The 70,673-nt window shown below is 49.0% G+C and overlaps 1 protein-coding gene across 1 annotated transcript; it reads left to right on the forward strand.

Annotated features, from left to right (window-relative positions):
* The first annotated feature begins 779 nt into the window (after positions 1-779).
* Positions 780-58,731, forward strand: CDCP1 (CUB domain containing protein 1). The gene is made up of 9 exons (XM_039228368.1): positions 780-977; positions 30,799-31,008; positions 36,194-36,556; positions 37,654-38,022; positions 47,149-47,370; positions 48,152-48,532; positions 50,554-50,919; positions 53,081-53,168; positions 55,689-58,731. Exons 1-9 carry the CDS (start codon positions 902-904, stop codon positions 56,104-56,106), a joined length of 2,493 nt encoding a protein of 830 aa, XP_039084299.1. The 5' UTR covers positions 780-901; the 3' UTR covers positions 56,107-58,731.
* Positions 58,732-70,673: the final 11,942 nt, after the last annotated feature.

A 70,673-nucleotide genomic window follows, 5' to 3' on the forward strand; every position in this document is an offset into this window, starting at 1 on the left:
AGCACACAGGCAGCTGGGAGGAGGCAAAGAGCCCAGTACCATCGACTTTTACAGCCCAACGACCGGTGTGAATGCCTCATGCCCAGACCACACACTTGCTGCTCCACACACAAGTCCTTGCGGACACGTTCAGATGTCTTCTCTTGGCCCTTTCCCGCCTCATGCATTCGGCCACCCCTTGACGCATTCTTCAAAGCAACTCTGTTTGTCGAAAACCCTTCCTGGGCTGTCAAGTCCTGCCTCTGGGGATGATGACTAACTGGCCTTGGGCAGGTAGCAGAACTCAGCAGTGCGCCTCATGTGTAACGCGGCCGGGGCGCTGGGAGCCTTAGACCCTGTGCAGGTGAAGAGCCTGGCGCCGCAGATTCGCAATTCTGTCAAGAGGCGCGGTGGCCCGGCTTTAAAGTCTTGTGAGCCAAACCAGGTAGCAGAGGCGCGAGCTCCGGAGAAACCAGGGCTTGGGTGACGCACACATGGGATTCCCGTGCAAAACAGGGCTCACGAGGGCCTCCTTGTCGCCTGCACAGCGAGGGAAAGAGGATCGGCTTCTCCCAAGGCGACCTTTGCGCATGTAGACAAGACCTGATCACTCCCGGCCTTGAGAGGAAGGACTAGCCCGGGAAAGTGGCAACAAGTCCCGGCACCCCGGGGCACCCCGGGAGGGAGAGGCGGGCGCTGCGACAGGAAGGGGAGGAGGAGACAGCGGATGGGACAGGCCGGCCCAGCTCCAGCTCCCCCGCGCAGGGCGGGGTCCGGGCGGGCCCGCCAGCCCGCAGGTGAGCTAGCCGGGGAGGGGCGGAGCGCGCAGCGCAGCCGGTGCCAGGCTCGGGCGCCCGCGGCCACCGCTCCGAGCCACCGGCCGCAGCCGCTCTCCCCACCGAGGCCGAGGCGCCCCGGAGCCATGGCCGGCCAGAACTGCGGGGCCACAATCGCACTGCTGGGGGTCCTGCTGCTCGGCGCCGCGCATCCGGGAGCCGGTGAGTGCCGTGCGGCTGTAGCGAGTGGCGCGGGTGGTGGAGGTGGCCGGCGAACGGGCGCCGGGCGGAGCGCGCGGGGAGATGCTGAGTCGGGGTGGGGGCGACGCAGTCGCGATGCACCGACGGCGCGGGGTCCCCGGAACCGCCCGGCGCCGGGGCGCGCGGCGTCGGGCGAAGTGGCCGTGCCCTCCTGGGTTCCGAGCGACCTCGCCCTGGGCGCAGGCCGGGCACATGGGAGTGTCCCCGAGCGGGGAGCCGGGCGGCCGGGGGTGATGAGCCCGGCGCCAACGGCTCAAGAAGAGAGAAGTGCGCGCCCCAGCCGAGTCCCGGGGACCTGCGGTGCACTGGGGGCTTTACCTGAGTGCTTTGGGGGCGCCGGGGCTGGCTGTGGGGAGGGGGCCTTCCTCTCTTGGCCCACCCTCTACCTCCTCACCTGGGGCTGGAAGAAGAGGCCAGAAAACAGTGGGTTGGCTCCGGTAGCGCGCGGGATCACCCTTTTCCCGGTCCGCACGCCCCATTCTAGCTCTCCCGAAGTTCGGGAACGTTAATTTGAAAATGAAAGCGCCAAGCTGGAGAAGGCTCCGGGCGTCGGTGCCAGGGGCGCCCTGCGCTCCAGCCCCCGGCGCCTCCAGGTAGTGTTTGTACTTTGACCCCGCGAGGGGGTGGGCGAGGGGGCGTTCCGGAGACGTGTGTGAATTTCCAGTTGATCCGGTTGTGCACCGGGACCGTAGTCTCCCGGCTGCGGGTGCTTGCCCTGTGCCTGGGATGGGGGTGGCGAGTGGGGGTGCCCTGCGGGCTCTGGAAGTATATCAAAACGTAGAAATAAACCGGGGTTCTGCGTGTTAAGAACTTAATTTGAAGTCTTTCCTGAGGCTAGCACACGTTTTGTGATTTTTAAAGTTATCCAGGAAGTGAGTGGGGTCTTGGATTATTCTTTGCTTACCCCTAAGAGGGCCTTTGTGTTTGACGCGTAGGCAGATTAAGGTAAATTAAATGAAGGAATAAAACTAAGCGGGTGTGGTGAACTTTGGTGTTCTGGCAACTGCGGTCGTTACAAACCCACAGGAAAGCTTCCTGGTTCTTTTCTCCAAGAGCATGGTGACATATTACTGCAATTCCCCTATATCATTTTAAGACCTCATTTAAAACCTTGTGCCCGTGTGCAAATCTACCGTAATACAAATTTACTGTAAGACTGAATTTGCAAGATGTCCTTTGAAGAAAAAAAATCCATTTAAGAATAGAGAGTGATTTCGCAGGTGAAAATGCGTGTAAATGTGAGAGAAAAACAGGTGTCCATCACACTTGGGAGCTGTATTGAAACTCAGAATCCTTTGAGATGTTTCCGGTTGTCTTTGATAGTCAGAAGTCTCCCAGCAAGAGCACGGTGTAAATCAAGGGATTACTAATGACAAGGATGAAGGCCGGCCTGAACAAGCCTCTGTTCACAGGTCTGATTTCTCCCTGTGGCCCTGAGAGCTGCCATTTTGGTCTCCAGCACAGTCCCTTCCTTCTAGGAAGTTCTCGACTGTCGGAGCCATGCCTCATGGTTCAGGTATAGATTCGGGGAAAAGCCTAGGAACTTCCCAGCCTTCCTGTGGTCTCCGGGACTGGCTGTGTGTGGCCACCTCACTGGCCAGAACTGGGGGCTGAGTCGTTTGGAGGTTGGAGCTATTTCAGAGGACAGCTGCTTTGCCGGACAATTTGGGGTTGGTCTGACAGGTGAGGGGTCTTGGAGAAGTTCCTGGAGTCTGTCCAGAAAGATGGGAAAAGCCGGAGAGGCCGACACAGTGGATTTGTTTTTTAAACCCCTGAACTCTCTTAACAAAGACAGCCTAGTGAACGTGAAGCTGGTGTCCCTGCAGAACTGACCTGCAAGGGAGAGTTTGCGTCTTGATGCGGGCGTGTTAGCGTGAGTTTGGTGTAGCTGCGCGCTCTCCCACTTCCAAGAGCGAAGGACTGGTTAAGTTGGAATCATAACCGTGTTAAAACCTCAGCGTAGTGGCTTTTTAAGAATTGCTGAGTGGGACTCCTGGGTGGCTCAGTTGGTTGAGCATCCGGCTTAAGCTCGGGTCATGATCTCGCGGTTCACGAGTTCAAGCCTCCACATCAGGCTCTGTACTGACAGCTCGGATTCTGTGTCTCCCTCTCTCTCTGTCCCTCCCCTGATGCACTCTCTCTCTCTCTCTCTCTCTCAAAAATAAATATACATTAAAAATTAAAAAAAAAAAAGAATTGCTGAGATACCAGAGTCTGGGTTCAGTGACCCCATTCTTGCCTCCATTGTGTTTCACCAGAAATGTGAGCAAACATCAAATGATGTGTTCACTGGCCCTGGATGCGTCTCCGTCTTCGTCATTCTTTGGATTCAAATGAGGAGCTGGTGGCTGTTGTCTGGAATGAGTAACCGGTAGGGCTGATGAGTCTCCCTCACCCCCACAGATTTTCATGATTTAGAGTCAGAGAGGGCTGCTGTGCTGACCCTAAGGATGTGCTCTGGGGCTGGCCCAGCAGCCTCAGGGCTCACCTCAGATGCTGCCATTTTGTGTGTGAAGACTGTACCCTACCCCACCATGCTCTTCTGGGGGGTTCTCCCAGGCTATCAATGTAGGGGAAGGAAGTTGAAAACTACTATTAAAATGTTTCATGTAATATATAGTTATTGTAGAAAAGTTGATAATAAATATAACCGAAATGAAAAAAAATAATCTGTGAGCAAAGCACTTTGGTGCAGTCTAATCTTGTGTGTGTGTGTGTGTGTGTGTGTGTATGCACAAAACCAAAACTGTGACCATCTGTTGTATGGCTTTAACCAGCCCCCACAGGTGGGCAGTTAGGCTGTTTTCCACTTTTCCTGCTAAAAAAACAGAACGTGTCCGACAATAGGGGACTGCCTATATCAGTTTTGATAGGTCTGTTCAGCGAAAAGCCATTGAAAATGATGTGGCGTGGATTCTATAATGACATGAAATGATGTCGTCTCTGTGTGGCTGAGGTTATAAAACAGTAGACGCTGGATTATCCCATTCTGCGATCTCTGAGCCGGGTTCTTGTTGCCCAAATCACTCTGCCCTTTCTTGACGATTCTGTCCAACTAAAATTCTGGAAATAGAATTGCCGGCATGGAGTGTAGAGAAAACGCTCAGACTCTGGAGACTTCCTCCCTTGTGGCCTCTGGAGAGCTCGCCCTGTGGTCCTGGTGTACATTGTGGCTGGCGTGTGCCAGTGCCTGGTCCCCTCACTCGCAGGCTGTCCTCACTCATGTCAATGACATCTATGGAAGAAGAAGCCTTTTCCTCCCTCTGGTTCAGCAAACAGGGTCTGAACAGTGTTGGTGGATATTCAAGAATCTTAGGAGCACCCCAGCTAAGTGATTATTTTGCTAAAACACATACAGCTGCGCACGCGCGCGCGCACACACACACACACACACACACACACACACACACACCCAGAACTGAGTCCCTTGACTTACAACTCAAGCCTCACCTGTGGGTTTGTCAAGCAGGGCTGACTCGGGTTTGGATGGGGGAGGGGGTGGAGTTTGCTGGTCAGGATTCATGATTGTGGTCAAGGTGGGTGGGGCCGCGGGTGGAGGTCAGGACCCCGGCGAGGGAAGACCCATGGCTAAGGCTGTCCACCTGAGTGATTAACAACAGTTTATACCCTCTAATTATCATTCTAAATGATAAAAACTATCCCACAAATTATTCCAAACCACTTCCTACAGCCTTGTAATTAGCCATCACCTTCTCCCAGGCAGCTGGCAATGATCTAACAACCAGCCAGGAGAGCCAAGTTTCCTGCCTCACCTCCTTGGAGCCTTGAGTTTGTCTTTCAGGACATCATTTTTAAAACTCACTAACTACTGCTTGTAATAGCTAACATGTCCTGAGCTCCGCGCCAGCCGCCTTCTGAGTGTTTTATGTGTGACCATCTCCCGTTAACCATCGGGGATTCATTCTGTAAAATCACGCGTGCTGCACGAACCCACTAACCGATGCCCTTTGTCTCACGATTTCATACGGGAAACATTATAACAACCCCAACCCCCAACCATTTCCAAAAATAGACAAGGGCACCTGGCTGGCTGCATCAGCGAAGTGTCTGACTTATGCTCGGGTCATGATCTCGAGGTTCATGAGTTTGAGCCCCGCGTTGGGGACCCTCCCCTACTCACGCTCTGTCTCTCTCTCTCTTTCTCTCAAAAAATAAATATTAAAAAAATTTTTAATGTTTAAAACAAAACACTGAGTGCTGTGTTCATATTTGTTCTGGGGATGTGTATGTGCTTTTAATATTCAAGCAGTTTGAAGACTGTGCTTCAAAACATCTCTACATGGTAACAAAAACTCAAATGGCACAAAAGGATCCGTGGGAAGAAGTATGTCCCCTTCCACCTCGGACCCCCAGGCTTTCTCCTAGAGAAAGCCTTGTTTCTTGTGCGTTGTTCCTGAGCAAGCCTATATATGCACAAGTTTATAAATGTTTGTACATCCCTTCTTTACACAGCAGTAGCATAACCATGGTATATAGTAAGAGATGGCCTCTTGATTTTGTTCGCTTAGCAATCCATCACGTGCTCACTCCATATCAGAACATATGGGGGCTGCCATTCTTTTTGACGGCCACATAATGTTCCCAGTCGTGGGCACACCGTGTCATGTCAACAGCCTCTTACTGCTGGGTCGTCTCCAGTCCTTTCTGTGGCCATATTTGTGGGTTGTCTTTTTTTAGGCACATAGACAATTGTTTCTGTGGGTGCACTTCCCGGAGGAGGGAATTACTGGGTCAAGGAGTTTGAACAGAAAGCGTCAGAGAACAAATGGAGGAAAGTGAGTAACAGAAGTGAGACAACTTGCCCAGGGTCACAGCTAATAAGCAGGAGTGCCCTCTGTGAATCTGGGCAGACACGTTTCGGAGTCCAGGCTCTATAGCTCCCCGCGCTGCTGTTTTCTCCTTCCTTCATTTTTTTCCGGTTGAAAGTAACCGTAAGTTTTAGTCAGAGAAACATTTTGAGTTTCCTTTTAAATATTGACTTTGAATGAAATGCCCAAGAAGACTGAAGACAGATATGGGCTCTGGGAGCTCCTTGGGGGTTTACATTGAGTTACATCGGGTTACATTCGTTCTTACTGACTTTGACATTGGTGAGTCTAGTGGCGTGAGGTGTAGGAGTCCTCCTGTGCAAAGAACAGTTCGTTAGTAGCAGTAATGATCGTGACAAGGACTTTGTGTTATCCCCATGTTCTCCCCATTTGACCCACGTCGCCCCACAGTATCCTAACCGGGTTGGTTTGGTTTGGTCTTCTCTACATAGTGATGCTGAATTTGTGAGAGAAGACAATAGAATATCAGAATTTGCCTTCACTTCACAAACTTGTAGGAAATGAGAAGTACTTTCTCTTTCTTCGGGTACTGGATTTAAAAAATAGGGGCGCCTGGGTGGCTCAGTCGGTTAAGCAGCCCACTTCGGCTCGGGTCATGATCTCATGGATCATGAGTTCAAGCCCCACATCAGGCTCCGTGCTAACAGTTCAGAGCCTGGAGCCTGTTTCAGATTCTGTGTCTCCCTCTCTCTCTGTCCCTCCCCTGCTCATGCTCTGGCTCTCAAAAATAAATAAACATTAAGAAAAATAATAATATGCACTTCTCAATTCTCTCCCGAGAGAGCCCAAGACAAGAGCACCCTGGGAACCTCACTGGTGTGACTGCCGGGGAGGGGCTGCCCTCTTAGACCAGCTGTCTATCCTGCCAGATGGACACACAACTCAGTTGTACGACTCTGAGGCCATTAAACACTTCGCTTCAGCATGTGAACATGTTTCAGTAATAAATTTGGAAATACCTTAAAAGAATAAATTAAATACCTTGTTCCATATGCACAAATAATGTAGCTTTTTGTTTGTTTGCTTGCTTTTTTAATGTTTATTTTTGAGAGAGACAGAGTATGAGCAGGCAGATGGGCAGAGAGAGAGGGAGACAGGCAGAGAAAGAGGGAGACACAGAATCCGAAGCAGGCTCCAGGCTCAGCACAGAGCCCAGAGCCCAGCATGGGACTCAAACTCACGAACCGCGAGATCGTGACCTGAGCCAAAGTCAGACGCTCAACGAACTGAGCCACCCAGGCACCCCAATGTAGCTTTCGTTAAGTTTTAAGTGAAGTGTAGATACTTCTGACCCTCAATGACAGAAGATCAGAGACTTCAGGGTGAAAGGTGCCATTTCTACAAAAACAGACGAGGTACCCGTCTGCTGCCTCTGTCTAGGATGATAAAAGACGATCTCCAGATGAGTTTCATCAAATTTTATGCGGTCCCAAATTACATGGAGTTTAAACTAAGCTGCCGTTTGAGGTTTGGGGTCGGCCACTGGCCATGTGCGATGTCACAGAATGCTTGGAGCCGTGAGGACCCTTCTGCAGCTCTTGACGGCGTGCGGTTCATCTGGGAGCAGGGCTCAGATGGTGTCTGTCCAGGCACCTGCCGGTCCATCCCAACAGATGCCTTATCTTGCACGACCGATCCCGTGGCCAGAACATCAGGCTCTTTCAAACAAAGATGTGCAGCCAAAGCAACGTTGAACCCGAGAACAACTTGGAACTTTTTGGAAGCCATCCATTCAGACAGGCGCTGGGATAGCACAAAGCTTGCTTCAAATCCTGACTCCACCACCTCTTAGCTAGACAACTTGGGCTGGTCACTTAGCCTCCCTGGGACTGTGGCTTCGGTTCCAAACAAGGACACACACCGCAGCACCTCATGGGTGGCTGGAGGTCCGAATGAAATAACGGCTGTAAGTCACTCAGCACGACGCTCTGGCCTAAAACACATTCCTTGGTGAGTGAGAATTGCCATTTTGTTTGATAATTGGAGCTGAGTCCGAGAAGAACTTGGAGATTTGCGGCAGCAGCAGCCAGTCTGGACCGAGCTGCCAGGCCCGCGTCTGCATCACCTGGTCGCTTGTAGGAGGCATTGACGTTGTTCTCAGGCTGCTGCTACCACGCTGTTTTGGTTACTCTCCCAGCGCAGTTGCCTTTGGGCACGTGTGAGGGCATCTTGGGGGAAGTTCCTAGAAGAGAAGCTGCTGGATTAAAAACTCAAAGAAGTTGGGGGACGGAGGTGGTTTAGTCGCTTACGTACCCAACTCCAGATTTTGGCTCAGGTCACAACTTCCGGTGGTGAGACTGAGCCCGACGTTGAGCACGGAGCCTGCTTGGGATTCTCTCTCTCCCTCTTTCTCTCTCTGCCCCTCCCCCACTCATTCTCCCGTGTCTCTCTCTGCCCCTCTCCCACTCAGTCTCTCCTCTCTCTCCTCTCTCCCTCTGTCTCTCAAAATAAATAAACACTTTCTTTTTAAACTGCAAGAAGTTGTCTTCAATGACACTAGCACAAGTTTTTAAAAACTGTTTGCAAGCGAGCATAGACACACACACACACACTTCCTGTTAACCAAGGAACCGACCAGACAGGTTTTCTGGAACTTAAATGCCGTGCCCAATTACTCTGAGACATGAATGGGAACACCCCAGTAGGCTTCTGAGGATTGTGAGCAGGTGTCCTACGCCGAGACCGGGTGGGGGGTGCCAAGCCGTGAAAGCCAAGCTGCACCGCTGCCTTTCATCCCCTCCGAGAGATGGAGGATTGCTCAACAGGCCCAGAAGCTGCTGACAGTCTTATCAGGCACTTCAGCCTTGGGCTAAACCTGTCAAGAGCAAGTTCTCAACTTGTCCGAACACAGAAGACGGCTTTCAAATTGTAAACGGTGCCTGGGCCATCTCGCAGAAGCCCGGCCCAACCCAGTGGGGCTGAAGCGCTTGCATTAACATCTTGCAGCTTCCCTGGTCTCTCCCTGTGCGGGGAGTACAATCCACGGTGTCACCAGGAACCTGGGCCCCAGGGAAGGTGTACCCCGCCGGCACCTTGAAATTCTAGGTAAGCATCTTCTGCTCCTTGTCTGGTTGTTGGAGACTGGAAAGAACCCAAATATGCATGGTTAGAAGCCTGGTTAAATAAATTATGACACATCCCAACAGTGGATGCTACACAGCCATATGATGGAATTGGGTAGCTCTCGTGCACTGATGTGGAATGACCCCCAAGATACATGACGGAGAGGAAAACATAAGGTTCAGAACAGTGAGTAAAGCATGTTGCCTTTTGGCCAAAGGAAATGAAATAAAACAAAATAGGGGTGGCCTACAGGTATATACTTGCATACTCATAGATGTCCTGTACAAGGACACACACAGACTGGTATGGGAGTTGCCCCTGGCAACAACACCAGTCGAGAAGATGAGAGTGAGACTTTTACTGGTCAAACCTCATTTTTGGGTTTTTTTTTTTTGCTTTTTTACTTTGTGTTTCATGTACTATTTATCTAAATGCAAAACATATTTTTTTCACTTTTATTAAGATATACAGAGACACCTGAGTGGCTCAGTCAGTTAAGTGTCTGACCTTTTGTTGAGGCTCAGGTGGTGATCTCACGGTCCGGGAATTCGAGCCCCGTGTCAGGCTCCGCGCTGACAGTGCAGAGCCTGCTTGGGATTCTTTCTCCCTCTCTCTCTGCCCCTCCCCTGCTCATGCTCTCTCCCTCTGTCTCTCAAAATAAATAAACTTAACAAAAAAGGTATACATAACACAAGATTCAGCAATCTCAATGGCCTTATTCAGTGAATCGTGTCAGATGCATGACTCAACATTCCTGCTACCCTGCAAAATTCCTCCAGACCCCTTTGTCGTCAGTCTTTGGGCAACCTCTGATTTGCCTTTTGCCTTCTATCACCAAAGTTTTGCCTTAAAAATAGTTTTAAATTTGGGGCACCTACGTGGCTCAGTCGGTTGAGTGTCTGACTTTAGCTCAGGTCATGATCTCACTGTTCATGGGTTTGAGCCCCGTGTTGGGCTCTGTGCTGACAGCCCAGAGCCTGGAACCGGCTTCTAATTCTGTGTCTCCTTCTCTCTGCTCCCCCACCCCCACCCCTACTCATGCTCTGCCTTTCTCTGTCTCTCAAAAAAAAAAAAATAAACATTAAACTAGTTAAAGTTAAAAAATATCTTAAAAAATTAAAAGGCAGGTATGAGTATAGCAATCAACAATTCTGCTTAATAAAAACACAGATATCATGAATGCAGATACTGTCTTCAAAAAGTCTACAGTTGCTCCCTGCAGGAATTTGGTTGTGTGGAAGGAACAGGATAGAAGTATTAAGTTACTAGGAATTGGGGAACTAATGACCAACGCTGCCTTCTCCACTTGGAGCAACTTTTCTAGAAGAGCAAATTGCTGTGCTTCCTTCCTGTCCACTCAGAACGTAGCATGAGCAGGCCTAGAGAATTTGGTTTCTGCCTGGAAAATCTTTGAAAGATCTAGTCTAGTCTTAGGCCAGTTGGTAATAAACCCCACCCATTCCACAGATGATGGAGGCCCCGTATGCTAGACGGTGGACATGCAGAGGTAGGAAATGCCAGTGCCTTCAAACATGTGAACTGGGGGCCACAAATGGGTGGCTTAGAGTGCTTGGCTCAGTTCTGTTGGATTTGATTTGAAAAAAATCTGACTTCCAAAGTGTTCAGTAAATCAGGTACTGTCTGAATTAGCAAAGAAACTGTGTTGGCTTTTCTTGTTTCCATTGCTTGCCTGGGCCCCCGAAAGCATGAGTTTGAGACACTGTCCAAGGTAATAAGTACTCTTCAAAGATATATATGTATAAAAACTGCCATAAAGGTTGGGGATGGAGAATAGCTTTCATAGACAGGAAGAGAGAAGGCAGAGGACACCGTGTTTTCCTGATGTCTGAGGTCTGTGGGACCTCACAGTAACCATGAAGCTGGCCTGGGAGTGGAAGTGAGCCTCCGTCATTCATCATCAATAATCCTACTGTGTTGTTCTGATATCACAAGAACATTCTCCCACCATCTCTGAAAAAGACAACTTGCTAAGTGATCCACTCTCTGGAAAACATGTAATTATGGGTGATCCTTCAACATCCAGATGGCCAACAGACACTCGAAAAGATGCTCTACATCGCTCATTATCAGGGAAATGCAAGTCAAAACCACAATGAGATACCACCTCACACCTGACAGATTGGCTGAAATCAACAACACAGGAAACAACAGGTGTTGATGAGGATGCGGAGAAAGGGGAGCCCTTGTGTGCGTGGTGCAGCCGCTCTGGAAGACAGTGTGGGGGTTCCCCAGAAAGTTAAAAATAGAACTGCCCTATGATGAAACAATCACACCACTAGGTATTTACCCCAGGAATACGCAAATACTAATTCAAAGGGATACAAGCACCCTGAAGTTTATAGTGACATTATCTACAATAGCTGAAATATGGAAACAGCCCAGGTGTCCATCGATTGACAAATGAATAAAGAAGATGCGGTGTAGATATACAGTGGAATATTACTCAGTATACTATGACTGAAGTCATAAATATATGACTTCATAAAATGAAATGAATAAATTTGAATGAAGATTTAAAAATGAATGAAGTCTTGACATTAGCAATGACATGAATGGAGCTAGAGAGTATTATGCTAAATGAAATAGGTTAGTCTGAGAAAGACAAATACCATATGGTCTCACTCTTATGTGGAATTTGAGAAACAAAACAAATGAGCAAAGGGAGAAAAAGAGAGGCAAATCAAGAAACAGACTCCTAACTATAGAGAACACACTAATGGTGAGCGAAGGAGAGGTGGGTGGGGGTGGGTGAAACGAGTGATGGAGATTAAGGAGGGCCCTTGCTGGGATGCGCGCCGGGTGGTGTATAGAATTGTTGAATCACTATATTGTACACCTGAAACTAATATTACACTGTATGTTAACTAACTGGAACTTATTTATTTTTTTAAGTTTATTTATTTATTTGGGGGGGGTTGGGAGGGGCAGAGAGAGGTGAGGAGAGAGAGAATCCCAAGCAGGCTCCGTTCTGTCAGTGCAGAGTCAGCCGACATGGGGCTTGACCTCATGACTGTGAGATCATGACCTGAGCTGAAATCAAGAGTCAGACGCTTAAGCAACTGAGCCACCCAGGCACCCCTGATAATGTTTATTTATTTTTGAGAGAGAGTGCACATGCAAGCTGGGGAAGGGCAGAGAGAGAGAGAGAGAGAGGGAGAGACAGACAGTCCAACGTGGGGCTCAAACTCATGAACCTGTGAGATCATGACCTGAGCCCAAGTCAGATGCTTAACCGACTGAGCCACCCAGGCACCTCTGTTAACTGACTGGAATTTAAATAAAAACTTTAAAAAGAGTGATTCTTCAATGTATAATTTATAACTGGAGACCAGCTATGGGAGCAAAACAGAATGCAGTTGAATGAGGATTAAATGCTTCATTGCTCTGGGATTTTACCTGGATTTGTTCCCATCCTCCCTTCCTTCCTTGGAAATATCACTTAGCAATAGGACCAACTCCAGATGTAAGGAATATGGCTCATGAAAAGGAAAGTGCTCTGAACCACAGTCTCCCTCTCCCTTTCAGTGCGAACCATCTGCTTCTTTCTTCCACCTGCCAACACGACGTGCTGGGGAACCAGGCTCCTCAAAACCCTCATCTCAACATTCATGGTCCTTCAACCTTGTTTTTTATGTCCCTGAGCTTTTAGCATAATTATCTTAAAATCACTGGTTAGTCTTGATACTGGCACTGTCCAGGCTCCAATATGACCATCCTTGTTGATGTAACTCGTTGCATGATGATTGGACCCCTATAATTCCCATTCTCATTGATTTAAGACCTTCCATGTCAATATCTTCCATAGCACCCATCCTCATGGACATACGCCTTCCATAACAACGGTTCTTGTTGACAACGTACCTTCCATAGTGACCTTCCTTGTTGATGAGACGCCTTCCGTAATGGTTGATCTTGTTATGTAACGCCTTCCATAATCGCCATCCTCTGATGTAACATATTCCATAATGACCCTCCTTGTGGACATCATGCCTCCTGGGGACTGTGGTAGCCCCTGTGGGGGAGAAAAGCACGCATCGTCTGGCCCCACAGATTTCCTGGAGTGTGCAGCCTTCTTCCTTTGCTGGTCCGTTTTCCTCTGGCCTTACCCTGTTTACCAGAGGAGTCACTTTTTTTTTTTTTTTTTTTTAAAGAGAGAGACCCCGTGAGCAGGGGAGGGTCAGAGAGAGAGGGAGACACAGAATCCGAAGCAGGCTCCAGGCTCTGAGCTGGCAGTCAGCACAGAGCCCGACACGGGGCTCAAACCCACAAACCGCGAGATCATGACCTGAGCCGAAGTCGGACGCTCAACCGACTGAGCCACCCAGGCGCCTCAGCCAGAGGAGTCACTTTATTGACCTGACCTGTGGTCCTTTGAGAGAGCATCATTCAGAGACTTATTCTCCGAGTCAGGCTATGTGGATTGACATCCCCCTGCCCTTTAAGAGTGCTGGAAATCTCGGGGCATCTGGGTGGCTCAGTCAGTTAAGAGTGTGACTCTTTTAATGTTTAACTATTTTTGAGAGAGAAAGAGAGAGTAGGGAGGGGCAGAGAGAGGGAGACACAGAATCCAAAGCAGGCTCCAGGCTCCGAACTATCAGCACAGAGCCTGACACAGGGCTTGAACTCACAGACCGTGAGATCATGACCTAAGCCGAAGTCCCTAAATGTCTGACTTTTGGTTTTAGCTCAGGTCATGATCTCACAGTTTTGTGAGTTCAAGCCCCGTATCAGGCTCCATGCTGACAGTGCAGAGCCCACTTGGGATTCCCTGTCTCCATTTTTCTTTTTCTCTGCCCCTCCCCAGCTCTCTCTCTCTCTCTGTCTCTCTCTTTCAGAATAAAAAAATAAACTTAAAAAAAAAAAAGAGTAAAGAATACTGGAAATGACAGCAAAAGGTACCAATCCCTAATCCTTAAAACAGGAGATTCAAACCGAAGGCTGTGTTCCCGATTGCCTGCCCCGCCTCCTGGGGTGGTGATACACCCTCCCAGTTAGGTCTCCCTCATCACGAAGAGTTTGGACCTTTGCAGTTAAGTATCTGTAAGACCTAATGCCCCCCAAAGACCCGTCACCCCCCTCTCAGCTGCCGCTTGGTGAAGGCTGACATGCCTGACTGTAGTGCCCATTGCTTCCGTCCGTCCTTCCTGTTGCAGCCAGGATGGAGTGGGGGTGAGTCTGCTGGTGGTCATCCTCCCGACAGCGGGATGGACGGAGTGTAGACGGCTGCCAGAGTAGCAGGAATGAAGGGCGGGAGGGAGGTGGTGAAGATGTCAGATGACGGGACGCACGGAGGCCGTCCCTTGCCTGGGACTTGTCCTTCATGAGGAAGAGTCGGGATCAGGGCTCTGAGGGGCGAGACGAAGGCCAAGAGAGGGACTCACACTAGGCAGACGGTCTTGTTTTGGATGACGGCTCCTGCCTCCCTACAGAACATAGTCTGTGGTCACGGGGGTAGGGGGGCCCATCGCTCAGCCCCAGGGCAAAGGGCACGTGGATATTCAGAGTGGGTGTTGGAAAAGCAAACACGCACACTTCCATTGAATGCTACAGATGGAAGCAGGTCCCTCTGACCTCTGCCCCTCTCTAGCCGGGGTGGGGGGACAAACGCTTGGGCCCAGGCTGCCCAGCAGCCTGTGACCTTGAGGGTGGACATCTTGAAGTAGCAGCCACGCGGGGGCTTTGCCGTCAGGCAGTCTTGGATTTGGATCTCAGGCGTGTGTCTTCCCAGCTGTGAATGTGAACAGTTTACCTAAAGAGTATCTACAGGAAGTGTCAGCACGTAGCAGGTGCTGAACAGATGGGGAGGGAGATTATTGCCGTCATTCCTGGAAGCCACCTCCCATTTGGCCAGCCCTACGCAGCCTGACGCCTCTGGGCTCCCAAGTCACGAGGCCCAGGCTTCCCGCTAGATCTGCCCTGGTTTCTGGTTTGCATCTGCAGACCCTCTTCTTGCTCTGGCTCTGCACACAAGCCCAGGTGGGATGCGCAGCCGTGAGCCCTCCTGACCACAGCACCCCCTTTCCACTGACCCACCCGTCTGCCCTCCTCCCTGTCACCTTTCAGCACTTCCATTAAAGGTGTCCACTTGGGATCACAGCATAATGGTTAACTCAGCTCAGAAGGGAAGGTTCCGTGCCCTAGACAAAACCCTGTACTTATCCAAACCCCATTCCTCGAGCAGCTGAGCAGGTCCTGGCTCCGGATGTACCCCATCCGGTTACAAGTCCTATATTGGTAAGTCCAGATATGATGTGGGTGGGTTCTTTGCTCAGTCTCACTAGGCTAAAACCAAGATGTTGGCTGGGGTGCCTGGGTGGCTCAGTCAGTTAAGCGTCTGACTTTGACTCATGTCATGATCTTGGGTCCATGAGTTCAGTCCCCACATCGGGCTCTGTGCTGACAGCTCAGAGCCTGGAGCCTGCTTTGGATTCTGTGTCTCCCCCTCTCTCTCTCTCTGGCCCTCCCCCACTTGTGCATGTGCTCTCTCGCGCTCTCTCTCTCTCTCTCTCTCTCTCTCAAAAATAAATAAACATTGGGGCACCTGGGTGGCTCAGTCGGTTAAGCGTCTGACTTCAGCTCAGGTCATGATCTCGCAGTTCGTGGGTTTGAGCCCCACGTCGGGCTGTGCTGACAGCCAGCTCAGAACCTGGAGCCTGTTTCAGGTTCTGTGTCTCCCTCTCTCTCTGACCCTCCCCTGCTCATGCTGCCTCTCTCTCTCTCTCTCTCAGAAATAAATAAAAAACATTAAATAAATAAATAAGCAAGCAAACATCAAAATTAAAAAAAAAAAAAAAAAAAAGATGTTGGCCAGGCTGTGTTCTTATCAAGAGCTTGGGTCCTAAAGCTCACATGGTTGTAGCAGAATTCTGTTCTTTGTGGCTGGTAAATCCAAGGTACCCCCACTCACAGCACTTAGAGGCCACTCAGACTTCCCACGATGTGGCCCCCTCCATCTTTAAAACGAGCTACAGAGAATCTACCTCCAGTCAAATCTCTTTCACACTTCAATTCTCTTTCCCCAGGAAAAGCCCAGACTCTTCTAGGGGCTCAACTGACTAGGTCAGGCCCACCAGGATAAAGTTGACCTAGTCCTACAACATCACTGAATCACATGAGTGATGTGCCTTGATATTCGGAGTCCTTCCCACACTTCAAGGGGAGGGGTACACACAGGGCATGGGTCTTGGGGATCACCTTGAAATTCTGCATACCACAAGGTTCAGAGGCTCAGGGGCATGGTCCCCTCTGTGCAGATGGAAGTGACGGTAGCCGTTACCAGATAAGGGCCTAACCACCAGCTCAGCCCTGTTCTTTGCACTTTACACATCCGGTCTCACTGCAGTACTTGTAGAACTCCCATGTAGTTCATGTTTGTGCCCAAATATTACAGACGAGAAAGCTGCAATTTACAGAGGTAAGATGGGGGGCGCCTGGGTGGCTCCATCAGTTAAGTGTCCAACTTCGGCTCAGGTCATGATCTCACAGTTCGTGAGTTCAAGCCCCGTGTCGGGCTCTGTGCTGACAGCTCAGCCTGGAGTCTTCTTGGGAATCTGTGTCTCCCTCTCTCTCTGCCCCTCCCCTGCTCACACTGTCTCTCTCTCTCTCTCTCTCTCTCTCTCTCAGAAATAGATGAAACATTAAAAAAAATTAGAAAAAAAATAAACGAAACATTTTTTAGTTTAACCATCACATGACTTCTGCTCAGACAAGAGAGTGCTCTTGTATATTCCTGCTAATCGCCAAGGAATGCGGGCCTGTCCGAACACTGGTCACGGTGGCCCTTGTTCTGTCTGCTGCCCGGGGAAGGTCAAGGCCGCTGAGCACTGGCGGCCAGCAGGCTGTATGACGTTCTGACCGACTGTCCACTTTTCAGAGAAATGCTCTTGCTGCTTTTTTCCATAACCTTTTGCCATCTTTTGAGTTTTCTAGTTTATTGACACTGTTTTTCGCTTTAAAAAAAACGTTCTCAGCCTTCTCGCAAAGTGAATAGTATGTGTGTGTATGATTTGGAGCCTGAGTCATTTGGCTCAATTTTTGGGTGTTAGTCCAATCCATGGTTAGCAATGCTCAGGTGGAAAAGCAAAGCCCAGGGAGCACCTGGGTGGCTCAGGTAGCTAAGCAGCCAACTTTGGCTCAGGTCTTGGTCTCACAGCTCAAAGGCTCATAAGCTCGAGCCCTGCATCAGGCTCTGGGCTGACAGCCCAGAGCCTGGAGCCCGCTTCGGATCCTGTGTCTCCCTCTCTTTCTGCCCCACGTCTGCTCACGCTCTGTCTGTCTCTCTCGCTTTCAAAAATAAATAAATATTTTTAAAAAACTTTTAAAAAGGAAAACAAAGTCTGCCTACTACATTATGCTCCGTGAGATAAGCGAGACGCAAAAGGGCAAATGATGAATGATCCCACTTATGTGAGGTCCCCGGGGGGTCAAATCCACAGAGGCAGAAAGAGCAGTGGGCGCCAGGGTCTGGGGGAGGAGAATGGGGAGTTAGTGTTTAGTGGGGACAGAGCTTCAGTTTGGGAAGGTGAAAATATTCTGGAGATGGATGGTTTCACAATAACGTGAAGATACCTAATGCCACAGAACTGTACACTTAAAAATGGTTACCATGGCTGGGCGCCTGGGTGGCTCAGTCAGTTAAGCGTCCAAGTTCAGCTCAGCTCATGATCTTGCAGTTCGTGGCTTCAAGCCCCGCATTGGGCTCTGTGCTGACAGCTCAAAGCTTGGAGACTGCTTCGGATTCTGTGTCTCCTTCTCTCTCTGCCCCTACCCCGCTCGCTCTCTCTCTCTCTCTCTGAAAAATAAACATTAAAAAAAAATTTTAATGGCTACCATGGTAAACTTTCTGTTATGTTTACTTTACCACAACTTTACAAATGGGGAAAAAAAGTGTGTGGGGTTTATTCATGGGTGTAGAAGGCTGAATACTCTTTTCCTAAATTTTTCAAAGTTTGTTTATATTTTGAGAGACAGGAGAGAGAGAGAGAGAGAGAGAGAGAGAGAGAAGCAAGCAAGAGACAGCAGAGGGAGAGAGAGAGAGAGAAAGAAATGCCAAACAGGCTTAGCATTGTCAGCGCAGAACCCAACGTGGGGCTTGAACTCACAGACCACTAGATCATTCATGACCTGAACTGAAACCAAGAGTCGGACACTTAACTGACTGCACCACCCAGACGCCCTTTTTCCCTTTTCTTTTTTATTTGTCTTTTTTAACCACAATTAAGAAAAAAGAGGGGAACGCACGTTACGATCCAAGGCTTGCTTTGTAAATGCACTGGTGTGTCTGCCTTTAACCCTGGCCTCCGAGGAAGTCTTGGACACACCCCACAACATCTCTGCTTCCGCAAGCCTGACTTAGTTCATTCCTGCTCCAGACCACTCGGGCTTTACTCAGAAGCCAACAGGCCTTTCTCCTCCTTCCTCAGAATCAGGGAAACGTAGTTTGTTGGAGCCAAAAGTGTGAGACTCTCTGCAAGAACCTAGGACCTTGAGGTCAGAGACTTTGTTTTTTTTTTTTTTTAAATGTTTTTTTTATTTTATTTCTAGGAGAGAGAGAGAGCGTGAGCAGGGGAGGGTCAGAGAGAGAGGGAGTCACAGACTGAAACAGGCTGCAGGCTCTGAGCTGGCAGTCAGCACGGAGCCCGACGCGAGGCTCGAACCCACGAACCGCGAGATCATGACCTAAGCGAAAGTCGGACGCTTAACCGACTAAGCCACCCAGGCGCCCACGGGGTCAGAGACTTTGAATGGTTGGTGGACAAGACCCCACGCCCAGCACCCTGCAGTCACAGAGGGACTCAGGAGGGTTTAGTGCCCTCCTAGAAGGATGGGAGGAGGGTGGTTTGAGCCTCTCATCAGAGCAAGTTTCAAATAGCTATTGTTTCTCTGAGTCTTCAAAACTGTTTAATTGAGGCACATAATAAAATACATAAATCTTAAGTATGCAGCTTGATACATCTTCCATATGTATATACACATAGACATACACATACATACGTGTGTGTGCCCTTCCAGCAACTCAGAATTCTCCTCTTCCCCCTTCCTAGGTAATACCTCTCTCCTGGGCATTCACCCTCTGACTTACGCAAGCATAGATTGGTTTTGTCTTCTGGAACTTGATAGAAACGGAATTGTAGAACATAGTCTTTTGTGTGTGAGTTCTTGTCCAACCATCTCGCTGCTCACTTTGTGTTTTTTTGTTTGGTTTGGTTTGGTTTGGTTTTTTAATGTGTATTTATCTTTGGGAGAGAAAGACAGAGCACGAGTTGGGGACTGGGCAGAGAGATCATGACCTGAGCCGAAGTTGGACGCTTAACCGACTGAGTCACCTAGATGCCCCTGGTTCTTTTTTGTTTTGTTTTTGCTTTAATTTTTAAATGTTTATTTATTTAGAGAGAGAGAGACAGAACATGAGCAGGGAGGGCAGGGGGGGAGAGAGACACAGAATTCAAAGCAGGCTTCAGGCTCTGAGCTGTCAGCACAGAGCCCAGCGCGAGGCTCTAACTCATGAACAGCGAGATCATGACCTGAGCCGAAGTCGGAAGCTCAACTGACTGAGCCACCCAGGGGCCCCAGTTTCATTTTGTTTTAAAGTTTACTTATTTATTTATTTTGAGAGAGAGAGATCAGGAGTTGGGGAGGGGCAGAAAGAAGGAGAGAGAATCCCAAACAGGCTCCACACCACCAGCACAGAGCCCGACATGGGGCTCAAACTCACTGACCGTGAGACCAGATGGGCCGCTCAACCGACTGAGCCACCTGGGCTCCCCTTGCTGCTCCCTTTGTATCAGAAGAACACGAACAACTAATCCGTTAGGTGGGGCCATTGGAACAAAGAGCTTTAGGGCGGGAACATTAAGAAATTGGAGATTCAGCCACCTGTAAACATTTAGCAGATGGGAAAGGGGAGCTATGGGCCCCCTGTCCTGATTCTGTCCATGGGCAGGCATACAGACGGGGTCTTGAATCTGCGTCTTTGATTCTTCCCCACCCATCCTTGTGATCCTTAGTGACTTTCACGGTCGTGGTAGCTCACACTTCAGGGTCTGACAAAATGAATCCTTTTAACATTTCATAAAATGTAAATGTGATTCACACCGGCCTTACGGCACTGGAACATATCGTCATGAATTCTTTACAGTTGTTAGAAGCTGAGTTATGTGTGTTATTTAATTCTGCAATTCCCACGTTCAAAGTCTGTTATTGTGCAACTTTTTCTCCCTCCTTGGCCTTCTTGGAAATCATTCCTTCTTCACCCAGTGCACTTTGATTCAATCTGGAGTTAAATGTGAAAGTCCATGTTTTGGGTTGGCAAGAAGCCTTCAAACGGCCACAGTCCCAGAGAGATTTATGCGCAGATGTATCCACATGCTCCAGAACGGAGCAGAATCCCTTGAAGCCTCCGTTTCTTCATTGGTAGAAGGAGGGGATGATATTAACACCCACTCTGTGGAGCGGGTGCGGACATTTATAAATACTTACCGAATACGAGCATGAAGGCTGCACGTACAATGAACACTCACTGAGTATTCGTTGTAGTTATCGCCTGGACATGCCTGGTGCCTAGATTCCAGAGGCTTCTCACCTGGGAGAGAGACTGATTAGTTTCTGCAGCAGCAGCTTGTGTTGCGTCCTGTTTTACGTGGATGGGAGAACTCACTCTTTCCAGATCAGCCGGTGGGGGACCGTTGGGAAGACAGTCCCTTCAGTTCACCAGTATGTAGATAGACCTGGCCAGGTTGCTGCCAGGTGGACATGGGGAGGGGTCTGGACCAGTTACCCCCTTCACTGCCTGCAGGGCCTCACTGCCCCAGGGCCACGGATTAGTAAGACTCTGAATTTGGTGGTATGACAGCCTGGCACCCTCGCCCCATGGTGGAGCCCATTAAATAGTTGTGTTGGTGGCTATGCCCAGCCCCTTGGTGTCAGTCAGCAGCTCATTGTGCCTCAGAAGAAACAGCAGTTCCCGGGGCGCCTGGGTAGTTCAGTGGGTTAAGCGTCTGACTTCGCTCAGGTCATGATCTCACAGTTCATGAGTTCGAGCCCCACGTCGGGCTCTGTGCTGACAGCTCAGAGCCTGGAGCCTGCTTCCGATTCTATATCTCCCTCTCTCTCTGCCCTTTGAGAGGGCTCTGTCTCTCGAAAGTAAATAAATGTTGAAAGGGGAAGAAGAGAAGGAGGGAGGGAGGGAAGGGAGGAAGGGAGGAAGGAAGGGCAGCTCCTCCCTTCCGCTGGTTGACTTGACCAACCTTTGTGGCCTCCAGGAGGGCCGCTCAGGGTGGCAGAATGGACGGGGCAGGGGTGCCGGGGTCCAACCAGAATGTCCCAGCCGCCTCCTGTGTTTGGGGGAAATATGGGGAAGTGAAAGTCTCTTCCTTGAGCTGCAAAGAGTTGCTGGAATCCCATGAGTCAACACCTATAGAAAGGCTTTGATAAGCAGTGAATAGGGCCAGGCCGGCAGGGAAGGCGTGGAAAATCTAAGGAGGCCTCCATGCTTGCACAACCCTGAGAGCCAGGGCCTCCTCAGGCTTGCCCCAAGGTGCCTTACTGGCCTCACCCTCGTCCCCGCCCAGCCCTGGGCTTTAGACTGTCCGCCTTAACAGCAGCTAACCTTGATCGACTACCTGGTTCCTTTCTGAGCACTTCATAGGCATTAACTCTTTTCATCCTTACAACAGCTCTAGTATTATCCCCATTTGCAGATGAGGAGAGTGAGGTACAGAGAAGCTAAGGAATTTGCCCAAGGACACACAGCCGGTGAGTGGCAGAGCCAGGAATCCACCCCAAACAGTGAGATTCTAGAATTTAAGCTCATAACCATTCTGCAAAGCTACTAAGTTATGCTGATCCACTGGGGGAAGCCCAAACTCCCTGGCCGCAACCACTACCCTTCCCAGCCTGTCCCTTGCCTCTATCTTCTCTGACTCTTCTACCCACATTTCCCTGGGCCTCCAGCCAAAACAAGCTCCATGGAGTGGCCCCGAGCGAGCCACGTTCTTCATACCTCTGTCTTTGCACCAGCTATTCCCTCCATTGATCCTTCCCGATACCCATCTCGCTATCCCTGGCTGCCAAATTCCTATTTATTTTTTCAAGACCCGTCTTGAGTTGTGCCTCCTCTATGAAGCCTTCCTGGACCCCCACTCCTAGACAGTTAATTTCTGACCCCCAGTGTCTGCAGACCTTGCCTTTTCCTTGGCACCTAAGGTTACTGACTATGGGGGGCGGGGGGTCTGGTGGGGCAGGCGAGCACATGTGAATTCAGCAACTGCTCCCTGCGAGGAATGAAAGCAGGAGGGATTGTATCAATGATGTGAGTGTCCCCACAGGGTAGGCGTGGAGTGTCCCGTCTGCTGGGGTCACTTCCTCGGGCTCTCATGTTCTGAGCCTCCCACGCTCTGAGGGACCATCCGCAATTTAACAAAATGCATTTTGCAAACCGCCTGGCCTCTAAAACCAAATCACTGCGTTGTCAGGTGCTCACCCCGAGGAGCAAGGGTCCGCGCCACGGGTGAGCCAACACCAGCCGCAGCCAGAGGACTTGAGGGAGGGATGTTGACGCGCAATGTGACATCTTCCTCAGGGGACAGGGCTGTTTTGGCCAGAAGTACTTTTCTCCTTGTGGGCTTGCTTGGGAATCCGACTCCCACGCAGGCTGTGACTGATCAGCCGTGCTGATTCACTGTTATGCCACTGGGCTTCTGCGTTCTGTCTCCCTCCACATCCTGGGCTCTCCTGCATGGCATCATCCACCTTAATAGGTGTCTCTGGGTGCCCAGACCCTGCTGGGAGCTGCTTGGTGCCCGCAGTGGCTAGAGAGGAAAAGGAAGCCAAGCCCCCCTGGGAACCACACTCAGAATTGAGCAGCTGGTTATAACCCATCTAAAAAATTTTAAATCACATTTGTCAGTCTTTTAAGCTGTATTTGAGGGATGCCTGGGTGGCTTAGTCGGTTAAGCGTCCGACTTCGGCTCAGGTCGTGAGCTCACAGTCGGTGAGTTCGAGCCCCACGTCATGTTCTGTGCTGACCACTTGGTGCCTGGAGCCTGTTTGGGATTCTGTGTCTCCCTCTCTCTCTCTGCCCCTTTTCCACTCACGGTCTGTCTCTCTCTCTCAAAAATAAACATTAAAAAAATTTTTTTTAACTGTACTTGACAAATCTGGGAGCAAATAAGTTCCCCACTGTGTGTCTGGAAATCCCTTTCTTTGAGCTTATTTTCCTTGCCTGTGTTTTCCTTCACAAAGAGATAGGATGACAGGGAGGGAGAAGAAAGCACAGGGGCGTTTGTACAATATCCTGTGTGATATGGTGATTAATGAATGGTGATGGAAACAATTGGAAATTCCCGCCTGAGAAGCTGCTGGTGGGGCAGAAACTAGCAAGGTTGAGGTTCTCCGAATAAGGAGTGGTTGGAAGGCAGGAGAGTGAAGAAGAGAGGTGTGATTCATGACCCCGAGCCCAGAGCCCACAAGCTTCCCCGGAGCCTGGGAGCCCACACACTGCTGCCCGAGGCTGGGCTGGGCTTGAATTTCTTTCCACCTGGAAGACCTCAAAATCACGCCAGGATCTGGAGCCTCGTCTGAGTTTCTGTGGATCTGGGTAATAGATCTTTCAAAATGACTACACCAGTCAAATACTAAGTTTCTGGGGAGGCAAAAGAAACAGATGTTGAAGAAGAAAACGCCCAGCCACTTTCTTTAAACTTTTTTTAAATGCATATTTATTTTTGAGAGAGAGAGAGACAGAGTGCTAGCAGGGGAGGGTCAGAGAGAGAGGGAGACACAGAATCCGAAGCAAGCTCCAGGCTCCGAGCTGTCAGCACAGAGCCTGACGCGGGGCTCAAACTCACAAACCATGAGATCGTGACCTGAGCTGAAGTCGGATTGCTCAACCGACTGAACCACCTAGGTGCCCCCCAACCATTTTCTGTAAATTACAGTGCGTCTGTCCCACGCTCAGATGTGCCGACCCAGTAAGGATTGGCTGTGGTGGGAGGTTGAGATTTATTCCACAGTGTTAGAATTTATGATTTCAAGGTATGATTAATGGTGGGGAATGCAGAAGAGAGAAATGTGCAAGCATCATGTTCTCAAACTCCGAGCATCTGTGATGAGTTTTAAGTGGTTTAACTCAAGCAATGAGGGGTCGCTCTGCCTCTGAGTGGAAGAGCTAGGGGGAGGTGGAGAAGGGGGGGTTCTGGATTTCAGGCAGGTACAAAGTTGGATCATCAGCCTCTCACTCCCCATCTCCCCCTTCTACTAATATATTCATCACTGAAGATGAGGGAAGCTGTCCTGTGGGTAATGTGTCCTTGGCTGTGACCCTAGGAAACAGCCTGGCTTATAAATCGTCCCCTCCTGCTGCAAAGGTGGGCGAGCCTTGGCTTTCCTGCGTGTGTTTCCTGGGGGTGAGAAGCTGGGAAGCCAGGTGGAGATTCTCTGGTCTGGGGTGCTAATGGAGAGCTATGAATCACCGCTGGCTGGGCGGTAGAATGGTAGAATGTTCTGGAGGAGGTGGTCACCTCAGAGGCAGAACAAAGAAACATTGTGAGACGATAAAAGTACAACTGAAATGAGTCGTTTAACCCTTTCAAAGCTTCATCTTCGTTTGCAGAATGAGTTAGGATGTAAATCTAGGTTATTTTGGCCCAAAATAAAAAATATAGAGGCACATGGGTGGCTCAGTCAGTTAGGCATCCAACTTCAGCTCAGGTCATGATCTTGTGGTCCATGAGTTCGAGCCCCGCGTCAGGCTCTGGGCTGACAGCTCAGAGCCTGAGCCTGCTTCGGATTCTGTGTCTCCCTCTCTCTCTGCCCCTCGCCTGCTCACACTCTGTCTCTCTCTCTCAAAAATAAATAAACATTATGTATATGTAACAGAGGTAGCATTAGTGATCTGTGAAGGAAGGATTGGTGTATTCAATAACTAGAGCTGGCTTTCCATATGGAAAAAAAATAGAAGTGAATCCCTACCTCCCAGCAGAGACAGAAAAAATGTCTTTCCAGTAGAAAGTCCTAGGTCCCATTGGGACTTTATCATTTTTAAAGCTCTCCAGAAGCCGTTTAGAAACCCCTAGTCTGGACTGTTAACTCCCTGGGGGCAGGAACTCCAACAATTTTTGTCATTAAATCATTTGTACCAAGTATGGGCTCCTAGAACATATTATTAACCCAGACAACTTTTGTTGAATAAACACATGATTCCATAGATTCTGAAAGAAAATACTTTTTCTAAAAGAGATTATCCATTTTTCCTGGGCTGTCACTAATAGTAAAACAGATTATCGTATCCCAGAATTAGTTGGGGATACTGACCTGCCTGGAAGGAGGAGAGAAGAGCTGATGGGGCGCCTGGGTGGTTCAGTCATTTAAGTATCCAGTATCAGCTCAGGTCATGATCTCGCGGTTCGTGGGTTCAAGCCCCTTGTCTGGCAGCTGGAGCCTAGAGCCTGCTTTGGATTCTGTGTCTCCCTCTCTGTCCCTCCCCCACTCACACTCTGTTTCTCTCTCTCTCCCAAAAATAAATAAACGTTAAAAAAAATTAAGGAAAAAGAAGAGCTGAGTGGGGGCATTGTAGTGAGAGCAGCTTTGTTCTCAAAATCTAATTTAAAGATATTTTAAAATATTACACACGTCATGAGAGAAATAAGACCCACCCCAAGATTTTATTAAACTATATTTTAACTGTGGTCACGACTACTCCTTTATTCATTTATTAAGTGCCTACTTTATGTAATAACACAATCTTTCTAACACGGTTTTTCCTCTTCTTTTGTTTATTAAGGCATAACTTCCATATAATAAACTTCCCCAATTTTAAGTGTACAGTTTGATGAATTGTGGAGTTTGTGTACAGTGTATAGTCACCTCCATGGTCAAGATACAGACCGGTTCTCCCGTCCTGCAAAGGCTCTTCTGGCCCCTGGGCTCCCATCCCCTGCCCCCACCTCCAGCGTCAGCCAACTGTTGGTCTGCTTACGGCCTAACACTTAATGAAAATAACAATAATAATTGTAGGGTCGGGAATTTTTTTAATGTTTATTTGTTTTTGAGAGAGAAGGAGATGGAGCAGGTGCAGGGAAGGGGCAGAGAGAGAGAGGGAGACAGAGAATCCAAAGAGGACTCCGTGCTCACGGCACAGAGCCCGACGCGGTGCTCGAACCCACAGACTTCGAGATCATGACCTGAGCTGAGTCAGACGTTTAACCAACTGAGCCACCCAGGCGCCCCTGGAGTCGGGAATTTTGAAATAATGCTGTGGCCAAAGGGTGGAAATGCAGACAGAAGAGAAGTAAGAATGGGGAGGAAATTGGTCAGCTGGCTAAGCTGGGCTGCAGTCGGGAAGCTGGACGCAGCCTCGCTTGACAATGAGTTAGCCCCCCAGAGACCCAAGGTCGGAGGCCGCCGGAGAGCATGCCATGCCTCCCGAGACTGGGTGTTCCAAGAGTTTTTTTTTTTTACAAATAACTTGGGGAGACATTTTTACGATTGCCGAAAAGGAACGCAAGGTTGACATATACCGCTCCGATGGGAGTCTGGCAACTGGGTTTCCGAACACGGATCTGGATTCATTTTAAGTTTTTATTTATTTATTTATTTATTTATTTATTTATTTATTTTGCGATGGGCGGGAGAGGGGTGTGCACAAGCAGAGGAGGGGTAGAGAGAGAGGGAGACAGAGGATCTGAAGCCGGCTCTGTGCTGACAGCAGAGAGCCCTGTGTGAGGCTCAAGAACTCACAAACCGCGAGATCACGACCTGAGCCGAAGGCAGACGCTTAACCGACTGAGCCACCCAGGTGCCCCTGGATTCATTTTGACCTGATGTCCTAAAGAGCCCCCAAGCCTTCAGGTCCGTCCCTGAAGATTTTAAATGGTGACACTGCTTGAAGATGAAGCATTGGAGTAAATGAAGTTCTGCCAGGGAGAATGTTTTCTCTCTCTGAGGCTGTTAATTAAAAAGCTTGGAGCCCCTGGTTCCCACCAAGATTTATTAGCCCAAACAGAAATACAGGAGTGGTGGTCTGTCTGTCTGTCTGTCTGTGAGATGCTGCCAAATGCAGCAAAGGCAAGAATAAGGAGATTACAGTTTTCCACGGAGCTGTTGGGGGGCTTGTAACTTCGGCCCCCATGGGACAGCAAGATCCTGAGGCCACCACGGAGAATGACAGGCAAATTCCTGCTGCCTTCCAGTAGGAAGGTGCTCCCGTTCTGATCACAGGAGGCGAAAACAAATGATCAAGGAACAGGGTGCTCTCAAAGACCAGAGCAGGGAGGGACATGAAGCAGGAAGACTGGGGAGCAGGGGGAGAGGTTGGGGGGGGCACTGAGGAGGCTGGTCAGGGAAGGTCACTCTGAGGAGATAACCTTTGAGCTGAGACTGGAATGACCAAAAGGACCTAGGTTTTGCTAGAGAAAGAGCCTTTTAGAAATCAAGACTAGCGCATACAAAGGCCCCGGGGATGGGAAAGAGGTTCACGTGGTCAAGAAAGAAGGCCAAGGTGGTCGCTGAGCACGGTGACCAAAACAGAGAGGGGCACAAGCTGGAGTTGGAGAGATGAAGACATTTTGCCCCCAAAATGCAAACCGAAGCCGTCTTGAAGGCAAAGTCGGGAAGGCAGTCGAGGTGCTGTCCTGGCGCCCTGAGGCTCACGTCACGGCTGGGCAGTAGCTGGGGATGCGAACAGGCGATGCCAACAGTCGCAAAGTCACTTCTGACTCAGGTACTGATCACAGACTGGGAGCTGGCAGGAAATGGGAGGTTTTTTCTGGCCCAGCCCCCTCCTTTTATAAATGGGGGAACAGAGGCCCAAAAAGGGTAAAGTTCTTCCCTCACAGGCAGAGGGCTCCATTACCACACTATATAAAGAGCGGCTGGCTGGCCCAGGCCAGAGCAGAGCAAACAAGGGGGAGAGAGGTTCAATAAGAGGTGGACGGGGGGCGCCTGGGTGGCTCAGTTGGTTAAGCGTCCGACTTCGGCTCAGGTCATGATCTCACAGTTCATGGGTTCGAGCCCCGCGTTGGGCTCTGTGCTGACAGCTAGCTCAGAGCCTGGAGCCTGTTTCAGATTCTGTGTCTCCCTCCCTCTCTCTGACCCTCCCCTGCTTGTGCTCTCTCTCTCTCTCTCAAAAATAAATAAATAAACATTTTAAAAAAGAAGAAGAAGAAGAGGTGGACGGAAGTCCCGGCACTTTATCACACATAGCTGCTGGCATGGGGAATACAAGTATGCTCATACCTTCCCGTGGGAAGAAGAATGCATGTAGCTCTCATGCAAGCTAGCAGTTTTGATAAAATTAAAGCACGTGGCCAGTCAAAAAACTGGAAGGAACTCAAATGTCACCCAGCAGGTGCATGGAAATAAATGCACTGTGGTCTATACAGATAATAGCACACTACTTACGAATAAAAAAAAAAAAAAGTACTAATCCCTGCAGGAAAAGTGGATTAATCTCACAAATATGCTAAGCAGAGAAACCAGGTACAAAAGAGAATATACTGTAGGATTCTGTTTATATGAAGGTCTGGATGGGGCAAAACCAATGGATAGTTTTCTGGGACCAGAAGCCCAGGCTGACTGCAAAATGACATTAAAGGAACACTTAGGGGTGATGAAAAATTTATATATTTTGATTGTGATAGTGGTTATGTGTGTATACATTTGTTAAAACTCTTAAAATGACTGGGTCATTAAAAAATGTATGCAAATTATAGCTCAGTAAAGTTGACTTTATTTTTTATTTTGAGAGAGAGAGGGAGAGAGAAAGCACATGCGCACAAGAGGTAGATATGGCACATGCTCAAGTGAGCAGGGGAGGGACAGGGTCGGGGGAGAGAATCCCAAGCAGACTCCATGTTCAATGTCGAGGCCTAGGTGGGGCTCAAGCCCACAAACTGTGAGATCATGACATGAACTGAAATCAAGAATTGGACGTTTAGCCAACTGAGCCACCCAGGCGCCCCTCAATAAATTTGCTTTTAACTTTTTTTAACATTAATTCAATTTTGAGAGACAGAAAGAGACAGAGCGTGAGCAGGGGTGGGGCAGAGAGAGAGGGAGACACAGAATCAGCAGCAGGCTCCAGGCTCTGAGCTGTCAGCCCAGAGCCCAATGCAGGGCTCAAACCCACAGACGGAGAGATTAATGACCTGAGCTTAACCAGATGCTTACCCAAGCACACCAAGAAATTTGTTTTTAAAAATAAATTTATGGAGGGGCGCCTGGGTGGCTTAGTCGGTTAACCGTCCAACTTTCGCTTAGGTCATGATCTCACGGTTCGTGGGTTCGAGCCCCGCGTCGGGCTCTGTGCTGACTGCTAGCTCAGAGCCTGAAGCCTGTTTCAGTCTGTGACTCCCTCTCTCTCTGACCCTCCCCTGCTCACGCTGTGTCTCTCTCTCTCTCTCTCCTAGAAATAAATAAAAAAACATTTTAAATAAATAAATAAATAAATTTATGGGGCACCTGGGTGGCTCAGTCGGTTAAGCGTCCAACTTCAGCTCAGGTCATGATCTCACGGTTCATGGGTTCGAGCCCTGCGTCGGGCTCTGTGCTGACGGCTAGCTCAGAGCCTGGAGCCTGTTTCAGATTCTGTGTCTCCCTCTCTCTCTGACCCTCCCCTACTCATGCTGTCTCTCTCTCTCTCAGAAATAAATTTTAAAAATTAAAAAAATAAATATTTTAAAAATAAATTTATAAAAAGGTTGGAGAAAGCATAGCTGGTTAGATTGCTTTTGACTCATTGGCTGGACACTTACTGGGCACCTTCCATGAGCAGGTGCATGAACAGGTACTGAGCACACCTTTGTGCCAGAACATGGTGGGACAGAACACCCATGTAGCCCTGCATGTCTCTGTGAGCCCCTGGGTTCCCTCCATGGGACTCACCTACACGTGACTGCCCCCTCATCCGCTGCCCCCGGCCGTCAGCTACCCAGAGATCCAAAATCAGGACCCAAGTTGGGGAAGGGGCCGAGATGGCTCTCGTTCATGAATCAGGGCCCCGTCCTGACCAATTGCATACACCTCTGTTTAATGATCAACCCCCATCCCACTGGCTTGATATTGTCCATTCAGATCATTTTGCGGAACCCCAGTCTGCAGTATTAGCATCATTTAGCTCTAACTTTCAAAGTTCGTTGACACAATGTGTTTATATCTAATGTGCATACGTTTTCCTAGCCTCCACTACTGTAGGTATGCGTATCCCCGGTGGGCGAAGTGCTCAGGGCAGGAGACAGCGGCTCTTTGCAAACAAATATGTCGCTGTAAATAGATGGTTTCTGTACGTGGACTTTCGTCTACAGTCACATTGAGAAGAGGTGTGGCAGTTTCTCAGATACCTGCACAGACAGGGTATCTGAACACTTATTGCTCAAGGCATCTAGGATGTGGCATAGTGTTTCTAACTTTTAGAAAAATTAATCAAGGAAACAAGAGGGACACCTGAGTGGCTCCGTCAGTTAAACATCCGGCTTCAGCTCAGGTCATGATCTCATGGTTTGGGTCCCACGTTGGGCTCTGTGCTGACAGCTCAGAGCCTGGAGCCTGCTTCGGATTCTGTGTCTTCCTCGCTCTCTGACCCTCTGCTCATGCTCTGTCTCTCAGAAATAAACTTTAAAAACATTTTTTTAAATAAAGCAAACAGATACTTGTCAGAACCCCATCGGTCATAGCCTGGCTCTTTCCCATCGGTAAGGACAGCACTGTCATTTTACACCACTCTCCTTCTGAGACCAGGAGGGAGGGAGCAAAGGTGTCAGAGAGGGTGTCCTCCCCGGAACAGCAGCGGGAAAGGCAGCACATCTGGAGATCTAAAGCATCCTGCTCACTCCCGTTTTTCTTCCTTCTTCCAGAAGCTTCCGAGATTGCTCTGCCACCTGGAAGTGGCCTTATGGTTCTCATAACGCCTGGGACCCCAGCTCTGCCGGTGAAGCCCTGTTACATCATCAGTAGTAAAAGACATTTAACCACGTTGACCATCAGATCTGGAGAAAAGGTGGTCTTTTCCTTTAACTGCCAGGACCCAGAGAAGCACTTTGTCATTGAGATCCAGAAGAATATTGGTAAGTACACACTCATTAACTGTTTGGCCTCCCTGCCTCTGCTTTCCGGTGCTGAACCGGTCTCTAATGCTAGAGAGGTAAGATTCTGAAAGTCCACACTGTTTAGCTGTTATGTGGCAACAGACGGTTCTAAGTGCTTTACGCAGGTTAAGTTCTTGAATCTCCAAAACAGCCCTTTGAGAAACTCACAGAGACAGTGAGTGCACAAGAGAGGGAGAGGCAGAGAGACAGAGAGGGAGAGAGAGAATCCCAAGCAGGCTCCGCACCGTCCGCGCAGAGGCCAATGCGGGGCTCAGTCTCATGAACTGTGAGATTGTGACCTGAGACAAAATCGAGAGTCAGACGCTGAACCGACTGAGCCCCCCAGGTGTCCACCACACTGTTTCTTTTTTTTTTTTTTTTTAATTTTTTTTAATGTTTTATTTATTTCTAGGAGAGAGACAGAGAGAGAGACAGCGTGAGCAGGGGAGGGTCAGAGAGAGAGGGAGTCACAGACTGAAACAGGCTCCAGGCCCTGAGCTGGCAGTCAGCACAGAGCCCGACGCGGGGCCTGAACCCACGAACCGCGAGATCATGACCTGAGCGAAAGTCAGACGCTCAACCAACTAAGCCACCCAGGGGCCCCCACCACACTGTTTCTTGATAAAGCTTCAGATCTTCAGGTCTGGGATACTCCAGCTGATGTGCCAAAGTGCTTTTCAACTAAAGTTTAATGGTTTTTGGTTTTTTTTATGTTTTATTTATTTCTGAGAGAGAGAGAGAGACATAGCGTGAGCAGGGAAGGGTAAGAGAGAGAGGGAGACACAGACTCCTAAACAGGCTCCAGGCTCTGAGCTAGCTGTCAGCACAGAGCCCCAACAAAGGGCTTGAACCCACAAACCGTGAGATCATGACCTGAGCCAAAGTCGGACGCTCGACTGAGCCACCCAGGCACCCCATAAAGTTTAACGTTTTTAAACTGAAACTTTAAAGCTAATTTAATTCAAATTTAAACTAATTTCGTTTTAAGCTAAAATTTTGCCGATGAGGAGCAAAAAGGAAAGGCGTCGGAAGACAAAGAAATTGGAGGGGCTCCTGGCTGGCTGAGTCAGTGGAGCATGTGACTCTTGATCTCGGGGTTGTAGGTTTGAGTCTCATGTTGGATGTAGAGATTACTTTATTTTTTTTAAATGTTTTTTATTTATTTCTAGGAGAGAGAGAGAGAGAGACAGCATGAGCAGGGGAGGGTCAGAGAGAGAGGGAGTCACAGACTGAAACAGGCTCCAGGCTCTGAGCTGGCAGTCAGCACAGAGCTCGACGTAGGGCTCGAACCCACAAACTGCGAGATCATGACCTAAGTGAAAGTCGGACGCTTAACCGACTAAACCACCCAGGCACCCCGAGATTACTTTAAAATAAAATTTTTTTAAAAAAGAAAAGGAGTGGCGGGTTGAGCAGATACGGGTGGAGAGGTGGGTCCACTAAGCACGCTGAGGAAAACAGAAGCTTTGAGGCTTAGGGATCTAGGTCTGGCTTCAAGCTTCAGGCTCTTGGTCACCTGAGCTCATCACATGGCTTCGTAGGCATTGCACCAACCAATAGGGTTCTCATGAGGGTGAAATAAACTAATCACTGAAGATGTCTGACACAAGGATTCAACAAACTCTGACTCTTTGGTATTATTGCTATTGCTATTACTCACAACTTGAACTTGGGATGAAGAGATTCACATGAGATATAATAACCAGGCAGAAAGAATTACATGTGTAATTTCCTAATCATTTTAAGGTGGGCATGCCAACGAGGCACATAAATGTAGTAACAAGGAGAACACTATTTGGGATCCAATCAAAGCCATACTCAAAAAATGTCTTTGCTGGGGCACCTGGGTGGCTCAGTCAGTTGAGCGTCTGACTTCGGCTCAGGTCATGATCTCACAGTTTGTAGGTTTGAGCCCCACGTCGGGCTCTGTGCTGACAGCTCAGAGCCTGGGGCCTGCTTCACATTCTGTGTCTCCCTCTCTCTCTGCCCCTCCCATGCTCATGCTTTGTCTCTCTCTCTCTCTCTCTCTCTCAAAAATAAATAAACAAACAGTGGGGCGCCTGGGTGGCTCAGTCAGTTAAGCGTCCGACTTCAGCTCAGGTCATGATCTCAGGTTCATGGGTTCAAGCCCCACGTCGAGTTTTGTGCTGACAGCTAGCTCAGAGCCTGGAGCCTGCTTCAGATTCTGTGTCTCCCTCTCTCTCTGACCCTCCCCTGCTCCCACTGTCTCTATCTCTGTCTCTCTCTCTCAGAAATAAATAAAACATTAAAAAAATTTTTTAATAAAAAAATTAAATAAATAAACATTAAAATATTTTAGAAATTTCTTTGCTTTCCATTGAAAATAAATGAATCAGGCAATAGATAAGCAAGAAAAGAGATAAACCTTAGGAAGAAGACATTCAGAAAAACAAAAGAAATTAAAGTGCTTACCTGCAGCTTTGAAACTCCATCTGGTAACTAAAGCTAAAGTGTGGTTCTCTGTAAAGACTAATTAAATAGATCTCTGACTAGTCTCCTGGAATAAAGAAAGAGAAAATACAAACATACAGCTTTGAAAGGCTAAACGTTGCTTTCATGACATTTACAGAGGCGATTTCTAAAATAGACTGTGTACACCATTATGCTAATAAATGTGAAAATCTGAATAAAAGGAATGATTTTCAGGGAAAATTCAGTGAGCCAGATTGACTCATAGAAAGGTAAGAAACCCAAACTGGTAAATAACCAAGGAGACTGGAAAAAATATGCAAGATGGAGGAAAGCGGGGTTTGGGTTATTAGAGATGGTTTCACAAAGGATCCTATAATATGTCAGGGAGAAGATAACTTCTATAATATTTAAACCATTCTAGGGGCTTAGTCGGTTGAGTGCCCGACTCTTGATTTCGGCTCAGGTCATGATCCCAAAAAAATTCTAGAAGAAAGTTGGCAAGCCTTTTCTGTAAAAGCCTGGAGGGTAGATATCTCAGAGCATCTCTGCCCTGTAACAGCACAAAATCAGCCACTTATAATAGGTAAACTAAGGGCAGTGACATCCCACGTGTTTCTTCTCGGTAGCAGGTATTGGGTGGGACCAGCCCCACAAGCTGTGATTTGCTGACCCCCTCCCTATTCTAGAGCACAGAAATAGGTGTCATTTCACAATTCGTGGAATAAAGCTCTTACAACCCTAACATCCAATGTACCAGAGCATAAAAACGAAGACCGCTGTCTAACTAGGGTGACAGGATCCCACAGGAGCCCAGGGGAAGCCAATCCATGTGGCCCTGGGCACACTGGATGCGTGGCTGCCAAGCCCGGAAAGAAATGACTACATGGCATGAAGTTTCCATGAGCTCCTAAGAATAGGTACTCTTTACCCACACACAAAAGCTATGCTGGCCAACTTCCTCACCCTATTATATAACCCTGTTTCGTAGGTTAGGCAGCGCGCCTACCTTGCTGGCAAGAACTCAGGTGAACCAGACACCTCTTTCCTCTTGGGGTGTCGTGCATTGCAGACACACCTGTCACCAAGACTCCAGGACTGCTTTGCAACAATGACCGTTCGGGCGCCAATGACCTCGGAGCTCCTTAGACAGCTCTGAAAGTCTCCCGTAATCCTGCTTTGCGTTGCCGGCACTTTCAGACCCCACTGGAGGGAGCAGTAAGGATTCAAAGAGTCCCCTTAGAGTGGCCGGGAGCCAGGACACCGGTCCACTTGATTCCCTGCCGGGGTCGATGACAGCCTCGCTGTTCTGTGTCTGCTCTCTGTCACTTCCTCCACATGCTTACTCCCTCCTCCAGAGCAGGGTTTCTTGCTTTGATTTAAAAGACTTAGGAAACAAAAGTGCATCAAAGGATGTCATCAGCTGCTGGCCTTTAAAAAAAAAAATGTCAACTGCAGTGGTAATAAAACCCCAACATTACAGCCGCCAGGCAGGTCCATAACTGTGCCTCCGGGTTCCAGCCGTTAAGGGGGTTGGGCGTTCAGAGCGTACTTGGTATGTCGACGGGAAAAGCAGTTTTGAAAGGTGGAGCTTGGCAGTGTGCCTTAAAAATTGTGAAACCGTGACTTTCTCAGACCGGGGGAAGTGGGATAGATATCCCATAGCACAGGCTCTATTGCAAAGGGCCTCCATCTGGCCTCCAGGAAGGCTGGAGTTGAGGCCCACCGACTGAACCACAGTGACTAAATCTAGAAAACACTGTAGCGAGGAGGTGACTTGCATTTGGTTTGGAAGCAGAGCCTGACACGAGGATTTTTTGTTGTTAATATTTTTAATGTTTAGAGGCACCTGGGTGACTCAGTTGGTTAAGCCTCCGACTCCAGCTCAGGTCATGATCTCATGGGTCCTGAGTTCGAGCCCCATGTCAGGCTCTGTGCTGAAAGCTCAGAGCCTGGAGCCTGCTTTATATTCTGTGTCTCCCTCTCTCTCTGCCCCTCCCCTGCTCGTGCTCTGTCTCTCTGTCTCTCAAAAAATAAAACCTAAAAAAAATATTTTTAAATATTTTTAATGTTTATTTTTGAGAAAGAGGGAGAACGAGTAAGGGAGGGGTAGAGACGGGGAGGAGGACAGAGGATCCAAAGCATGTTCCGTGCTAACAGCAGAGAGCCCGATGCCAGCCTCAAACTTCTGAACCGGGAGATCATGACCTGAGCTGAAGTCGGAGGCTTAACCGACTGAGCCACCCAGGTGCCCCGACACGGGGATTTTTTAAGTCATTTGTCGAGAGAGTGTGCTTGGAAGAAACTTATGAAGCAGTGAGAAAAGCGGGGTAGAGCCAAAGGAAGAAGTAAGCAAAGGTGTGGTTTTAGATGGTGTAACCACAGGCTGATGCTGGCATCGGAGCGCCAACCCCAGACTGTGTGACACGAAGCAGGGAGGTCTGGCTTACTCACTTCTGCCTTGGGCTGCTAGGCATCCTGGGACATTGGGAAGGGGGCAGAAGGAGGTGGAAGAAGGGGCGGGTAGGTGCAGGATGACCTCTCAGGCTTTTTGGCCCAAGGGGGCTCCCCCAGCCGAGGCGGTTCCCCAGAGAAGAGTGAGCTATTGGCCGCCAACACGCAGCCAGGAGAGGGTGCCCCTGCCTGGCGGCCCCACGTCTGCCACAGGAGTGGAGAGGAGCAGTGAGTGGCCTGTAGCGTTTGTGACCAGCTTGCTCTTGTGACTGTGTTTCAGACTGCATTTCAGGCCCGTGTCCCTTCGGGGAGGTCCCGCTTCAGCCCTCAACCTCGGTGCTGCCCACCCTCAACAGAACTTTCGTCTGGGATGTCAAAGCCCACAAGAGCATCGGCCTCGAGCTGCAGTTCTCGGCTCCTCGCCTGAGGCAGGTGGGGCCGGGCATGAGCTGCCCGGATGGAGTCACTTACAACATCAGCGGCCGCATCGACGCCGCCGTGGTCAGGATCGGAACCTTCTGCAGCAACGGCACTGTGTCCCGCATCAAAATGCAAGAAGGGGTGAAAATGGCCTTGCACTTGCCGTGGTTCCACAAGAGAAACGTCTCTGGCTTCAGCATCGCAAACCGGTCTTCTATAAAACGTGAGCACACCCTCTCCGTCCCCAGTGAGGCTGAAACACGCACAAAATCCCCGTTGCTCTGGACCGTCAGGTGGTGGGCAGTGTTGGTATGAATATCTTGAAGGAAGACCCCTCTCTTCTGCAAGTGGAGTGGCTCTCCTGGTGTGATCACCCTTCTCTACTTTTTCTTTTTTTTAACATTTACTCATTTTTGAAAGACAGAGAGTGACCGAGAGTGAGCAGGGGAGGGGCAGAGAGAGAGACAGGGAGACACAGAATCCAAAGCAGCTCCAGGCTCTGGGCTTCAGTGCAGAGCCCGACACGGGGCTCGAACTCACGAACCGTGAGATCATGACCTGGGCCGAAGTCGGATGCTTAACTGACTGAGCGCCCCAGGCTCCCCGTCACCCTTCCCTACTAAACAAACCAGGATGCCACTCTCTTCTCTTGGTCCTTTGTTGCCTGTGAGGTTTGTTTTCAAAACACGCAGTGGGATTGGCCCCACAGACCTCTCCTCACCCCGTTTCTGATTTCTTTGTCCTGCCTTCTAGCCCTTTCACGTGTTCTGTGATTGTGTCAGTGGTTGGCCAGAGCCGGGTGTTAAATGCTCAGGAATTTTGTGAACTGAGGCTTAAACTGAGCTGCTAATAAAAATAAAACTCTGTAAACTTACAGTTACTCTAGAAACAAAGGTAACGCGCGCTCAAAACTCATCACTTCCTAATTATTTCACCGCATTTTACCATTCTCTGTGCTCCTGAGGTTATTTACGCTGACTGTCCCTCTACGGTGCGGACACCATATGGTGACGAGCGACTGCGCGTCTGCCCCCAACTCCCCGTTCATGTCACATTGGTGGCTTGAAATCAGCCGTGCTGCGAGGAAACTGGCAGGCGCCCCAAGTTAGGGTGCTTGTGTCCCCCCTGCTGGGTCGGTCATTAACCCCCCGCCCCCCCCCCCCCGCTCACCCACCACCGATGTGTCCTTAGCGAGGGTAAGACCAGACCCAGAGCTCCAGAGCTGAGCTCTTCCTGACCCCGCTGCCCACCAGCCACGGACAACCTGCACAAGGTCTCATCACCTCCCCCTCTTTCTCGTTTGGGCCCCGCCCCCAACAGGACTGTGCATCATCGAATCCGTGTTCGAAGGCGAAGGTTCTGCCACCCTGATGTCTGCCAACTACCCCGACGGCTTCCCTGAGGACGAGCTCATGACGTGGCAGTTTGTGGTCCCCCCGCACCTGCGGGCCAGCGTCTCCTTCCTTCACTTCAACGTCTCCAACTGCGAGAAGAAGGAGGAGCGGGTGGAATACTATATCCCGGGCTCCACCACCAACCCCGAGGTGTTCAAGCTGGGCGACAAGCAGCCCGGGAACATGGCTGGGAACTTCAACCTCTCTCTCCAGGGCTGTGACCAAGATGCCCAAAACCCAGGGATCCTCCGGCTACAATTTCAAGTTTTGGTCCAACATCCACAAAATGAGAGCAGTAAGTGAGCCCCGCTTTCCTTTCCCCTCCGCCTCCAGTTCTTTCTTTCCCTCCTGGGGAGTGCGCTTGGCGCGAGGTTCCCTTTCTGTTTCTCGCCTGTGGCTTCCGGAACACTTGAACTCTGGACCCTGTAAGAGTTTCAGGACGTGTGCTGCTGGCCAGTAAGACAAGCTCACTGGTGAACGTCCACACTGAGAAGCAAATGCGGACTTGCGTTCAGGCCAAGTCGTTTGTTTGGTTTTTTTTAAGTTTATTTATTTTGAGAGAGAGGATGTGGGAGGGCCAGAGAGAGACAGAGTCCCAACCAGGCTCTACACTGTCAGAGCCAAGTCCAATGTGGAGCTCGAACTCACAAACCGTGAGATTATAACCTGAGCTGAAACCAAGAGTCTGACGCTTAACCGACTGAGCCTCCCAGGTGGCCTCAACCTAAGTTGTTTTGAGAGAGAGAGAGAGTGCATGCACGAGAGGGGGAGGGGCAGAGAGAGAGGGAGACCCAGAATCTGGAGCAGGCTCCAGGCTCTGAGCTGTCAGCACAGAGCCTAATGATGACCTGAACCAAAGTTGGACGCTTAACGACTGAGCCACCCAAGGCGCCCCTGGGCTAAGTTGTTTTTAATGAAAGTGTTAGGAGGTTCCTTTCTTTCTGTATCACATGTCTTGACCCTCGATGTGAATCAGGATGCATACTGCACAGTCACCATCCGCTATGACAATGAACCCTATCTTAGTGGCTGGGCGCCCCATCCATACTGTGTACACACACTCTGTGCCAAGCCCTGATGTCAGCAACTACTTACACAGCCTTAGCTAATCCTTATTCCAACCCTAAAAGGGAGGCAGGAATTATCCTCAATTACTGCTGGAAAACCAGGAGGCCCAGGTTGCTCATAGAACTAGCCCAGCATCACGTAGCCTGTCCGGAGCAGAGCAAGCCCAGACCCCAGAGTCTGTGCTCTGGATCATTCTGAACCCCAAGTGGGGGGTTACATCACTCTACACACAGTTACTGAGATGCCACCAACCTAGAAAAGGCCAGAACTAGGGGGAGGCCACGTGCCCGGGTAGCAGCATTAAAGGAGACGCTGCTCTGAGGCACTTACTTGCCTTCTAGAGGTGCTCACCCTCAAGGTCATGTAAGTACAAGGTCAGCCCCTGGGAGCAAGTGCCTCCTTAAACTTTGCTCCGCGGAGAGTGGTGTGGATGTTGAAATAAAAGGTACAAGATGATGGGCACGTGTGTGGCTCAGCGGTTAAACATCTCACTTCAGCACAGGCCACGATCTCACAGTTCGTGGGTTCAAGCCCTGCATCGGGCTCCATGCTGACAGCTCAGAGCCTGGAGCCTGCTTCAGATTCTGTGTCTCCCTCTCTCTCTGCCCCTCCCCTGCTCATGCTTTGTCTGTTTCTCTCTCAAAAATAAATAAACATTAAAAAATTTTTATTAAATAAAAAAAGGAAGGACGCCTGGGTAGTTCAGTTGGTTAAGCATCCAACTTTGGCTCAGGTCATGATCTCACAGTTCGTGGGTTCAAGCCCCACACTGGGCTCTGCGCTGACAGCGTACAGCCTACCTGGGATTCTCTCTCTCCCTTTCTCTCTGCCCCTCCCCAACTCTCTCTCAAAACAAAGAAATACACTTTTAAAAAAAGGTACCATATGAGTTCAGAGTGGAATTAAGTGGGACCGAGGTGTTTATTTTAGTAGAGCTGATAAACACCTGGGAAGTGACGGCGGTGGTGGGGGTGGGGAGGAACCCGCCCAAGGGGCTGCCCTCTGGGCGTCTCTGGAAGCTACAGCCTCACCATATCCTTTTTAACTTTATTTATTTATCTTGAGAGGGAGAGAGCATGAGCAGGGGAGGGGCAGAGAGAGAGGGAGAGAGAGAATCCCTAGCAGACTCCGCAGTGTCATCACAGAGCCCGATGCAGGGGCTGGAACTCATGAATCGTGAGCCAAAACCAAGAGTTGGACACTTAACTGACTGAGCCCCCCAGGCACCCCCACCCCATGTGTCCTGACCCAAGATGGCTTCTGACTTATAATAACCATGTAGAAGGTGTAGCTGTGTGTGTGTGTCCATTGATTGTGTCTGTGTGTGTGCGTGTGTGTTTACTGACATATTACTATGATCCCACTCTCACAATTGTATCATCGGAATGTTACAAACCGCCACACAAGAATCTGGAAACGGTGTGGGTTTGAATTTAGGAGACAGGGATTTGTTTATGATCTCAGCTATGGTGAGTGCTGGTGATTTTTTGTGTTTCCTAGAACATTAGCTGCGTTGATTTCTGCAACTAATCAGATTGTTAAACAGGCTTTACCCAGCGTCAAGAAGGGTTTGGCTTTAGTTTCGAGGTAAGTAAAGAGTCGCTAGCTGCAGGTTAAAGCCGTTGAGCGGTGTCCCGGCTTCCCATAAAGTAGGATCTGTCTGCGTGGATTTGAATCCCAGCTTCCCTACATGCCACGGGACTGTGGGCAGAGCATCTGACCTTTGTGTGACTCAGTTCCTCATCTTAAAATAGGATAGGCCCACCCTCTGGGGGTGCTTTAAGGATGAAATGAGGTAATACAGTGCCTGTCGGATGGTAAGCGCCCTTAAAGTGTTACCCTGCAGGGTTCTAGATCAGAGACCCAGCACCTGTCCTCAGAGATAGACTGTAACCCAGCAGAGACGTGACTTGTGGGATGCAGGAGGTCACTTCCTAGGAGTTCTCAGTGGTCTGTGTGCCGTGGGGTTCGAGGCCGGCAGGAATTCGGGGGTGGGGAGGGCTCACAGCAGAGCCTGGCACTTTCCATCCTACCCAGGCGGCCCCAAGTGTTTGAGAGCATTGCCACGGGAAGGGAGTCTAGTCTGTGTGCTGTTTCTGCTCTTTCTTGGCCTTGGAAATGAGAGGGAAGAAGCTGTGGGGTTGCTTCAAGAGGCTGAGTCCCGCAGCAGGAGCCTCTGCCCTTCCTTCCCCAGAGAGTGTGGAGGAGCACCTCCTGGGGCTGGTCCTCAGTTGAGGCCTCCTCCTGCTGCTCTTCCCTGAGCCCAGGCCAGGGCCCCTTGCCCTTCACTTGACCGCCCTTTGCCCCCAGTAGAAGAAACAGCTGCCCAGAACAGAGTGTGTGCCCCAAGATTCCACATATAGGGGGTTTGCATTCATCACAACGTTGTATTTATCTGTCTACACAGCTCTGTCCCGCTAACCTCCTCCCAGTCCGGAGCCTGGTCTTATTCCTCTATCTTCCTACACCCACCACAGTTTTTGGCACATTCCAGGCCCTTTGTTTTTTGGGGGGTTTTTTTGGTTTTGTTTTTTTTAAGTAGGCTCCATGCCCAGCATGGAGCACAGGGCTTAAACCCACAACCCTGAGCTCAAGACCTAAACTGAGATCAAGAGTCAGATGCTCAGGGGCACCTTCGGTGGCTCAGTGGGCTGCCTCCGACTTTGGCTGAGGTAATGATCTCACGGTGTGTGAGTTTGAGTCCTACATCAACCTCACTGCTGTCAAGGCAGTACCTGTTTCAGATCCTCTGTCTCTCTCTCTCTGTCTCCCTCTGCCCATCCTTTGCTCATATTCCCTCTCTCTCTCTCAAAAATAAACATTTAAAAATTAAAAAAAAAAAAAGGGCTCTGGGTGGTTCAGTCAGTTAAGCGTCCAACTTCAGCTCAGGTCATGATCTCACAGTTCAAGCCCCATGTCGGGCTCTGTGCCAACAGTGCAGAGCCTACTTGGGATTCTCTCTCCCTCTCTCTTTCTCTGCCCCTCCTCCACTTTTCTCTCAAAATAAATACGATAAACTTTAAAAAAAATCTCTACAGATTCCACGAAAATGATTAGGGGCCTTTTCAAACCTTCAGTCAATGAACTAATCCCTTCAGGGGTTCCCACGGTGTCAGTATCAAGTAGTGAAAGGTTGTCTTTTTTTTTTTAAGGTGAAGGTGTCTTTTCAAACCTCCAGCTTAGGTGTTTTTTTTATGGAGAGGAAACACCTGCTGATTCTCTTGTGGAGAAACTTTCCATCAGGTTGTAGCCTTGAGCAAATCGGAGGTCTCTCTGTCACACCTACCCCTCCTCCTCCAGGCCTGGGCAGAGTGAAGCAACTTGTCAAAGCACAAAGAAGACACAGAGTAATATGTCTTTTCTTTCTGTAGATTTGCAAATGTAAATAGCGACATTTCCATTGCAAGCACCCCATCTGTGAGAGGGGAGGGGTGCACACTTCCATCCTGCTCTGACAGCTGAGGCAGCGCATAAATTTACTGTGTCTACCCCTCAAGTTATTAAAAAAAAATTTGTAGGGCGCCTGGGTGGCTCAGTTAAGCATCCGACTTCGGCTCAGGTCATGATCTCAGGTTTCATGGGTTTGAGCCCCACGTTGGGCTCTGTGCTGACAGCTAGCTCAGAGCCTGGAGACTGTTTTAGATTCTGTGTTTCCCTCTCTCTCTGACCCTCCCCTGCTCATGCTGTCTCTCTCTCAGAAATAAATAAAAAATGTTAAAAACAAATTTTGTTTAATGTTTGTTTATTTTTGAGAGAGACAGAGTGTGAGCAAGGGAGAGGTAGAGAGAGAGGAAGACACAGAATCTGAAGCAAGTCCAGGCTCTGAGCTGTCAGCACAGAGCCCGACGTGGGGCTCAAACCCACGAGCCGCAGGACCATGACCTGAGTCAAAGTTGGACGTCCAAAACTAGCTGAGCCACCCAAGGTGCCCCTATTTTGTTTTTAATGTTTATTTATTTTTGAGAGAGAGAGAGAGAGAGAGGGAGACAGCGTGAGTGGGGGAGGGGCAGAGAGAGACACGCAGAATCTGAAGCAGGCTGCAGGCTCCGAGCTGACAGCATAGAGCCCTACTCAGGGCTCAAACTCACGAACCGTGACATCATGACCCGAGCCAAAGTCAAACGCTTAACCAGCTGAGCCACCCAGGCGCCCTGACCCTTCAACTACTTTGAGAGCCAACCAGACTAAATGTGGACAGAATCAGGTCAGATGACTAAGGAATGAGATGCGGACGCAGAGCCAAAGAACGGGATGTGGGCAGTGTGTTAGCACGGAGCCAGGGGCCTCCTGAAGCCCCCCACAATGCAAGGTCCGACTTGCCCAGAATCCGGATTGTTCTCCTCTACAACATCCACTCTCTGTGTTGGCCGAACCACTGGGTGTCTCATTATACAGTAAGCCTCAGAGGAAAGAGGAATTGTACAACCACAGGACGTTTCCACACCCACCAGAATGGCTAAAATAAGTGAGGCTGGCAACAGCAAGGGTCGGCGAGAACGAGGGGCCTTCGAAGCCTCACGTGCTTCTGGCAGGAAGGGTAAGAGGGTGCGATCGCTTAGGAGAACGATCTGGCAGTTTCTCACAAATTTATACCTTCCTATGACCCAGAAATTTCACTCGGAGGTAATTAGCCCAGAGAAACGAAACCGTAAATCTGCTCAAAGATTTATAAAAGAATATGTACAGGGGTGCCTGGGGGCCTCAGTCAGTTAACCATCTGACTCTCGGTTTCAGCTCAGGTCATGATCTCGCGGTTCATGGGTTCGAGCCCCACATGAGGCTCTGCCTGGGGGATTCTCTCTCTCCCTCTCTGCCCCTCTCCTGCCTGCTCTCTCTGTCTCTATCTCAAAAATAAATAAACTTAAAAAAAATTTTTTAGGGGTTCCTGGGTGGCTCAGTCAGTTAAGCATCCAGCTTCGGCTCAGGTCATGATCTCACAGTTCATGGGTTTGAGCCCTGTGTCGGGCTCTGTGCTGATGGCTAGCTCAGAGCCTGGAGCCCGTTTCAGATTCTGTGTCTCCCTCTCTCTCTGATCCTCCCCTGCTCACGCTGTCTCTCTCTCGGAAATAAATAAAACATTTAAAAAAAAATTTTTTTTAAGAATGTGTACAGCCATTTTATTCATAATTGGAAACAACCAAATCTCCATCAATATAGGAAAAAATAAGTGTGGTATATTCATTCTATGGAATACCACTCAGCAATAAGAAGGAAAAAGTGACTGATATACAAAACTACATGGATGAGCCTTAAATACATTTTTCTGAGGGGGAAAAACCAGACAGGAGAGTATATACTGTATGATTCCATTTATATGAAGTTCCAGAACGTGTGATGTCTACAGGGATAGAAACTAGGAAGCGGTGGCCTTCGAGGGGCATGACTGGGAGTCAAGCAGAATTGACTAGAAGGGGGCACAGAAGACCTTTCTGGGATAATAGGAATGTTCTAGATCTTGCTTTGGGTGATAGATACAATGGATATATAAAATTGTCAAAATTCATCAAACTGAACACTTAAGATCTGTGCATTTTATTATATGTAAATTATATGTCAAAAAAGCAAAGGGAGACTGTAGCTAGTGATTAGCAGGTTTGGGAGTCAGACTGCTTTGGGCACTTACTAGCAAGCTGTGTGACTTTGGACAAAAATTACTTAATCTTTTTTTTTTTTTTTTTAAGTTTATTTATTTACTTTGAGGGAGAGACAGACAGACACAGTGTGAGTAGAGGAGGGGCAGAGAGAGAGCTGGAGACAGAATCCCAAGCAGGCTCTGTGCTGTCAGTGCAGAGCCTGACCTGGGGCTTGAACCATGAGATCATGACCTGAGCTGAAACCAAGAGGACTCTTAACTGACTGAGCCACCCAGGCCTCCCTGAAAATTACTTAACCTTTCTAAGCTTCAAATTTGTAGTTTATAAAATGGAGAAAATAGGGGCACCTGGATGGCTCCCGGTTCATGGGCTTGAGCCCTGCATCAGGCTCTATGCTCACATCTCAGAGCCTAGAGCCTTTTTCCGATTTTGTCTCCATCTCTCTCTGCTCCTTCCGTGCTTGCTCTCTGTGTCTGTCTCTCTCAAATATAAAATAAAAAACATTTAAAAAAATTTTTAAAAAGATACGCACCAGAGGGGTGCCTGGGTGGGTCAATTGCTTAAGCGTCTGACACTTGTTTTTGGCTCAAATCAAGATTTCTATGGTTTGATCCCCAACAGGGCTCTGAGCTGGCAGCACAGAGCCTGCTTGGGATTCTCTCTCACCTTCTCTCTCTGCCCCTCCCCTGCCTGTGCTCGCTCTCTCTCTCAATAAAGAAACTTAAAAAAAATAGACAGGCACCAGAGCTGTAGCCAACTCTCAATGGATGTATAAGCTGAATGCAGAATAAATCTTTGTTATTCTAACGCTTTGGATTTGGGGACCATTCATTACTGCAGCCTAATTTAGCCTGAGCTGACTGATACACTCCCTCTCAAGGATATCATGAGGCTTAACAACCTAACACACAATGGAGTCTCTACCATGAGCCAGATACGCAGGTCATGGAGATCCAGGAAGTTCCCTTTCTGGCGGGAAGAACAGACAAGCAATTGGAAAATGAGGACTTCCCATCAAAGAGAGATTTGCTTCCTCCTTCACCCACACTGGAATGGCTTTTAAAGCATTTCTAAAAGCATAAATTCCAAGGGAAATGATAAATGGAAAGGAAACAATAGTCTAACATTTCCTAAAGTGGGACATAGACGGGTAACTGATTCAGCAGACCCGAAAGTGCAGAATCTAACCCCACAGTGGGAAACTCCAAGAAGAAATGTTCAAAGGCCCAGGAATTGGCAGCAAGTCACCTCCAGAACTGGAGCTAAAAGTGGGAGAAGCCGCTCCAGCCCCAGATCTACCAAGCAGCCGTGGGACACTCCTCCCCCAACCAGCAGAAGATAGGCATTTCTTCCTTGGTAAAGGGAAGTTTTTGAACCAAAGATCTTATTTGCATTAAATTAGAGAAGTGCTAAGCTGAACACGGGGCTTGAATAAAGATTGATGTGCTGACTTTTTTTTAAGTTTATTTATTTTGAGAGAGAGAAAGAGTGTGGGTAGGGGGAGCCGGGAGGAGGAGCAGAGAGAGAGAGACTCCCAAGCAGGCAGCTCAGAGCCCGATGCGGGGCTCAGGCTCATGAGCCATGAGATCATAATCTGAGCTGAAATTGGGCGCTTACCTGACTGAGCCAGCCAGGCGCCCCTAAACTTTTTTTTTTTCATTTATAATTTGTGTTCACTCACATCTTTAAGGAATTTCTCTTTGCTTTGAAATACCAGTCTAATTTGGATTCTTTTACTAATGGGAGAGACTCTTCTCCTGGCCCAACCAGGAGTAGTTCGTCTTTTTCTCACTTGTTTGAAATATAGCATTTATTAGAGACTAAATTATAATATCAATGGGTATAATATCTATGAATAATATCTAGGAAGAAATATAATATCTATGAATCTTCTTTCCCTGCATTAATGGCATACTGCTACTAATTACTACACACGAGAATATTTATACAGGAGGGGCGCCTGGGCGGCTCAGTCGGTTAAATGTCCAACTCTTGGTTTCCGCTCAGGTCATGATCTCACAGCTCGTGAGTTCGAGCCCTGCGTCGGGGTCTGCACTGACAGTATGGAGCCTGCTTGGGATTCTCTCCCTCTCTCTCTCTGCCCTTCTCCCTCCTCTCTCTTTCAAAATAAATAAATAAACTTAAAAATATTTATGCAGGAAGGTATTTAAGTAAATTATGGTGAGTCTCACTTGTTAATTATCAGCCACTAAATAAATGATTTTCAAAGATGTGTAAATATGAAAACTACTTGGAAAAATAATTAAAGCCGTGTAAAGTAATAAAGCTGAGTATAAAATTGTATGTGTACTATACTTTTACATAGGTGAAAATGTTCATGTGCATGTGTATGAACAAGAACTAAGATGAATTTGAAGGAGTAAAAGCAGTTAAGCAGTGGTAGTAACTCAGTCCATTATTTTTCTTTTTCAATGTCTCCTAGAATTCTTATACGTTCTCTCTTCTTTTTTTTAATTGTTTAAGTTTATTTATTTATTTAGAGAGATAGCACAAATGGAGAAGGGGCAGAGAGAGACAGGGAGAGAAAATCCCAAGCAGGCTCCATGCCACCAGCACAGAGCCTGATGCGGGGCTCAAACTCACGAACCATAAGATGCTGACTTGAGCTGAAGCCAGTCGCTTAACCGACTGAGCCACCCAGGCTGTTTCCAGCCAGGAGAGGTATAGTGCTCATTTTTGCCCGTCCACCAGTGGCCACTGATCCACGCCTCAGGCCTGTTTTCTCTTTGTGGTTTCAGATAAAATCTATGTGGTCGACTTGAGTAACGAGCAAGCCATGTCACTCACCATCGAGCCGCGGCCCATCAGGCTCAGCCGCAAGTTTGTCCCCGGCTGCTTCGTGTGTCTGGAGTCCCGAACCTGCAGCACCAACCTCACCCTGACGTCCGGCTCCAAACACAAGATCTCCTTCCTTTGTGATAACCTGACGCGCCTGTGGATAAACGCGGAGAAGACCATAAGTACGTCCCCTTGCCGCACTCTTCTGGGGCCGTAGGCGGCTCTCCCCGCCCATCCCCATCTTCTCCATGGGGTCCACTGAGTAGGTTATAAATAGTCTGATCAGAAATGTCCCCCGCCGTGCAGGGTAGGCAAGGGCGCCCAAGACGCAAACAGGGAGGTGGAGATGGGCCCCTCTAGGACCAGAGCCTCAGGTGCAATGGTGTCCTTCAGAAGTACGCTGCATTCCCACGTCCATGCTGGTCCCCTCTGCCCAGCCGTCCAGAATCATGAGATCTCTCCTCTGTGGAGCCTTCCCCAGCCTCTCCCATCCACGTGCCCCCTGCCCCCACGCTCACCAAACACCTATCACCTCTTGCATGAGACTGAGCATCTCAAGGTCAAGAACTGTGGCTTCTTCCACTTTTTTGTCCCTTTAGCCCCCAGTGGTGCTGGACATTATTAGTCACCTAATAAATGTTTGATGATTGGAGGGCAGCAAAATGTATAGTCCCCCTGCCTTCTGCTGGGCCACCATGACCCCCGACGTGGATGCTCTTAGACTTTCCGCAGATGAAGCAGCTGAGGCCACACGACGCAAAACAGCCTGCCCGCCAGGAGGTGGCCGAGCTGGGACGCAGGCTGATATCTCCCCAACTCCAGCCCTGCTCTGACCACTGCATAAAACTACCTGCCCACGCAGGGGGCGGGGGGAGCCAGAGAGCCCGGGGTGGTCTGGAGGGCTGGGCAGGATGCACCTGCCGGTCTCCTCCCTGCCTGGTGCCACGAGCCCTTCTCTTCCAGGCTGCGCGGACCAGCGGTACTGCCACAAAAGGTCCTACTCCCTCCAGGTGCCCGGGGACATCCTCCAGCTGCCTGTGCAGCTGCACGACTTCTCCTGGAAGCTGCTGGTGCCCAAGGACAGGCTGAGCCTGGCCCTGGTGCCCACCCAGAAGCTGCAGCAGCACACGCCCGAGAAGGTCTGCAACACCAGCTTCAGCTACCTGGTGGCCAGCACGGTCCCCGGCCAGGACCTGTACTTCGGCTCCTTCTGCCCTGGAGGCTCCATCCGGCAGATCCAGGTGAAGCAGAACGTCTCCGTGACCCTCCGCACCTTCGCCCCCGGCTTCCAGCAAGAGGCCTCCAGGCAGGGCCTGACCGTGTCCTTTATCCCGTACTTCAAAGGTAAGGATGTCTCCCTCTGTCTCCCCGTCTCCCTGCCCCTTTCTCGTGTGGGCATCCGTCCCCTGTTGGGTGTGCGATCGTCTTGATTAAGTTGTCAACTTGAAGAGAAGGGATAGTTGTGTGGACTAGTGCTCGTGCTAGAAATGTGAAAGACAGGAAGCCCTCCTCCTGAGTCTGCCGTTAATCTAGCGTGGAAAATTCCAGGAGGCAGAAATAAGTCTCTGACGGTGGGGGGTGACGGGTGACGGGTGACAGGCGGGAGAACAAATAATCAGGTTCGAGTCTGTTTTGGAAGCAGGCAGAGCATAAATGAGAGTCAAACAAACCTCCCGAGTCCTGGACTTTTAAGGTGTTCGCATGAAAATCCTTTTGTGGATTTGTTTTTTGTGGGGTTTTTTTAGCTTATTTTGAGACACAGAGAAAGAGTGTACAGGCAGGGGAGGGGCAGAGAGAGAGGGAGAGAATCCCAAGCAGGCTCTGCACTTGCAAGCCTCAATCCCATGAACCTTGAGATCATGACCTGAGCTAAGATCAAGTCAGACAGACACTTAACCAGCTGAGCCACCCAGGCACCAAGCCAAGACTTTTATCTGAGGTTCACTTCGTACTTTGTTCCCAGAGGTCTGAGTGGGGAAGGAGAAGAATCTTTGGCCATAAGATTAAGTTCATCCCTGGGACGCCTGGGTGGCTCAGGTGGTTAAGCATCCAACTTTGGCTGAGGTCCAGTCTGTGAGTTCAAGGCCCACATTGGGCTCTGTGCTGACAGCTCAGAGCCTGGAGCCTGCTTCGGATTCTGTGTCTCCCTCTCTCTCTGTCCGTCTCCTGCTTGTGCTCTGTTTTTCTCTCTCAATAATAAATAACCTTTTAAAATACATTTAGGGGCACCTGGGTGGCTTAGTAAGTTGAGCGTCCGACTTCCGCTTAGGTCATGATCTCGCAGTTCGTGGGTTCGGGCCCCACGTCGGGCTCTGTGCTGACTGCCAGCTCAGAGCCTGGATCCTGTTTCAGAGTCTATAACTCCCTCTCTCTGACCCTCCCCTGCTCACGCTGTCTCTCTCTCCTAGAAATAAATAAAACATTTAAAAAAAAAATACATTTAAAAAATACATAAAAATAAAAAAATAAATAAAAACATGGGGCACCTGGGTGGCTCAGTCAGCTAAGCAGCTGACTTCAGCTCAGGTCATTATCTCACAGTTCGTGAGTTCAAGCTCCGCGTCAGGCTCTGTGCTGACAGCCCAGGGCCTGGAGCCTGCTTCTGATTCTGTGTCCCCCTCTCTCTCTGCCCCTCCCTCATTCATGCTCTGTCTCACTCTCAAAAATGAATATAATAAAAATAAATAAAAATAAAATTTTTGTAAGCAAAAAAAAAAGGAAAAATCTTTATTGCTAAAAAATGCTAACCATCATCCAAGCTTCCAGTAAGTTGTAATCACTGATCACAGATCACCATAACAAACATAATAATGAAAACGTTTGAAATGTTGTGAGAATCACCAAAACCTGACACAGAGACACAAAGTGACCAAATGCTGTTGGGAAAATGGCACCACAGACTTGCTCGGTGCAGGATTGCCACAAACCCTCAGCCTGTAAAAAGCACAGGAGCCGCAAAGCATAGCAAAATGAGGTGAGCCTGTGAGAAACTTTAATGTCGGGGAGCCTGGGTGGCTTAGTCGGTTGGGTGTCCGACATCAGCTCAGGTCATGATCTCACGGTTTGTGGGTTCGAGCCCCACATCGGGCTCTGTGCTGACAGCTAGCTCAGAACCTAGAGGCTGCTTCGGATTCTGTGTTTCCCTCTCTCTCTGACCCTCCCCTGCTCACACTTTGTGTCTCTTTTTCTCAAAAATAAATAAACATTAAAAAAAAAATTTTTTTTAAAAGAGAAACTTTAATGTCATCACAGAGAGCTCTATTGAACGACACTAGTGCAGACGCTTGAACATCGTCTCCTCCGCCGTTTTCCCTCCATTTTGGCTCAGTGAGACATCTGTGTGGATTCTCTCCCCTTTCCTGCAGAGGAAGGCGTCTTCACAGTGACCCCAGACACAAAAAGCAAGGTCTACCTGAGGAGCCCTAACTGGGACCGGGGCCTGCCATCCCTCACCTCCGTGTCCTGGAACATCACTGTGCCCACTGGCCAGGTGGCCTGCCTGACCTTCCTCAAGGAGCGGACCGGCGTCGTCTGCCAGACGGGGCGTGCGTTTATGATCATCCAGGAGCAGCGGACTAAGGCCGAGGAGATCTTCAGCCTGGAGGACGAGGTGCTCCCCAAGCCCAGCTTCCACCACCACAGCTTCTGGGTTAACATCTCCAACTGCAGCCCTGTGAGTGGCAAGCAGCTGGACCTATTCTTCTGGGTGTTACTTACCCCCAGGACTATAGGTAAGGGCCCGCCAGCTCTCATGCGGGTGGTGGTAGATAGCAGATGGGCGGCCAAAGGCTAGGGTTCAAGCCTGGGAGGGACTCCAAAGACGTGGATTTGAGTGTGGGCTTTCCATGTATCAGTCGGCTTTTGCATCAGCAATGCCACAAAACAAACAACCCCGGAACTCCGTGGCTTAAAAACAGCCATTTGTTATTGCTCACATGTTGGCTGGGTGATTCTGGTCTGAACTGGGCTTATCCGGGTCACTCGCTCATGCACCCATGGGCAGCTGCACAGAGCTAGAGGACTTTGCTGATCTCGGCCATGCACTCTCACAGGTCTGGCGCCCAGCTGCAGTTAGCAGCAATAATTCGGTTCCTTGGCTCTCCTCCCCACAGTCCCTTACACTCCACCCCGGGCCTTGTTCTCACTGAAGCAGAGAGACCCAAGAGAATCTGGGGGGAGCCTGCAAGGTCTCTTGATGCTTGTGTTAGGAACTCACACACCACCTCCCCTGGAATTCTTTTGTCCTGCCTGAAGTCAAGGGGTGGACAAATCAACTCCACTTCTTGGTGGGAGGAGCTGCAAGAGTCACATGGTAAAAGACATGGTTCAGGGAGGGGGAGAACTAGTGGGTTTTTATTGTCCGTCTGCCACGATCATATACCATTAATCTCTCTCTGGCCCAGGAGAAAAAAGTTTCTTCACTTTCTAACCTTCCTTGTCTTTAGAGGGTGGATAGTAATAACTACCTCATAGAAGTATCAGGAGGAAGTCAGCATTGAGGGTTCACATGTGGGGACCTGGAAAGTGTGACATAGATATTTGGTGCTGGCGTTTCTTACCAAGTCCGGTGAAGCCTTGGAAAACGCCCTCGGGGGCTGGCCTTAGGCTCAGAATCGCAGAATCCACCAAAGAGTTTCCAGCAAGGAAGCGCATGTGCGGCAGATCCCCTGTGATAGGGCCACATTTGCCTTTATTCCAAGACAGTCACAGAGCACCGCAGAGTGTTGGAACCAGAAGGGAGCGTGGAGGTGGTTTCTCCCGGCCCCTTCCCTCTCTGGTGGTCAGAGAGACTGTGTGTCTGCCCAAGACCACACCGCTGGGTAGCAGCAAGAGAACAATGGGGAACAAAAAACCACAAGTGAGAAGCTCTCGCATACTCTCAGCTTAGTTCCTGGGTCTGCTGACTCTCACATTCATTTTCTGTCATTTATTTCTACTACTTTTTCTTTAACTTTATTTACTTAAGCCATCTCTACATCCACTGGGGGGGGCTCGAACTCACAACCCCAAGATCCAGAGCTGCATGCTCCTCTGACAGCCCACCAGACGCCCCATTTATTTTTGTTTCTCTCTTAACCTCACCTTTTGTTTTCTTGGTGAACAAGCACGAAATTCTAAATCCCTGCTCGGTGTGGGGCTCCCTGTCTGATTTATTTCCTTTCTTCTACAACTGTAAGAAAAGAACAGCATAGATGAAACAACCCTGTCCTGAACACCTTCACTGCTGACTTTAGACTCCCTGCTTTCACTCCACCCCTCTGCTCTCTTCTCCCACATAGGCTGTGGGGACCGGGTGGACACACCCAGGGGTAGGCCCAGAGTAGCCTTTGGAGTGGATCTGGTAGGGCCCCCAGTTTGTTTTAGTTCTATCACTGCGTAACAAACAGCCCCAAGATTTAGTAGCTTAGACAGAACACCATTCTGTTTGCTCACAAGTCTGTGGGTCAGGAATTTGTACAGGACACAGCAGGGTGGCTCTTCTCTGCTCTTGGCTGGGATGGTTCACCTGGGGACAGATGTCTGGAGCCTTGGTATACTCCCCTTCTGCCGGGTTCCTCGGGGTGTGTTCCTCATGGAGCCTCCACACGGCTGGCTTGGGCTTCCTCACAGCATGGTGGCCTCAGTGTAGTCAGACTTCTTCCATGTGTCTTACTGGCTTGCCCTCAGACAGAAAGCGCAAGACGTTGCCAGGCCTCTAGAAGGCCCCAGAACCGGCAAGTCAGGAAGAGTCGAGAAGGAGGGAAGTGGGCCCCTCTTACTATGAGGAGCAGCGTGTGTGTACCGGGAGGGGAAGGAAGGGATGGCGGCCATCTCTGGAGACTGTCTCCTCCAGTTTATCATCGGCCCGATGCCCCAACTCCTCACCCTTCTCCCTCGTGTCTCTGCTCACAGACCTGACTGTCATCGTCTCCGTGATCGTGGGAGGTGGCGCCTTACTGCTGGTAACCCTCGGACTCATCGTTTGCCTTGTGCGAAAGAAGTAGGTGGAATTTCTCAAAACCATCTTCAGCTGCCCTGATGCCTCCTTAGGTCACACAGACCAGAGCTGTCGTGAACTATGGACTTCTTTTGCTTCCGGTTCCTCCCCGGAGGATCAGTGTTAGATAATATTGCTTAGAGGGGAGGGGGAAGAAAAAATAACAGAAAACATGGCTGGTGACATTTTGGCCTGCAGTTTTCACACCATGTGTCAGCACACGTCAGCTGTGAATCACCTACTGTCTGCTCATCAGACGGCACTCATCACAGGGGTGACCTTAACAGGAAAACGATCACGTCGGGCCTGCCACACCGGGCCTCTGGGCCTGTGTCCTCTGTCCCCTTGAGAGTAGATGCATGCTGTCCCCCGGTGTGTCCTCCAGTTTCTTAAACTATTTTATGCTTGTGTATTGGACTCCAGACAGGCACCAAAAAGCTAGCCCTGTGGGCGAGAGGAAGGAAGACCCAGTTATCTGACTCAGTCTCACCTCCCGCCCCCTCAGGGGGGCGGCTGCTGTTTTATGAAAGGAAAGCGTTGACCTTTTTAGACCTAATATGCGCTGCTACCAGATTTGATCAGTTCTGCTTGTATTTCTGATTAAAGCCATGAAGGGGGGGGGGGAGGGGGAGGGAGGAGGGATGCTTTCCTTAGCACGATTCAGTCTTCCAACAAGACAAAAGGAATTTTTTTATTCACCGGAGCTGTGACCACACAGCCCAGATTCCTGACTAATAGTGAGACGTTCTAGAAATGTCTGCGCTGATGAGGAATGGGCTGCCCACGGCAGATCCAGGGAAACGCCTCTTTTCCATGAGATGAGGTTGTACATATATCGCACAGGGCGGGGGGAAAGGACTTCTTTTTATGAATTATCGTTTTATGGTTTTTCTAGGAAACTTCCTTGTCTGGGGTGCGGGCTCTTCTACCCAGATCTGAAATCTCGGTGTTAACACTGGGCCCCTATTCGGGAGGAAGCCGGGTGAGGGGAGCATCCAACTCTTACCTCCATCTCTGAACTGCCCCAGTTCTGGCCTGAGAATCACGAGCACTGGCCTTGCGTTTGGGGGGGGGGGGGCGGGAGGGGGAGGGCCACTAGCTGTAGGAGGGCAGGTAGGTTCTGTAGTAAGAATGAAAGAACTTATTCAGTAAGCATGTTTCTGGGAGCCTCCCGGACACTAGGAACCATGCCCGGTGCTGGGGATGCAACGATGAGCAGAACAGCCTCTCCTCCCTCCGCCCGGTGTGGGGGACAGAAGGACTAAATGAAGGACCAGCTTCAGAACGGCCTAAAAAGAGCAGTAGGGGAGAGCACCAAGGCTCTGCGGAGCACGAAGGAGGGGTGTCCGGCTCCGGGCTTGATGCTGGAGCCTTTGGAACCCATCATCCCAGCCAGACACGCAGTGTTACAAGCTAAATGTACTAGAGTATTTTTATCTCAGCAAAGGACAGAGAGCCTGTCCACAATTAGTGAGCCGCCAGCCTGTGCGTTATATGGTCCATTATGTTAATTGAGCTAATGTCCTCCATTCGAATCACTGCGAGGCTAAAAAGCCAGCGTCCCCTGCTTTTGGCTCATGGAGATGGAGGGCGAGGCTTTGTTTTCCGTGGCGGAGAGAGCTAATGCCCGTCCACGCCCAAGGACCAAAGAACATTACAAACCAAAGGTTAATGGTGTTACTGAGGAACTCTGGCGTCCCGGCCTGAATGTTGTCGTCTTCTGAGCTCTTTCCCCTTATGCAGGTTCCTGCTGAAGGGACTGGATCCCCCTGCTAATACTGGTTCCACTGTCGCCAGCTCTAGCCAACAGCTAGGATACAGCCATCCATCCTGAGTCTGCTATGTCATATCATTGAGAATGGAGACAGTCAGGGTTTTACCCATGCAAACAGGGGTGAAGCCTTAAGCTACGGGAAAGACTGAGTCGTAGAGGGTTGGCCCGGGCATGGCAGCCCCTGATGTGGTCCTGCTGGGGCACTTCCCTTTCTCGTAGGACAGAGAGGGGCTGGTTGTCAGATGTTCCTACCCCTGGGCACCACACATCCGCCAAAGCACATCCAAGCACAGACAGTATTAAACGTGCACCACCACTCTGTTTCCACTGTGAAGACTGGAGACAGAAGCTGGTCCCTCTTTTTTTTTTTTTATGTTTATTTATTTATTTTGAGAGTAAGAGGGCATGTGAGCAGGGGAGGGGCAGAGAGAGAGGGAGACAGAATCCCAAGCAGGCTCCACACTGTCAGCTCAGAGCCCGAATCAGGGCTCCATCTCACAGACTGTGAGATCATGACCTGAGCTGATATCAAAGAGTCGGACGGTTCACCAACTGAGCCACCCGGGCGCCCCAGAAGCTGGTCCCTTCTAAATTCTAAGAACAGGAGCTTCCGTTTCAAGGGCTAAGGGATTTGAGAGACTGGGGGAGACGTGTGAGAACCGCAGAGGGCCTGAGTTCTAGTAGGGCTCTGCAGATGGAACACAGCCAAGATCGATTTCTTCCTGACCCTCTCGTTCCCTTTCTCTTAGTAGGAAGAAGAAGATGAGCAAAGGGCCAGCTGTAGGCGTCTACAACGGCAACGTCAACACCCAGATGCCGATGCAGCCAAAAAAGTGTCAGAAAGGACGAAAAGACAGCGACTCCCACGTGTACGCGGTCATTGATGACACCATGGTGTACGGCCACCTGTTGCAGGATTCCAACGGCTCCTTCCTGCAGCCGGAGGTGGACACCTACCGGCCTTTCCAAGGCCCCACGGGGGACTGCCCTCCCTCCCCACCCCTCACCGGCTCCAGGGCCCCGACTGCAAAGCTGACCACAGATCAGCTGGCCCCCAGGTTCCCTGCTGAGTCTGAGAGTGAACCATATACCTTCTCCCACCCCAACAGCGGGAATACAGACCTTCCCTTGCTGGACACCCATAAGCCCTCAGAGCCTGAGGAGTAACTTGGACCCATCCCAAAGACTTCTGCTTAAAGCGGGGTGCTGAGACACCCTTTAGGGGTCTCCAGCAGAAATCCGAAAGAGGAATTTATATGGAAGGAACAGCAAGAGGTTTTCCTGGGCACCACCAACCTGTGATTTCCAAGTGGGCTTGTTCCAACAGTGGGACATTGAAAGTGATGAATTCCAATCTGGATACAGTCATCACAGTCCATGTCCTTCGGAAGCCAGATTGGGTCATAAACCAGCCTGTAATTGAGGGGAGGGGGCTCTGAGTCACCCCATACACCGTTGCAGTGAGCTCTGGATCTGGATTTGGAACTCTTCCGGGTGACAGTTCTGATCTCTAGGAGCCCATCCATCCAAGGTCCCTGCTCCCCCTGGAGCCCTCCTGGATGAAAATGACGATGTGCCTTATTATTACTATTATTTATTGGGTGGTCCTGCGTATTTAAGAAGTCGAATGTATAACCACGCAGCTCTTTTCCCCTGACGCAGTGACAGCTCACGCTCACTGGTGGGATGGCTGGGTTTTGACTTCTCCCAACCACTACATACACATGTGCCTGTCCCCTCGAAGGTGGGAATGATTTGCGATCTGTCTGGCCGGAAAACGGTGTGCGTGTTTGAGGGCGCTGACACGTACCTGCTTTGATAAGAGACTTCTGGGTTCTCTCGCTCTCCCCACGGTCATCCTCCTCCACAACATCTCAGGCCTCACCGTCCTGCAGTCCTAGAAGCAAGAGAAATTTCCTTGAATTGCTGCGTGTGGCTGTCCCAGCCCCAGCCACGCGTTGGCATTTAAACCGAAATGTAGAGAGTATTTGCATCCTCTAAAAATGTTTAAGAGCACACAGGAGATTGGCCACTGCATTCCTTCCCTATTGCTACTGTAACCAATTACCTCAAACATGGTGGCTTAAAACAACCCAAATCTCGTAGTTTACGGTTCTGGAGATGAGAAGGGCAAGATGCAAAGTCCCTTTTGCCGTGTAAGGTACCATATCCACAGGTTCCGGGGGATTAGGACCTTTTGGGGAGTCATTCTTCTGCCTATCGCCCCCTCCTGCCTGTGGGGGACTATGAAATGACCCAGCCCACCAGTGTGGGTTTTTTGGGCCTAGGAATCTTTTTTTTTTTTTTTTTTTTTTTTAAGCATCAGCTACTAACATTTAAAATTATAAAATTTTTGCATAAATATCCAGGTCAGGACATCCGGCTGGGCTGGGGGGCTTACGCTGTCACCCAGGAGCCGCCGGCTGGAGCTGGGAAGCGGCTCACTTTTGGGGGGGCGCCTGGTCTCCTGTTCACCCCAGCCCCCCCCCATTCCTTCTCGCCTCCCTCACTGATGCTGAGTCTTGTAGCTACTGATGAGTGCCCCCCGCAGGGCTGCTTTGCTTATAATGAAATGAAAGTTGGGCCCTAGATCTCTCCTCGAATGAGAAGACAGGCCTCGAGGCTGGTGTGGGTTTCAGGAAAGGTTTTTCCTACCCATGGCCCCGGGTCCCTCGTTTATACTCATGACAAGCCCAGCTCCTGTGGCTGTTGGCCTCTGTGGCCCCTGCTCGCCTCGGGGAGGACAGGGATGGGTGTCGGCACCGTCCAAAGGTTGGTGTTTCTGTAGCGAAACCTCCTTTAAAGGTGAACGGGCTTCGTCGTGTTCCGTGAATTCTGGGAAACACCCGCCTCGACTCGTCCGTGTGCCCCTTTGCCGTCATGAGGAGTTCGGAGTGCAACCTCCGAACTGCTGTGTCTTCCGAGGCCTCCTGGACTCTTTCCAGAAGGAAGGGTTTGTTTTAGTTACGACCTCGGTTCTGCCCCTTGCACCTTTCCCTTCTGAAAGGCGGGCCCCGGCCCAGTCACCCTCGGCCCTTTGGCCTGAGATTCAGGCAGCCTCCCCCATGAAGGGCCAGAGGAGGGCTTCCTGCTCACACCCGAAATTGGATGGTCACTTAAAGTCCCTGTTGGAGCCCCTCCTCCACCCTCTGGCCTCCCCGACCTCCTGGGCTCTGCGGAAACACCCTCCTTCCATGCTCTGCTTCCTGTAGCCACAAAGCGTGGCCGGCCACCTTTATTTACAAAAACCCTGTGTGGCCATGTTCTCTTAACTGGGTTCTCTTAAAACCCCGGGCCCAAGTGCCATCTTCCTGAAGCCTCAGGGGAATTTAATGTTTTCTGAAGCTTTGCCTCCTCCATGGTGTCAGCACAACGTACCCCTGGCTCTTTGCTTGAAAGCCCAGACCCCCTACTTATGTAAAATTCTTCAGGGTCACTGGAAACCAGTCGGACACATTTGCTGATGCCTTATGTGCTCTGGCACAGTGCCCTTCCTGTCGGGGCCGCCTCCACGCCCATCTGCTGGGCTCGTGAGGAAGCCCAGCACATCCAGGCCTGGCTCTAGCATGGGGATCATTCTGCGCAGGAGGGGAAAGTCCCAGGAAGGATCAAGGGGGGAACGCATGTGTCCGCGGGATGTAACCTTGGTCAAGGTTAGAGAACAGGTTTGTGTGGATCTGTAATGCTTGACTGGGAATAATTTATTTTGTTGTACATACTTTTTAGGTACCGTTTTACTCATTTCCTACACTTTTTTTTAATAAACAAATGTACAGGAAAGAAAAATGGGCATTGAGTTGTTTAAATATTTTGGTTATTTATCCCCAGCTATCCCCTGGTTATTTGCCAGAGTCCCCAGTTCGCTGGAACGTTGAATACTATCTACCTTCTCCCAAGCTGGATCTCTCCCCTGAGCTCCAACTTGCATGGCCATCTCCACCTGACATCTGATGGGCATCTCAAGTTCAAAACATCCAAAGCTGCCCTTCTGCTGTTCCCCCTCCAAATGTGCCCCTCCAGTGGAGGGAAAGGCTGGAGGAAACAGTTTACCCCGACTCTGTTGATAACGATTCCAACCCTCTGGTTGCTCAGACCAAAACCTCTAGAGTCCTCCCTAACTGTCTCTCTTACACGCATGTTCCATGGTCCACCAGCAACCCTATTTGTTTTTTCCAGTAAGCTTCACTCTCAACTTGGGGCTCGAACTTGCATCCTTGAGATCAAGAGTCATAAGCTCTACTGACTGAACCAGCCAGGCACCCTGGGACCACCAGTCATCTTAATGCCTCTTCTTGGTATCCAGGATCCCCCATCTTCCTACCTCCACTGCTTTCACTAAGTCCCTCACCTCGACGATGCTGTCACTTCCTGCCTTCCACTCCCTCACCTCAAGACAGTGACCACAGTGATTCTGTTCATATATAAGGCACTCCCTTGCTCAGAATCCTCCCCAGGGCTCCATCTCATTCAGAGTGAGAAAGAGAGAGAGAAAGAGACCCATGTGAGCAGGGGAGGGGCAGCGAGGGAGACACAGAATCCAAAGCAGGCTCCAGGCTCCGAGCTGTCAGCACAGAGCCCGATGCAGGGCTTGAACTCATGAACCACAAGAATGGATGCGCAACCGACTGAGCCACCCGGGTGCCCCATGGCACCACCACTTCTTAAACATCAGCTTCTAATAACTATTCCCTCAATCATCCAGCTCCCTTCACACAAAACCCTTGTTCATTCTTCAGCATTCTGGCCTCACAGCTTTTGTGTTTGCTGTTCTCTCCAACTAGAATGTTCTTCCACCAAGAATCCCTCTGTTCTCACCCTTACTCCCTTTAGATATTTATATAAATGTCACCTCAGTCCCTTGGTAAAATCCCAGGTGGCCTCCCTGGCCACACTGTAAAATGTCAAGCCTTCTCCCCAACTTCCACAGTGCATATCTGCTCCCTTGTTTTATTTTTACTCCTTAGTAATTATTACTATCTAACAAACTAGATGTTTTACTTCTTTAAAAAAATTTTTTGACTCACAGATTGTGAGTTCAAGCCCCAAGTCAGGCTCTGCACTAACAGCGTGGAGCCTGCTTGGGATTCTCTCTCTTCTCTCTCTGCCCTTCCCCATCTCTTTCTCTCCTCTCTCTCTTAAAATAAATAAAATAAACTTAAAAAAAAAAAAAAAGAAATAGGTTCTGTCACAAGAGCAGGGCTTTAAAAAAATACTGTCATTTGGCATCTAAAATTTTTTCAGAAATGGAAATGAGCATGTTTTTGGCAGGCTTGAAATGAGTGCCATCCTGTAATACAAATGCAGCCCGTTAGAACACCATAGAAAGATCTTGAGTCTAGATGTATGTAACATGATGACATTTTGTTCTGCTTTGTTTCATTTCCATAATAGACATTGACTAACCTCAAAGTGCAATTTGCCCCTGAAAATCTCTGCATGTGACATACAGCACTGGTCACCAAAGACCCCAAGTGAGCAGATCTGGACAACAAGCAAGCTAATTGGAGCTGTCCATCCACTTAGGAGCTTTCATCATATAACAGTTCATCTTTATTTTCTCCAGTTCCAGGCAGAGCCTGAATCTGTTCACACTCAAGGCCTCTTTTAAGATTTGCTTGAGTATGATATTTGGCCTTGTGGCCTCAGTGGAAAAGCTTCTAGATGTTTTCCTGCCCTGCCGCAGCTGATTTCCCATTCCAGGGCCCAGACTGTCTCAGGGTGATTTCTCGAACCCGTGTCCAAATTGCCTGGAGTCCATAAATCAAATGCAAATCCCCCACCCCATCTGCGATTACACTAGTCAGGATCTCTAAGTCCAGGGTTCTGATGTTCTCAACAAGCTTCCCAAGCTTGGGCCAACTGACCAAGACTTTCTTCAGAAAGGGGACTCATGGATGAGGAGACAGGGGCTCACTTTCTAGTCCACCTGTGCCACCATCACCTGTTTGCTGCTCCTCGAGAGGCCTTGGAGGACCAGCTGGGGAGTGGGCTCATCGTTGAGGGGCATCTCTGCTGTTGTGGCCCCTCACTGAAGAGTGTCCCACAGAGGAAGCCACAGGCCACTCACCCACCATGTGTCAAGGAAATGATGCAGGTCTATCATTTGGTGTACACAGGTGTGCATGTTAAACCCAGCCTATCTTGTTTTTAGAAAACATTTGTCCGCAGACTGACAGAGACCTCCGAATTGCTGAGAGGCAGCTGCAGAGTCCAGCTGTTTCATCCAAGCAAGTACCTCCGCTTTTCTGAGCCAAAATATCCTCAACTATGAAATACAAATCCTGATACCCACTTAACAAGGTGACCGCGAGGGTGGAGAGAGGTGATGGATATGACAATGTCTGAAGTCTAGTAGCCAATCTTCATTAAGTCTGCGTCGCAAAGGAAAGCCATCGCCAATAGTCGGCTTATTTTGGCTTGGTTTCCTCTTCGGCAAGCTGGTTACCGTTCCCTGTGAGTTGACAGTTCTCTAGCTAGCTGTGTCACATTTGAAGATGCTGTTCCCCTCATCCTCTCCAAACCCAGTTAGCTGTCAGCTCCAGAAAGCTGGCATGTGATCGCACAGCTTTGGTGCAGAAAGAGATGTTCTTTCTGGAAGAAGCAACATAGTGTGAGCCGTGGGGGCTCAACAGCCAGGGAAGAGGAAAGTGCAGATGAGATATTTGACGGCCCGTGTCTGAAGCAGTCCTGAGTGTTTGGACCTGCCTGGTCAGCAATGGACACCAATGGAGACATGGTGGGGGAGGGGAGGGCAGCATTCCCAGCACTGTGGCTTGACAGCTGTCCAGTCTTTTCTCCCGGCCTCATCACACTTGCCAAAGGACAATTTTCCTCAATGGCAAGGGGATGAACAAACACCACCATTCCTTTAAAGATGGTGCTGGGGAGGAAAATTTTTTCTCTGTCCTTTAAGATTCTTCTAGCTGGTCTAAGAATGAAATTAACATGAGATGGATTAACAGGGGGAAATCTGATTTAGACTTGTGCATATGGGCAATCAATACACACATAGATTCCACAGTCAGGCAAAACGAGGTCTATATGTCATCTGGCACTAAAAAGAGTAGGGGAAGGGGTCTGGGACTTCAAAGGGAAGGAAGCAACTCACAGGAAGGTGAAGAAAAGTAAATGTTTGGTAAACACGTTTGCTAGGCCCCTTAGAAACAATGGGACATGAGGAGGAATTTTAACAGACTTGCCAAATCCCTTTCTGTCTATGCTCTGGTTCATATGATCAGGTAGTTCTCTAATGTAGCAATCTCCTTCAACTCGGCTCTCCATCTACATTCTTTCAGACAGTTAGGGGGAAGGTCAAAGTTTCTTCCTGAGTATTTGGGCTTCAATTACCTTGCAACTTGCTCTGAACCCTGCCATGGTCAGAAATCACCTCGATTCTTCTCCAGTGTAGAGTTCAGGCAGTGCCTCAAAACAGCCTTTAAGCCCCTGAGAAGTTTTAAAAGCAGTATTTTTTAAATTTTTTAATGTTTTGTTTATTTCTGAGAGAGAGAGACAGCATGAGCAGGGGAGGGTCAGAGAGAGGGAGATACAGAATCTGAAACAGGCTCCAGGTTCCGAGCTGGCTGTCAGCACAGAGCCCGACACAGGGCTTGAACCCACGAACTGTGAGATCATGACCTGAGCTGAAGTTGGACGCTTAACCAACTGAGCCACCCAGGCGCCCCCAGTTTTTTAAAAATCTTATTAAATAGAAACTGTGAAGCATTTGCCTTCATGGAAGGAATCTATGAGACTGGGAGCCTTGCCACCGCATGCCCTTCTGTAACTTTTGAATTTGATCCTTGAGAATGTACCTCGTATTTTATTTTTTTAAATATTTATTTCTTTTTGAGAGAGAGACAGATAGACAGAGAGACGGAGAGACAGAGACAGAGCACAAACGGAGGAGGGGTAGAGAGAGAGGGAGACACAGAATCTAAAGCAGGCTCCAGGCTCTGTGCTGTCAGCACAGAGCCCGATGTGGGACTCGAACTCACAAACTATGAGATCATGACCTGAGCTGGTCAGACACTTAACTGACTGAGCAACCCGGGCGCTCCCTGTACCTCTTATTTTAAAATGTCATAAGGGGCGCCTGGGTGGCTCAGTCGGTTGAGTGTCTGACTGTTGATTTGGGCTCAGGTCATGATCTCATGGTTCATGGGTTCAAGCCCCACCAAGGGCTTGGCACTGAATATGGAGCCTGCTGGGAATTCTCTCTCTCCCCCTCTCTCTGTCCCTCCCGTGCTCACATGTGCATGTGCCGTCTCTCTCTCTCTCTCTCTCTCTCTCTCTCCCTCCCTCCCTCCCTCTCTCTCTCTCTCTCTCTCAAATAATAAAAGGCTTAAAAAGTACAAAGTTTTTTAAGAATACACTAAAATGCAAATGAAAACTTCCTTATTAAAACTTGTTAAAACTCAAGATTCTGAGGTTGTTACCTGTCTCAAAAAAGTATCACAGTCTTGCCAGCCTCTAGTAAGTCCAGCTTTTCAGACTTTGAGCCTCTCTTCTCCCCCTCTTGCCCCCAGGTGCTGTGACCGGTTTGGCCAGCTTTCACCCAGGTTACTCCCTGAGAGGCTAATAGCTGGAAAAGACTGGAAGGGGTGGTGGCAGAAAAGCTGCTCACACCCCGTGGGAAGCTTCTTCTACAAACCTTGTCACTGACAACGCAGAGCCTGCTTAAGATTCAATATCTCTCTCTCTCTCTCTCTCCCTCTCTTTCTCTCTCCCTCTCTCTCTCTGTGCCCCTCCTCCACTTGTACTGTCCCTGTCTCTCTCAAAATAAATACACTTAAAAAAAAAAAGGAAAAGAAAAAGAAACTTGTTTTGTGGCTGCTCTGTAATTTTAGGGGAGAATATATTTTTACCCAATATATATTTTATTCAAGTCCACAGGGCTGTGGGGGTGAACAGAAGAGCCACGTGCTCTGCCTCAGACTTGGGACTCAGTGCATCCTTTGGACCCCCCGTGGGCTCACTGGGACTCAGGAGCCGAGGATGGACCAATTCCATTCTCGATCCCTTTCTTTTCACAAGACACCAATTGCTTGGCTGCTGGCCACCTGCCGTGTTGCCTGAGCTTGGTTGCAGGCTGAGCACCAGCAGGATCATCAGACATTCCTGGGTTAAATCTCTTTTCCCACCATCACCCCACTCCACCCTCCACCCCCCATCCCTGCAGCCACCCTGCAGGCTGGCTCCCATGAGTCTTTGATCTCAACTAATTACACCTTCTCTTTTGATTTACAAAGCACCCTCCCAAACCTTATTGCAGGTTTACCCCACGTGCAGCACTGTGCATCTGGCACTTAACAACTCAATAAACTCTGAATTTGTTCTTATAACCCCATGAGTCCTGCAGGGCTAACTGTCTTCTTCCTCTTCTTTCTTTCTTTCTTTTTTTTTTTCTTAATTTAAATGAAGAAATACAAAGAATGTGTGGGGTTTGCCTAAGGCCACCAGCAGGAGAGGCGCAGACCTGTGGATGGATTCCAGCCTCCTCTTTTGCGGACTTGGGGAGACCTCCAAGATACTCCAAAATGCATTTATATTCACGACGACAGGGAGGAACCTTGAGGGTATTATGCTAAGTGAAATAAGTCACACAGAGCAAGACAAATACCAAAGGATTTCACTTAGACGTGGAGTCTAAAAACCAAATCAAAACAACAACAACAGAAACACACTCATAACTGGAACAAACTGCTGGTTGCCAGAGAAGCGGGCGGGGGTGGGGTGGGAGCATGGGCAAAACAGGTGAATGGGATCAAGAAACATAAACTCCCAGTTATAAAATAAGTAAGGCACAGGGATGAGAAATACAGCACGGGGAATGTAGTCAATAATACGGTAATCACCTTGTATGGCGACTGCACTTACCATGGTATTTCATAATGTATGTAATGGTCAAATCACTACATTGTGCATCCAAAACTCATATTATATTGCATGTCAACCATACTGTAATTTTCATTGCATATGTATATTTATAAACCTGTTTAGTGGCTGCTGATCTCTTTACTTGGTCTGTATTTTGGTTCTCCCAATGGCCTGGACCCTACAGAGCTTTAGGGCAGCCATTCTCTAAAGGCATCCCTTTGGCATAGGGATTACTATGACTCAGAATCAGGCAATTTCCTTTCTTTTGGTTAGATGTCTTTCTATAAGTAAAGTCACAAATGGGCCCAAAAGCTCAATTTAAAGTTGCCAAGGAAGAATGAATCAATCTTTTTACTCAGAGCCCCAATTTCCAGGAAAGCCAAACGTTCTTGAGCAATGGCCTTTTCCATTCCAGGAAGACACCCAACAGGAAGCCGCAAGAAATAACTCATCTGTCAGACTATACTGAGACGTCGCCATTTCCCCCCGAGGGTGGAGGGAAAATCTAGGGAGAAAGACATCTGATAGGGCAGTAATGTGGTTCGGAGAAAGTCTGGAGCTGAAGGCCAAGAAAGAATTCTTGAGATGGCTTGGATGCAAAAAGGTGATTTTGTTAAAGCATACGGACAGGACCCCTGGGCAGAAAGAGCTGCACTGGGCTTGTGAAGAGTGACTAGTTCCGTACTAAGGAGTTGGGGAAAGTTAAAGGCAAAAAGAAGGCCTCCACAAGGACTTTCTTATGCTAAGGAGGACCCCGAAGATATTGGAGGCCTAACTATTGTCAAACTAAGGTTGTTGCCCTCCAGTAAGGCATTAAGGTTAAGACAGGAGGGAGTTCCTGGAAGAATGTTCTACTCTATTTGCCACCAGTATTTGTCAATGGGCTGCAGGTTATAAGGAAATGTAATTTTACCTGTCATTCCCTTCTTGCCTTTGTTCCCCCACATCCCCCACAGGGAGGGGGAGGGGGATGTTGGGGCTTCATGAAACTGAGTCTATAGGTTCCTGGAGATCAGGGTATAGATAGGATTGCCTTTTTCTCATAATTAACTAAAACACTTGTAAACTGATTAGAGACTCATGTCCTGCAGGACTGTGATCTCTATCAGTTAACCATTTGTTTTTTCCTTTCCCTTTGTTCTTGGGCAGCCAGGAGTCCCCTAGGAACCCTAAGAATGACACACAGATCCACATGTACCCCGGGTAGTGGGGGGGTATGGTGTCAGCTCGCCTGATACTCCCTCTTCAGTAGCATGAGCTGCAACAGCTCTACAGGCCATGGCTGCACAGCTGCATTGTCCCTCCGGTCTAATGATGCTTGGCTATTATTTTGCAGGGGTGCGGTCCATCATGTTAAGACAGACAACCCGAAACGCGAAATTTATGCAAAATGATGGACTGAATGCCCTTTCCAAGTCTCCCAGAGCATTGTCTAACAAGTTCACCTAAGGATCGTTCAATGCTCTAGGGAAATGAAATTGTGGGTTGGCTATTGATTGGGACCTAGGCTCTGTTAAGAGTGTATGTTTATATGTAGAAAACTGATAAGTTGCAAATGATTTTTGTCAGGTAGAGAGGCAAATGAACTCCATCCAGTAAAACAGATAACCTCAAAAGTTTATGGTTTCATTGCCCTCTAGGACATTAACCAGTCTTGTATCTAACTTTGCCATCTTGTTCTACGTTATTTACCCCACGGAGTACACATTGACTATACACATGATTCTTCATGAAAATAAATAACTCTTAGGGGCTGTTTTTCTAAAACAAGCTATCAGCTTTTTTTTTTTTTTAATGTTTTATTTATTTCTAGGAGAGAGAGAGAGAGCGTGAGCAGGGGAGGGTCAGAGAGAGAGGGAGTCACAGACTGAAACAGGCTCCAGGCTCCGAGCTGGCAGTCAGCACAGAGTCCGATGCAGGGCTTGAACACATGAACCGCGAGATCATGACCCAGCGAAAGTCGGACGCTTAACCGACTAAGCCACCCAGGCGCCCCACAAGCTACCAGCTTTAAGAGAAGGAGAACAAAATGCATCTGAAAAACCCAGCAATTTTGCTCCCTGCTGTTACCCACTCAGAGCCTTTGGGGTTGGGTATCCTAGCTACTGCAAAAAGAAGAAAGAACATAAAGGAAGATTCCACCGGTATTCCATTGGTATTGGTATACTGCGAGAGACACAGTAAAAACATCCTCATCCTATGGGAAAAAGCTAGCTGTTTCAAGGCCGTGGGGAGGGGGGAAGCCCCTATGTGGGGCATCCTCCAAAGGTCTAAGTAGAATCTTATCTCCTTATCCAGTAACAGAGGCTGAATTAGTTAAACTGGGGCTCAGGCTAACTACAAAATTGCTCACTCTACAGCGCTAGGGTATAAGCCCCCTGAGCACCAAGACTTGGCTTTTGTTCACCTCTGTGTCCCCAGGAAAGCCAAAAATTGGGATGCAAAGGGAAGATCTAACTGCACTGAAGACGCAGTCTGATGATGACTGGCTGCAAAAGGAAATGAAGGGACTTTGGGGAGTGATGGGGGCAAATTTCTGTCAAAAGTGATCAGCAGTACACCTCAAATGTGTGCATTTTAGTGTAGGTAAATTACGCCTCAATAAAATTGATTTAAGAAGGAAAAAAACACCAATTAAGATTGCCAGTATTTTTAAGACAGTCTGTGACTCATTCCAAGTGATGCCTGGTTTACAGAGGGCAGACTTCACTCTTCTGCCATTTTCAGAGTTTCTATTTGAAATGCAAACACTTACCAATAAACGCAAATACTTTAGGGGACCTAGTGAAAGCAGAAGTCTTTTCTTGCAGAATCACATTTAAGAACAAAAAACCCCTAAGATTCATCATTTGGTATTAGTTGGCCAATTGCCCAATTGCCTTTCATTTCAGCCAGCAAAAAACAAAAACAAAAGCAAAAGCAAACAAACAGAAAAACAAAGAGCTGTGAAAACTCTAATTAGAAGGAATGTTAAAGATTATCTGGTGACCAGCCCATTCCTTTCACAGATGTGGAAACCGAGGCCCAGCTGAAGGAAGGAGAATTGGGAAATCTGTTCTTCAGAGGTGATCCTTCCAGTCAGAGGTTAGATCTTTGCAGATATCTTCCTCACTTCCTCTTGAATGGCAACCCAGGGATATTTCTGCAGATAGTCTTTTTGAGAAGACCTGGCAGCAGAGAGAGTTCCAATAATGAAGATAAACTGTCCTATACCTTTTAAAAAATCTTTAATGCCAAATTGGTTCAGGATACCCAGGATGAAGTTGTATTTCCAGTTATGTTTTCCTTAAATAACATGGACAAAAAGCCTTTTTCGAGATAATAAAGTCTCTGTCTTTGGTGTTTAAAAAAAAAATTAATCTAATTCATTTTCTTCCAGGCCAGAGACCTCGTTTCTTAAGATAGAAATTTACACTTGCTACAGATGTTGCAAGGGTGGACTTCTTGCACAGAGACATCAAGATGTTTCCATATGTCTTCAGAGCCTTGTCAAGAGTTAGGCAATCACTGAACCTGGCATCACATCCGCTTTGGTCTGCTTGAAGAGTTTTAGCACAGGTAGCACTAAACCGTGGAATGCTAATTGATATCTAACTCAATTAGGTCATTGCAATTCACTCCTACCAAATACATACGGTATGAAAGACACGGTGCTAAAGTAAAGCTAAGTGTGGATGGAGAAGCCCGGGGAAGAACTATAAGGAAGGGGGGGGGGCGGTTGGATTACAAACCTTAGGGAGTACGCATTCACTCATTCATTCAACAAGTATGGGTGCTCTCTTGAGCTGTTAAAACACTTCTAAACTACAAGAGGGGATCACCGTCCGGCTGAGGCTGGAGCGGCAGTAAGAAAATGTGATGAGGGGTCTTTGCCAATTTCCATTCCGTTTTCCCAATTCAGAGGAAAATTTTCCATTGTTTCTCACCTTGCTCCCAAGGCAACAGACTACTTGCAAGTTATTTACATTAGCAAACAAGCTATATTAATCTATAAACCAATTAAAGCATGTTGCAAGGATTCCTTAGCAATATCCTTTAACTAATAACTTACATTTTGGATGCTATAAAGGAAAATCATGCACTCAGTCACAGCCCCCCAGCAATGCTGAAGGTGGGAGCAGCCAGACAGGCTCACCTCAAGATTTGATCTGGATTCCAAACCTTTGCAGAGAGATATACTGTTTCTTTAATAGCAATCTAGTGTTTTTCTCACCTGCAGGGGAGAAGAAACCCATATTCGGGCCACCCAGAAAAAAACAAATAAATAAATAACCAAACAGGCTAGGTTGGAGAGAGTGGCCCTCTGGGGCATCCTTGATCTATCTCATCAGACCCCAGCTTTGGGGTGGAGAGGGCAGACACTTCTACCACGCTTTAGTCCTGTCTCAAGTTTCTGAATTGACATTCTTCAGGTCCTCTTTCCCCAGATCTTTAAGGACCCAAACAATCAGGAAGAAGGCGTGTTTTTAAAAAATAATTTTAACGTTTATTTATTTTTGAGAGGCAGAACACGAGCGGGAGAGGAGAACAGAGAGAGGGAAACACAGAATCTGAAGCAGGCTCCCGGCTCTGAGCTGTCAGCACAGGGCCCTACGTGGGGCTCAAACTCACATGAGATCATGACCTGAGATGAAACAGAGTCAGATGCTCAACCCACTGAACCACCCAAGTGTCCCAAGACGGTTTTATTTATTTTTATTTTTTAATGTTTATTTGAGAGAAGGAGAGAGAGAGAGCGCGCACATCAGTGGAAAAGGGCAGAGAGAAACAGAGGATCTGAAGCAGGCTCTGTGTCAGCACAGAGCCCAACATGGGGCTCAAACCCAGGAACTGTGAAATCATGACCTGAGCTGAAGTCAGATGCTCAACTGACTGAGCCAGGCGGGCGCCCCAGGGAAGTTTTGAAGATAATGGCTACATTAGGGATGAGCTTCTGCAGAATAAACACTCTCCTTGACCCTTCTCTGAACGATGCCCCAAGATGTTGAATATGACATGAGGACAGGGAAAAGGGAATCACGAGCTTTGTTTCCTTGGTTAGTCAAATTCTTCCAGCAAATTCCAATAAAAGAAAAAGAGCTCTTGCCTAGAGGACCATTCAATACAGGGCTGCCGGTGCACAGGGGACAGCTTCCTCCCCAAAATCTCCAAGAGCTGCCTGCAAGTGCCAATAAAAACAAACTCTCCATCCAAAGATCCTGGCCTACATCAGTCCCTGATCCTTCCATCTCTTTCTATGTAATAAGGTAGAGCTCTCATCCTGGGAATGTGAGGCAAGAGCTCCTAGGCTGTCTAGATCCTTCCTTCCGCCTCGCCTCTGAGGGAAGAATGAGGCAGGTCTTGTGACGTACACCCAAACCACTGCCCTGCTCTCCATCCTGCCTCCCACGTCCAAGCCACGATTTTAAACTATGTGGTTTTTTAAATTTTTTTATTTTTGATACAGACAGAGACAGAGCATGAGCAGGGGAGGGGCAAAGAGAGAGGGAGACACAGAATCCGAAGTAGGCTCCAGGCTCTGAGCTGTCAGCACAGAGCCCGATGCGGGACTCGAACCCACAAACCGTGAGATCGCGACGTGAGCCGAAGTCGACGCTTAACCGACTGAGCCACCCAGGTCCCCCTTAAGCTATGTTTAAAATGGACCACAGAAAGGACAACTGGTGCAAAATATGCCTGGGTCTCAGGCTCAGAGGGTGGGAAAGACCCTTAAGACTTGGAGAAGACCCTGTGAGTGAGGCTAAGAGAGGGGCGAGCCCGAGGCCAAGGAGTGAGCGCGTGGTGGAGGTGGTGGGGCAGTGACGTCGACGGGGACTCGCTGGGGCGTGGCAGCGTGGGGGGCGTGGCCGATGCGGCTG

This window comes from Hyaena hyaena, unplaced genomic scaffold (assembly GCF_003009895.1).
Source record: "Hyaena hyaena isolate Hyena2069 unplaced genomic scaffold, ASM300989v1 scaffold_30, whole genome shotgun sequence".
Taxonomy (NCBI): domain Eukaryota; kingdom Metazoa; phylum Chordata; class Mammalia; order Carnivora; family Hyaenidae; genus Hyaena; species Hyaena hyaena.

Excerpts from the sequence above, each read along its gene's own strand:
- CDCP1 (XM_039228368.1), top strand. The coding sequence starts at position 902 with ATGGCCGGCCAGAACTGCGGGGCCACAATCGCACTGCTGGGGGTCCTG. Across the intron at positions 978-30,798 it reads CGCCGCGCATCCGGGAGCCG|AAGCTTCCGAGATTGCTCTG; the intron begins GTGAGTGCCGTG and ends TCCTTCTTCCAG. Across the intron at positions 50,920-53,080 it reads ACTTACCCCCAGGACTATAG|ACCTGACTGTCATCGTCTCC; the intron begins GTAAGGGCCCGC and ends CTCTGCTCACAG.